The sequence below is a fragment of the Diachasma alloeum genome, unplaced genomic scaffold (assembly GCF_001412515.2).
Source record: "Diachasma alloeum isolate Michigan unplaced genomic scaffold, Dall2.0 Dall_scaffold_00308, whole genome shotgun sequence".
NCBI classification, from domain to species: Eukaryota; Metazoa; Arthropoda; class Insecta; order Hymenoptera; family Braconidae; genus Diachasma; species Diachasma alloeum.
This window is the reverse complement of record NW_021680447.1, coordinates 371,108-443,196: the sequence shown is the minus strand read 5'-3', so window position 1 is coordinate 443,196 and position 72,089 is coordinate 371,108. Positions and strand designations below refer to the sequence as shown.

The window sequence follows — 72,089 nt, the reverse complement described above, 5'->3', positions numbered from 1 at the left end:
GTATCCGCACAGAGGAAGAAAACTAGCAGCTAATATTTCTTTTTTTTTTGGCTGCTAGTTTTAGATTTTTCTTATGATTGTCCCCATGTTTTTGTAGATAATGTTTATAATATTCCCCAGCTATTGGACTCGATTTTCCATCGTATAAGACAAAACGGTTATTATGATGTTATTAAAAAATGAATCCATGGTAGATTGGTAAAAACGGTGAATTTGTTGTAAAAATTTATAGTACATAGTTTCTGTGATATTCAACTTAAAAAAATGGAAATTTCGTGAAATCATTTTTTACTTGATTCAAACAATTAATTACTAAATAATTTATGAGAATTTATGAGAATAGAAAAACTCAATTGCTTTGAGAATGCAATAAATTGAGTAATTTAGGATTTTTTCCGGAAATCCGTAGGGACTAACTCGCTATTATCTTAGGATATTATCTTAGGATATAAGGTAAAAAATTATCGTATGGATATACATTCGTTCTCTTCACCTTTAGTTTATATTTTGATGAAGGGAACATTTGTGTATATCTAAATAAAAACCAAGTGGGAGTTTGGCTTTATTACGAACGCTCATTTTGTTTAAACCCATTTATTGTAATAAAATTAAGTTTTATTAATTTGAATTATCATTTCCCGTAGAGTTGAAACCAAAACACAAGGAGAGTGCTTTCAAGTAGTATAAATAAACTCCAATTGAGTGTTTGAGTGTAACGAGGAAAAATAAATTCAAGAAGTAAAAAAAAACTATTCATCATTGATAGTTTTTCCCATTAATTCTAACTTTGATGAGTATAAGAAATTCGGTTTCATAAAGCATGCGTATAAGGCGCAACATGAATAATTAAGTAAACACAAACGAAACTATAAAACCACTCAAATTTTTTTTTATAATTCCTCCATATAGCCTCCGGGCTTAAACTGTACTAACTGGTCTTAAGATGAAACGGAACCCCTGTGTCAATATGAACTTTTAGAATTGTGTTTTCTCCCACAATTATAAATTTTTATCTATGAAACTACTTTATCGACTCGATTATTGCATTATTGAGTCAATGAAGTAGTTTCATAAATAAAAAATAATAATTACAGGAGAAAACACAAGTCTAGAAGTTCCTATAGACACAGGGGCTGCGTTTCACCTTAAATTCAAGGACATTGTGATACTGTCACTCGATGCACTTGATTGTTATATCTGTTAATAAAGACCTTTAAAATATTAAAATGTTAAATAATTCCTCCATCATTCACCATTCTTGATTATTACGTGACATATTTAGGTCGCCAGCAGCTTGTCGTATTTTGCCGAAAACTACTGCGCAGACCGCTTAATCGTACAGACGTATTCTCTCTCCTCGAGGTGTAGATAACGTTGAAACATTGCTAAGTAGTGAATTTTAACATCTCTGGTGGGAAGATAAAACATAAATATGACAGAATTGGGGGAGATGGGGAGAAAAATGGACATGGGATATTATCATCTAACGGGGAATTTATCATTGTATCCGTACAGAGGTAGAAAATTTCTCTCAAGTGTCAGTTTCACTGAAATTATAAGGAATTTCATAATTGAAAATTCACAATTTAATTTGAAAAATCAATGGATACTGTGAATTTTAACTCAACTATCCTATGAGAATTTTAACAAATTAGAAACAATGCCCTCATTTTCATGTTAATTTTGAGTCTTCCAAAGGGTGAATTATCAATTCGAAATATAAGTTGGATGAAATATATGTGCATAAGAGAACATTTGGTAATTTCATTCAACTAGGGATGTAAATGTTGAAACTAGCCCCATATTCGCTGGCGGAAAATATAATTTAGAGAATTTTTGGAGGTTTAACCCTAGTCTGGTCACCTGACGGGAAAATGCGACTTTAGTCACCTTCGCGGGAGAGTGCCGCCGTGTTATTTAGGCTCCAGCGTTGCCGAATCCACTCTACACTTCCCGGGCGCGTTTAGCGAGTTCCCACCAACGCCGCGCAACGGGCAATTTCATTTAACACGGGAAAAAATTGTTCACCTGTTGGAAATAATTTTTCTTCTCCCAGAATTAAGGATACAATATTGAAAAAAAAATACCGGAATTTTCCAGATACTTCAATTGACGAATTCAGTTTTTCTCAAATTTTTCCGGTCAACCAGTCGATGGCAAGGTGAATAAAACGTCGTGTTGCGGCAATTCCCTCGCATGGTGACCAGTCTAGGGTTAAGGGGAGACGGAACTGTAAATTTTCCGTTAAGTGACTATTTCTAATTTCTTAAAAGGGACTATCCATTAACTAAATAATGGCAATCTTCCTACCTAAATTATTGATTGATAAAATGCTAAAATTCGAATGTTTAAATTGACGATTACTTGAATAATTAAAAGTTTAAGAGTGATTTCAACTAATTGACGACTTCAACGTTTAGTTATGATTTATGAATATGGCTATCCTTTCATTCAACAAAAGCGATTGCAATTAATTTATCATAATTATTAGAAATTTTGATTTCACATGTTCACATGTTTGGAATAAAATGATTTTTTTGGCTTTACAGATGGATGAAAATTAGGGGTGAGGGGGGTAATAGGGGTTTCCAGTTTGAGTTTTGAAATTGTGCGGTCACAACCAGAATCAGGTCTAGGAGTAACGATGTAGCAATGTGTGATTGTTAACAGTGATAGAGCTCTATGTGGTGAATTATCAGTTCTAAATATAAGATGTATAAAGATGAATGAATTATAAGTGGAAAAGCATAAATTTGTTTATTCCATTTTAAAAATGCTACTGCAATTAATTCATCATAATTATCAAAAATTTCGGTTTCCCTCTTTTGCCACCATAATGTTGGAAGACTCCTAACCCGTGAAATTTAACGTCTCCGGTGAAGAATACAAGACGCAAATATGACGGAATTGAGGAGAAATGGGGAGAAAAATATACCCGGGATATTGTTATCGAACGGGGAATTTGTCATTGATTCCGGGTAGTCTAGGGCTCAGGGTAGCATGCCGGGGAGGAAGTGGCTCGTCGTTACTCTCAGGACATCAATACTTGGACTTTGTTACCACTCCCACAGGTCGCGCCATGGATATACCAACCCCGGTTTCTGTCCAACACAGAAAAGCATTTTCCCGAATTGAACTTAAGGTATCCCTACACAATACCGCCCAAAAGTTGGTGCCTCGTGACACTTGCGGAAAAAATTCTCAATGACTTAATTTATTCACTGATAGAATATTCATTTATTCCACACGAGATTCGTTAACTACTAACAAATGGTAGAGTTGAATATGGCCAAATAAATATTCGTTACTAGTTAATAGTTAACTCGTTAATTAAATTAACTTGAAAGGTGAAAGTTGAGTCAAACAAGACTCCCAAATATGCATTCGTTAACTATTAACGAATGAACGTTTGCTGAGATCAAATAGACCTTAATCCAACCGAATCCATTCGTTAACAATAACTAATCCTTTCTATCAGTGCACAGAAGATTCAGGTAAAAATTACGGAACGCTCTGAAAAAATTCCGTGATTTTAGATAAAAATTACGTGACAGTTCCGTAAAAGTTCCTACAACCACATATCACTCCGAAATTACGGAAAAGATACATAATTTTTATTGAATATTTCACTCCGTGTATAGAGAATGCACACGCCGAATGAATACCGGTATTTTTTCCTTAATTCCGGAGCGAAATGTGGGTGTAGGAAATTTTACGGAACTGTCACCGAATTTTTTCGGAGCGTTTCGTAACTTTTATCTGAATCTCCTGTGAAAAATTACGATAGCATCACTTAAATTTTCTGAGTCGATTCCGTAATCGGTGAGTGAATTGTGAGTTCCGTAATTTTTACTGAATATTTCTCTCCGTGTAATTCTAGTTTTTGATAATTCTAGTTTTTCTCTAATTTCTTGTACTAGCAGTTTTGAATAAGCATCTTTGATTGCTTTGCAGTGAAGTGTTCCCCCTGAACTCGTCAAACATTCTAAAACAACTTCATTCCAACGCATTTGTCCGCATTCCCTTCCGCGATAAATAAAAAATCCTGCTTTACGGTGTGAAAAAACCACTGAATTAAAATACAATTGGCCATTATAATCCCCATTCACATACGTATACATCATCTTCCTATTACTCCTCAAAAACCACATCAGCATTATATTTTGCTCTCTCCATCTAACCAGACGAAAACAAAATAAGTATGCACTCACTCGCATGTTGAGTGGAATAACTCGCAGTTATTTCACCCTCGTCTATGCGGAACATTGGTGAATTACCCAATGGCAGAGCCAATATAATTGGATAACTGTGCGTCAGTACAGGAAATTGAGCGTAACTTCTTCTGGATGATGTAGATTTACTCGCTATCGAATTTCAAAATAGTAGTGTATAATTTGGGTTTTCACGTAAAAAATAAATTCCCAACAAAACCCCAAGAATAGAGGAATTTTTTCACAAGATTTTCCTCCAACGAGTGGCAAAAAAATCTCAAAATGTACTTTTACGTGTACACGGTTGTGGTCTTGTGGATGGATACCTATATTTTTTCCGTAACCTGTACCAATAAAATGAGATAGCGGGAGTAGTAGAGGCATCGACGCGATCCTCAAACAACTATACTTATCGTGAATCGTGCCTCGCAGGTCTGACGATATGCCTTGTGAGGCTCTCCTATCTGTTGTTTTCGCTGTGTATATCGAGTCCCGCTTCTGTAATTACTATGTTCTCATATTGCCTCCATCGATGTACTCCAGTTCTCGGGCCCAAAACCGAGATTTCATATGTCGGGAGTCTAGCTGTGAAGCGTAAAAAGAAGTATTCTTCTGTTTTCAGCTATTATAGTTATTTTCATCACAAGGTCCACAAAGTATTTTCTGACGAATGGGGCTTCATATACTATAATCACATTCGTCAGAAAATACTTTGTGGGCTTTGTGATGAATGCAATTTTTCGTCAGAAGGCCCGCTTCGCTCGGTTAGATCGCGGTTTACCGGGCCTTGTGACGAAAAAAAATTTCTAGGGTTTAATTATCACTTGTAATACCACAAGAGTTTCAAAATTATCGGGTATTTTCCGATAGGTTCGTTTGTATGCAGGGAACCTTGAGGAAAATGCCGGATTAATTTTGAAGCTCGTGTGGTATTCAGGGGACTATTTTTCTAATCCAAATGTCGGGCAATATAATTGGACCATGAGACGAAACTCACAATTGAGAAACGAAAATTGTATAATTAACACAACCACACAATTGAATTCAATCTGCCAGTTTGACGAGGGGTTAATTCGACTGCATGATGTTTTGTTTTTTATATAGCAACTACCAGAGAAAATTATCAAAAAATTATCAGTTGAAAACCCTGTAGCTTGTACCACGTGATGTCGAATGGGCCAATTATAGTGCCCGATATTTGGGTTGGAAAAATAATCAGTAGGGAAATTTATCTGGAATTCTAAAGTTGAAAGTGTTCCACTCTTGGACTGAGAATTCTATTCGTAAATCAAGAATGCTTCATTTTCATCAAGAATACTCTATTTGTAGATGAAGAATTTCTATTCTTGTATAAAAAATTTTAATTATTACATAAAAAATATTCCTTTCTCAATCAAAAAAAACATTTCAAAATCAAGAATATAAGAAGCGACAAAAAAATAATAACAAAATCAAACAAAATTCAAATAATAAATGCAATTGAAAATGAAATAAATCTTGAATTAAATCAAGCTATTCATCCAAAAAACAAGAAAGAATCCTCCAAATCCTTCCAAATTAATAATAAAGAAACAATCATCTCATATTAGCCATAAATTTCCCTGAGCGAGCTTAATCGTTAGCTGGAGAGTATCACCCATTCGATACACTCCGAATACAAAAATATCTCCCTCTGTATTTCCAAAAACTCCTCCCCTCAATCAAAATTTTTATTTATTTATTTTTCATTTCGTCATTCTCGCGTCTATCACGATAAACCCCCCTGGACAATAATAAACAATGCGCGAAATGACAAGTAGAGCGAACCCGCGGCATTTCGCGAGATCTTATCTCGTCCCAGGCCCCTGGTATATAGCATACTGGGCAATCAATCATTCGCGCTGGATAAAATGTAAAATACGAGGGCAAACTAGCAACGTTGAATGCCCGCACACACACGTTACCCCAACTTTTATTTATTTGCGTGGTCATGCAACCCCACACCAACACACTGTTAAATCCACTGGCAAACGTATTAACGTATTTTTTGCACGCGACTTCTCTCTCGCAGGCGTTTGATTAGGTCGTACGCAGTCGACTCTCGTGGTGACACTGTACATTTCGAGCGTCTATTTTCACCATCCCTCTCTCTCCCTCTCAATTCCCTATCATTTTTCTCCTCCACAATTGTTTTTTTCCTCAACCTTCAAAATGCTTCTGGATTTCATAATGATGGCTTCTGTCCCACTTGATGGATGATACTGCCAGTATCTTGTATCAGTCCCAGTACTCGGGGGACTACTGCTTGCTTATTAAACTGTTTCGTATTTCACGTCGACGCGAAACATCCCGAGATAATATAACGTATACGTGTTGATAAATTCACTTGTGTGTACTGTTGGTAATGCAGTGGGTGAATGTGTAACTGAGAAATGCGCCATATACCCAATGCTCATGTTGCTTGAACCCTGTGCATTCAGTGGCAACTGGCAAGATCGATGCTCCACCGAAACTTTTAATAAGTATCATACCGGGAGCTACTGCCGGGAATACTCAGTGTGCCGAGTTACACGCTCAGGAGCTTCGTACTCATTAAATCTTGGAGGCATTTACACGGGTTTATCGGGAGGGTTACTAGCTATTGCAGATGTTTCTTATTGTATTTGGAATAGACAACTCGTTCTAAACTGAACGAAATGGTAGGTTTTCACACCCCTGCGCGGAAAGTGAGTACTTTCCGCCCTACACTGAGAGAAAAACTACAAAGTTCTCAAACAAGTCTTACTTGTGCCAAGAAAATAGTTTTCTGTACTGCTTCTCACGATTTCTCGTCTGGGAATTGGTATTACATACTTCCCAAACTCGAAAACTTGAAAATCGCTACAGAAAAATATTGTTCCTGGGCTGTTGCGATGGGATTTTATTACTCGTGTGGTTGGCCACTCCTCGCCTACGGCTCGGAGGCCAACGCCACACGAGTAAAAAATCCCATCGGAACAGGCCGGAAAGATACTATTTTGAAAATTATCAAACAAGGATTTTTTGTGCCAAACATGCAGAGAGTGCGCAGGAATGAAAAATTTTTGTCGCAAAAATAGATTTAGTAGTTCAAAAAATTGCATTCTCTGTACACGCAAGAAATTTCATTTCTAGCACTACTCCTTCGTTATTCGATACTCCCATACTTATTTTGCTCCCGATAAATCTTTGTTTTATGCGCACTGACAGAAAAATATGATTCTTTTGACTATATTCAATCACCATCGAATTATAGTTAAAAAGTCTCAACAATTTTTCATGGGTTACGGTAACTATGGCCGGAGAAGTAATTACTACAATGGAATGTAGTCATTGCAACTATTTTATAGTTCTACTCACGATAGATTTGTCGTGGTTACTTTTGAACTTTGGTTAGTTTAACTGCATTTTAATTTGCAAAAATTACGCTTGTGAAGTTACTATAATGTTATGTGCCGCATACAAAAAAAATCGTATCGTTCACCAGAACTGCCTCAACTATTTTCTTATTGTACATTGAACTTCAGATTTTTCTCTCAGTGCGGAACAAGGGATAGTAGTTTTTCGTTTCGGCTGTCTGATAATCGCAGACAAGAAATGAACCCTTAAATGAAACAATAATAATGATATGATAGCAATCTTGTAACTTAGGGATAAAATATTTGTTGATAAATTTTCCTCTATATGAGATATTTTCATCCTGAAAAGACACCGTTTGGTGTGAATTATCCGCCTCTTGAGCCAAATATTTCGTTTACGATGAACCTTTTATCGGTTATTTTTTAATTTTGAATGAAAATCCAAATGAAGAGGAATGCTTTGTGCTTTCAAAACGTAGTGCAATTGAACTAGTGATAGTTTTTGTATTTGATTACTGCTGCTGGCCTAAATATGGCCCAAAAGATTTTTTTTTTTACGGCCTTGGAAGTCCCTTTTTGGGTCCCATTTGGCGCTCTATCCAACCCTATGCATGCGGCTGTGGATTCTAGCCACTGACGTCGGTCCAAAAGAATTTAAATAAGCAAAAATAGCTATACTAGATGCGATACAAGAGCAATTTCCCATTTATTTCAGATTTCAAAAATGATTCCCCACACAGAAAAATTCATATCTTGAAAAGTATATAAAAAAGTATCTTAAATCGGCCCAATTTATATAAAAAATAAATGACAAATATATTTTATATTTTTTTATATTTTTTATAAATTTGAAAAATATGTGGAATTTGCCCATATTATAGATTTTTTTAACATATTTTTTTATGGGGTGCTAATGGTTGTTTCAAATAAAGACTCAACTGTATACCTCCCAAGTTAAAAAAACATAAACTCTCTCATTTTTCACGACATGTTGAAACGAATTTCAATGAAACCAAAATGATGCAGAAATATTCATGATTACATTCGTATTAAACAACTAGTTCTAGTCTCGACAAAATATCAGTTTCGTTATGCATAAATTTTTCAAACCGAGAAAATATCAGAAATGAAATAGTAATGGGGATTCAATTTCAAGAAGATCGTAGACAATTATGAAGAGAGAGACGTTAGAATGTTTACGACGCTCGAAATATGAAAAATATAATGTTCAGTCGTATTGTTTATGCAGCGTCCGGTAGACGGCCAGTGGAAACAGGGTATACCATTACCGTGATGCGCCAGTACTACTGTCAGTGCAGTATCCGTACCGAGGAACCCAGGTACTCGTCTCTCATATTTCCACGTTATTATTTTCGCCAGTTATCGAATTAGATGCTGGCTTCACAGGTACACAGGCCGTACAGTCTTCTCCTCGTTTGATACTTTATGAGGTAGTATGTATGATTTCATTGAAACGTTCCGGGTTTTATGTTATGTTGCGGAAGGGCATGAAAACAAATGTAAGTGAGTTCAATTATCTTAAGGGAGGAAGAGGTAAAATGAGCCTTCGTAAGGGGAATCCCTGGATTTTGTAACCGTGAATGTGAGAATTCTTGGCGATCGTTCGGAACCTCAAAAAGAAAAACAGAAAGGAAACAAATCTGGAAAATTTTAATCTGAGAAAAGAATGGAAAAAGGCCAAAACCTCAAAAAATTTTCAAGTGCCAAAATTTTGCATTCGTAAATAGTTAATATGTACACAATAAAAAGAGGCATAATTTTTTGAAAATATGCATGTATAGTGCAGATATTAATGCCATTAGTTAACTATTAACCAATTGTTCATCAATTAAATCGTATTATCATTGTGGGTTTTATGCTACATTGCGGAGAAGAATGAAAACAAATATGAGTGAGTTTAATGATCTTAGGGGACGAAGACGGAAAATGAACCTTCGTAAGGGGAATCCCCGGATTTTGTAACCATGAATCTGAAAGTTCGTGGCGGTTGTTCGGAACCTCGAAATGACAACGGAAAAGAAACAAATCCGGAAAATTCTAAGTTAGATAGAGAATTGAGAAAGACTAAAACCTATAAAATCTGTCAAGTCTATATTGTTGACTGATTGAATTAAAAATTAATTCGCGAATAGTTAATATGTACACGATAACAAGAAACATCGACGTTGAAAATATACATGTATAGTACATAATTTGCAGTTAATGAAGTTTGTTAACGATTAATGTCATTCGTTAACTATTAACGAATCGGGTATTAACACGATTAATAGTTAAGACGCCTCGTTAATGGCTACTAAATCGTTCTGTCTGTGCGAGTTTTATGTTATATTACGAAAAAGCATAAAAACAAATATAAGTGAGTTCAATGATTTTAGGGGACGAAAACGGAAAATGAACCTTCGTAAGGGGAATCCCCGGATTTTGTAACCATGAATCTGAAATTTCATGGCGGTCGTTCGAAGCCTCAAAAAGACATCGGAAAAGAAACAAATCCGAAAGATTCTCAGCTAGATAGAGAATTGAAAAAAAACTAAATCTGAAAATCTGTCAATTATCTAAATTGTTGACTGATTGAATTCAAAATTGATTCGCAATTGGCTAATATGTACACGATAAAAAAAAGCATCGACTTCGAAAATATACATGTATAGTGCATAATTTGTAGTTAACGAAAAAACGAATCCGGAAAATTCTAAGTTTGTTAACGATTAATGCCATTCGGTAACTATTAACGAATCGTGTTAATAGTTAAAACGCCTTGTTAATGGCTACTAAATCGTTCTATCAGTGCGAGTTTTATGTTATATTACGAAAAAGCATAAAAACAAATATAAGTGAGTTCAATGATTTTAGGGGACGAAAACGAAAAATGAACCTTCGTAAGGGGAATCCCCGGATTTTGTAACCATGAATCTGAAAGTTCTTGGCGGTCGTTCGAAGCCTCAATAAGACAACACAAGAAACAAATCCGGAAAATTCTAAGTTAGACAGAGAATTGAAAATGAGCAAAATCTGAAAATCTGTCAAGTGTCTAAATTGTAAACCGATTAAATTGAAAATTGATTCAAAAATAGTATCCACCCGATGAAAAGAAGCACTGATTTTTGAGAATATGTATGTATGGTGCACAATTTGCAGTTAACGAAGTTCCTTAACTATTAATGCCATTCGTTAACTATTAATGAATCGTGTTAATACTTAAGAAGCCTCGTTAACAGCAAATAAATCGTTCTATGAGTGCGGATTTTATGTTATATTGCGGAAAAGCATGAAAACATAAAAGTGAGTTCAATGATCTTAAGAGACAAAGACATAAAACAAGCCTTCGTAAAGGGAATCCAATTCCATGTCATGTTATACAAACTAACGATTGTATAATATTGAAAAATTGAAAATTCATGATAGGTCATATATCATAGAATATGATACAACAAATGTGCTATATTACATACCTATTACGAGGAAGATACGATGTGATATAATTACGAATTTATGTAACGGAAAATTTGTAATTGACGGAAATGAAAAGATGAATTATGTTCAGGTACATGTGGTAGCGATTGAGTTACGATTGTCTCATGTAATTCAAATGATTAGAAATTTTGTTGCTTGTTTCTAAAACTGCATGGTGCTGCCATCTCCCCGGGGAATTGAGAACCCTCATCATGAACTCTGTTTGCAGTTTGAGCGAGAGGGAAATATAAATACATGGGCACTCACCTTTTCGGCTGATGATAATTTACCGACAAAGGGACAATGATTTTCGCTTTATTTCGATTTTATTATATTTGAATGAAAGTGATTGAACGGGTGATTAAATTCCTCACGCGCAGAGAAATGGTTTGTTAGAAATAAATAAATAGATTTAGAACCCTAACCTTCATGTTTCTTTGCGTTTTGCTTCTATCAAATAAATATTTTTTGCTTCCGAGTGAAGCTTGGTAATTGTTCAAATTTAACTTTCGGATTTTTGTGTTATAATGACCCATTATGATCCAAAAAATTCGAAAATGCAATTTTTAGACTGTAATTTGCCACTGAAGAGAACGAATTATTTATTCCATATAATTAAAACATTCTCATTGAAATGACTAGAAAAATTTAAAATGAAGAGTTTTATTTTAATTGAAAGCCACAATTTCTCTCTGCGTGGGCAATGAAAACTTGGAATCACACAGGTTCTATATAGCATCTGTTCATTTTATTACAGATACATACCTTCATTATTTATTTTTATCTGCAAAACTCATTTTGAAAAATTTCATTGAATTACATTCAACGATTGATAGTAATGAATTTAACGCCAATTCATTTACCTGATTATGATTAATCGGATAAAGCAATTTCCCACTTGTTTAAGATTAAATCATTGTTGAAAGAATGAACAGAACAAATTATGTATTGCATATAATTAAAACATTCTCATTGAAATGAATAGAAAAATTCCAAATGAAGAGTTCTATTCGATTAAAAACCACAATTTTTCTCTGTGCGGGCAATAAAAACTTGGAATCACACAGGTTCTATATAGCACCTGTTCATTTTATTACGAATACATAATTTCATTATTTATTTTCATCTGCAAAACTCATTTTGAAAATTTTTATCGAATTACGTTCAACGATCGATAGAAGTGAATTTAATCAACTCTCATTAATTAATCTATTGGATTTTAATTAATCGAATGAAGCAATTTCCCACTTATTTAAGTTGAAATAATATTTCCGTAACCCAAATGAAAACCTCATTAACTAAAAATTAAAACATTGTCGAAAGGATGAACGGAGCAAATTATGTATTTCATATAATTACAACATTCTCATTGAAATGAATAGAAAAATTTCAAATGAGTTCTATTCAATTGAAAACCACAATTTCTCTCCGTGCGGGTAATAAAAACTTGGAATCACACATTTTCTATATAGCATCTGTTCATTTTATTACGAATACATAATTTCATTATTTATTTTCATCTGCAAAACTCATTTTGAAAAATTTTATCGAATTACATTCAACGATCGATAGAAATGAATTTAATCAACTCTCGCTAATTCATGTACTTGATTCTTATTAATCGGATAAAGCGGCTCACTAAATTATTTGCTTATTCGTTTCTTTTTATCATTTACTGAAACATGTTCATACACCAGATATGATTGGAGCCTCCAAGTCCAGGAATCTACAGTGCACGGAGTTTTTAGTTCAATTCTATGCATGTGGATGTCATCTGCACTTGCAGGATTAATTTATGTCACTCGCTGCATCTCTCTTTGGCAACTCGGCCGACTTGATATGTGAATGGTTTTTAATTCCGCTATTCTATCTATATTCGTAGATAAAATATTAAAAAAATTGAAAAATGTATTCAACTCGGGGCATGAAATGCGGATTTTCCAAGCGAAAAAAAATCTTAATAACCAATTTGACTTTGTCGTCATTATATTGTTAGCAATAGGTACTTTTCATGTCAAAATAAACAATAAAACGTATAAATAGGAAGAGAAAAGCGCAGTGAACGACCATAAACTCATCGTAAATTTTCACCCTCAATTTCTTATTCAAACACGTTCAATGTCGAATATAATTACAAGTAAAGGGTAAATAAATAATCCATTTGATTACAAAGCACTCACAGACGTAATTCGAATTAATCCGACGACTCAACCTTCACACAATCTCCAATTGGCCCCAAAAATTAAAAGATTATTCAGTGTTTTCCATTTCTCTCGATTATGCAATTCAGCTATTCGCATTTACATAGGTTTATCTCTTCTACTTCTTACAGTATCGTCTCAAACATTCGTTCATATAATCTTTCACACCTTTAATCGTCGCTAATAATCAATATATACTTCCATCGTTAGAACCATACGTTTGTAGTGGGATCTTTAAGTAGAGATATGTATTATATCAACTCGTTCATGTTTCAACGATTTATTCATTCGTTCTGTTCTGCGAAAGTGTAGAACGAATTTTCAATATCCGGCTCAAATTATTTGCTTATTTTTTATGAATAAATACAGTAATTCAGGAGTGAAGTGGTAAACCGTGATGCATAAGTCAATTTCGACATTTTTTTAAGGCTTTAATTATCTTGATATGAAGTAATTTGAGTTGAAAATGAGAAATTAACTGTTTTTTCTTTGAATTTCCGATTGATATTGTCTTTCCAAATTTTTTTCTATAGTCAGTCATCAGAAAAATGATGGTATAATTTGTAATTGATTATTATGTCGTGTTCCAATGTCATCTTGTCATTTGTCAATGTTTTTTTTTATTTTATTGGTATTGTCAATGGTTTATTCATCTCGAAAATAATTGTACGTAGGAAAAATTTTTATAGAAAAACCTAGCGAATTCGCTAGGCAATTCAATTGAATTTCTATTGAACTTTCTAGTAGTTTTGAAATGTTCAATAGAAAATATTCTATAGAAAAAATCAATAGAATGAAATTTTTCTAAACAACTTATTCGATTGAGATAGTTTCTGTAGAATTTCCTCGGATCAAATTTTCTTGTCAATCAAGTTGTCACATCAAGTTTTTTTCATTCCATTTTTCTTTTCTTTGCATCAAGGAAATCAATAAAAAAAAAAAAAATTTGATTCAGGGAAATTATGTAAAAAATGTTTCAATAGAATGAGTGGTAGAGAAATATCGAATTATATTGACTTTTTCTATAGAATGTGAACTGTTTTATTCAACATTTCGATAGAATCGACTAAAAACTAATAGAAAATTCAATAGCAATCACATAAAAGTGTCTAGCGAATTCGTCAGGTTTCTCTATCAAATTTTTTCGTGCGTGTAATTTTAGAAGAAAACGAGTGATTCGAGACAAAAATATTACAACATCCACAAGTTTTACAGAAAAACCTTGTGAATGGATAAAGAATTTTGCTGAACTTTTATTAGAAATTCCATTCGATTTTCGCCGATTCCATTAGACAATTTTATTTTATTATATTTTCTTTAGGAATTCCTCGACATCAATTTTCTTCTTTCCATTCCAGTTTATTTGTTTTCTCGTTATAAAAATCAAGCAAAAAAACTCGAGAATTGGAATCAATTTTCTTCAGAAAATATTGCCCTTGCAATAAGTTTTGTAGAATAATCTAATGAAATTTCCAACATAAATCATATTTTGACATTCTCCTCTGAAACCATTCCTTACCGAGATTACTTCCCAATTAGAAACGAATAAACGATATTATTTTTTAAGGAATTATGTGTCCTTCCTGAATAATTTCATTAACGAATGCTTTGTACCGTGAAATGTCGAGAGAAATTTCTCCCTAAAACCACTGAATATCAAGATAATCCACCATAAACCATGACTTATTGTGTTTGACTACTTCACAAGTGAACAATTCATCCGAGCTTCCGCAAAATCTATAAATACTCAAAATACATTCAACATATAAAATCATTGTTAATCAATAACATGGATAATTTATTTCGTTAGCGGGCTCAAAACCTTCGTCAGTAGTTGTGGCCCAAGCCACTGAATTTGTGCATTCAACTTAATATTTTCATTCGTTTCTGATTCGATATGTACTCCATCATCCCTCGTAATTCACCAACTTTGCAATTGAAATTATTCTGTAAACAGACTCTTTCAAGCCCCCAAAATACAGAAAACGAGAATTTCTATAATTTTGTAATTATAAAATATTTATTACGAAGTCAAATCGGATGTGTTAAATCGGAATTAAAAATTTAGTTAGTCATTGATAGGTATTTATGATTGCATGGATTTTTAATCACTTTATTTCTGATGATTTCTCTTCACCACGTTCTCCTTTTTTTATTCACAGTTGATATGAAATTGATATTTACTTTGATTGTTTGACCTGCGAGCATGGAAAATGCGTGTATTTCTACAGTTACTATTGACAATCTGTCAATCTGAATATTGATTTTATGTTCAATTGTTTTGTACAGCTATATAAATGAATCCGTTTCGTGGAAAACACGTGTAGAATTTATATAGAACTATATAAAAAATATGCCTGTCAGTGACGCGGAATTCAGAGGGGAGAAAGTTCTCGCTTATTATCGAGCTGGTAATACTGGCAGATTTTAATCTGTTAATGAATAGTAATTCGCGGTGGTATTATACAAATCAGTGGTGAAGGTTCTAGACTATTAGATTTTTTTTCAATTTTCGTTGAGAGTAGTTGGATCATGTTTTTAAATTTTCAGTTTTTTACTGATAATTCAACAAACACACTGATGAAAAAAAGTTTTTTGATAAGGACGTCTTCACTTGTATCAAGAAAAAATCAAGAAGAAATTTTCATAATTTGAAAATTGGCAAGGAGGAAATATCTTACACTGAGAAGGGAAAAGCTTTAGCCAAGAGATTTTGCACTTGTCCCAAAGACGAGAATAATTTGTTTATGATAAGAAAGTGATTCCTCAAACCAAGACTAGTTGAATCAAACTTGTTCAATAGTTTTTGAGTCTCATATCTGAAATATTTTAATACAGAAACCACTTGAGTTCGTTCGAAAAGTCGTTTTCTTGTTGTGAACAGTCCAAAAGCTCTTGACGAAAGGTTTCTTTTCCCAGTGTGAAATATTTTCTTCTTCTCAATTTTCGACCGATGAGTTTCTTGATACAACACGGACGAAAAAATTTGATAGAAAAACCTATCGAATTCGTTAGAAAATTCTGTTGAATTTCTATTGAACTGTTCTATTAGTTTTTGGCCGACTCTATTGAAATGTTCAATAAAAAATATTCTGTAGAAAAAGTCAATAGAATTTAATTTTTCTATGTAACTTACTCTATTGAGATATTTTCTATAGAATTTCCTTGGCTCAAATTTCCTAAGTTTTTTCGTTTGATTTTCTTGATGAGAAGAAAAGAAAAATAGAATGAAAAAAATTTAGAAAATTTGAGTCGAGCAAATTCTATAGAAAATATATAAAAAGAATAAGTTATATAGAAAAATCGAATTCTATCAACTTTTTCTATTGAAGTTTTTCTATTGAACATGTCAGTAGAATCAGCAAAAAATGAATAGAAAGTTTAATAGAAATTCAATAGAATTTTGTAACGAATTCGATAGGTTTTTCTATTAAATTTTTTCGTGCGTGAGGTAAAATCGTAGTTTTCAAGAATTTTTTTTTCTCACAATCAGTGTAAAATTAATTCGCAAAGTTATTCTGTTTCTCTCGAAATTCTAGTAACATTCCACTGGGATTTTTTTTGTTTATTTTCATTGGACATTATGCAATTCCGCCATGCGACTTGTTTACAGAAAAAAGTCAATAGATTTAAATTTTTCTGTACGATTTATTCTGTTGCAATTTGTTTTCATTCTTGGGTGTGAATTGCGCAGTTTTTTCATTACATTTTGCAGCAACTATTTCTGCAGAAAGAAATTTCATGAGACTAAGTTGTACTGAAAAATTTATTTTTTAAATTATTTCTACAAATAATTTTAGAATTTTTTTATTCATTTTTAAAAATTCTTTTGATTTTTATACTAAGGACCGTTTGCACCAAGGCCTGTTAGCTATTTAAATCGTTGGGTTAAATTTGTTCCAATGTAAACCTGATGGGTTAATTGGTCATTAACGAAGGATTTATTTAAGCGAGCTTGGCGCATCCGGCTCTAAGTTGTATAGAAAAATTTACACTTTCCATCGAATTGACAGGAGATATTCCATCCAAAGATATTCCATCGAATATCTCTGAATTTCTGAATAGCCATCAGAATATCGCTTGGTAAAGATGCAAAATTTCCAACAGAAATTGGCAAAAATAAAATTCTGATAACATTTTAATAAAATTCTAATAAGATTCCAATGAAAATCCAAAATAAACGAACATCATTAAAATTAAAAAGATAATCTTAAGAATTAAAAAGATTAATTAAGCCTTAAATTAAACGTTATTAATTTTTACTAATTTTACTGATGTTCGTTAAATATTACTAGCTTCGGTAAATAAAACTCCGAATGTTTCTACAATATTCAGAATTCATTCCAACATTCTTGAGTAAACCGACAGAATTTTACTGCAATATCCCGAAATCCCGGAGAGACTTTCATTCTCTTGACGATTCAGCATAAATATACAATGCCTCCAGAAAATCCAGCGCCATTATATAGAATTTTTCAGTAGAGAGAAAAGTATCGTGAAAAAATGCGTAAGAAGTCACGTAATCGTAAGTCAGAATTCTTCGCAGTAATTTCATTTGAAATGGAATGAAAAATCTGCGGTACATGAATTCTCCTGCTTTATTCGAAAATATTTTCCTTCACTGTAGCGTAATCTTCTCTGGAAGGATAACATTCGCAAATTTTCGAATGACTACCACACTTGCGAGAGATTATTTTCATGGATCAGTACGGAAAATCACGTGACGCAGAGTCATAATTTTTCCAGCATAAAATTCAATTTTTATGCTGGACTGTCTAAAAAATTCCTATAAAAACAGTACTTCTCATCTGACTGATATTCCACTCCCAATGACTTTTAAAATCGTAATTTTTACGTTCATTCCCACGTACTTTTTTATTATATTTTCCTCTCTGGGTGTGAAAGCCTGAAAATTTATGAACGCAATGAATCCTGAGGAACTTTTACCTTCCATTTCAGTTGGAAAATCTCAGTCTAAAATACCATGAATCAGTTTATTTCCAGCCTGTATTTTGATCAATATCTGCATTTAATGAAGACAGTAAAATTTTTATAATGACCTTTACAAGAATTTTTAAACAAGATATTCCATGCGAACTGAGTCAACGGCTGATCCTCACTCTCCTGGAAATTGATCTCGATTTTTTCTGCGATTGGGGGGGCTAGAAAAACTATCTCTCAATTTTTTTCAGATTTTTTCGTCATCCCAGTTCGGAGATATAATTTTTTCTGTGCTTTTTCGTTTATTTGTTCAATAACTCCAGTCCTATTCATCCGATTTTGATTTATGACACGTCAAAATTTTTCATTTTCTACCATCTATAAGAATATTTTGAGTACTTTTTTTTTCAATCCCTAAGTGCTCATAATACTGAATTTAAAAAGAAGATAAAAAACTTAAATTTTCAAAATTATGTCACGTTTTGTTTTTCTCGTCTTTTTTCAGTAACTCTTGCAATCAAAACAAATATTTTGAGCCGCCATACAAACTGGGTTTCCTGCTACATCTATTTTATTTTCAATTGTTTCTTCTCGAAATTCCACGAATTTGGTCAAAATACCCCAAAATTACGTTGATTGACTTTGATTATAAACAATATGAAATGGATACTTATATGTTACATATTTTTTCGATACATAATCGAAGTCTTTTCGGGGTGTTTTGGCCAAATTCGCGGAATTTCGAGAAGAAATAATTGAAAATAAAATAGATCCACAAAAAAATTACAAATTTTCGTCTGAATTTTCCGTGCCACATTCCGGAAATTTTCATTGTGTTCACCTTCCACTGCAATTTCAGAAAATCTTGTCATTGATAAATCAAATATTCCATCAACTTTCTGTTCAAATGAACCGGAAATCAATAAAATATTTGATTTTTCAGCTCAATTATTCTGTGAAACTTCTGACCAATCAGGAAAATTCAGGGAAAAATTGAAAATTCATGTCATTTTGTTTCTGAATATTCATGTTCCACCGGAAATTCAATCAAGTTGTGAAATTTTCATCTCACTCCCACGGAAAACTCATGAATTTCCGTGAATTCTACTTAAAAATTGAAATTTCATAACCATTTTTTCCCTAAATCCGATTCAATGTCACTTTCAGAAGATTTACTATAATAAATCCAACTTGTATGACAATTGAGAGATACTTTTTCTAGCCCCCCAATCGTAGAAAAAAATCCAAATCAATTTCCAAAAGGACGAGGATCAGCCCTTGACTCATTGGGTATGGAATACCTCATATCGTTTCCAATAAAAATTTCGCAAAAATTCCCAGATACTCTCCAAAACACAACTCGAAACTGCAACTGACTGCTCGTGCCTTAGCCCTTCACCACTGAAACATTTTACGAAATACGAAGCGAGAAAGAGTCTGACGAATGACACTTCAGCGTCGACTAATATTATCTCCTAAAAATCAGAAACTGACCAAAAAATGATCTGGAACTTCACATTCATGACGCATGAATTTTCAAACACTATATGGGACATAAAAAAAATTATCTTCATTTTTTATACTCGTGTCTTGAACAGGCCACAGTAATGTCAACTGCTTTAAAATCTCAATATATTCTAATTTATAATCCAATGCCATTTTTAATGAATAAATTGCTTCTGGATGGTCTCATAAATTTCTCTTCCACCTAGAATGACGATGATCCCTTCTAGTACCATTTATTAGAAAAATCTTACAACTATTCAACAAAAACCAATTTTTCGTAACAATTCTTACATATAATATGCACATCATTGTGAGTACTCATCGTACGTTTGTTTTGTTGCTTCGTTAATTCAATTTTTATCAAGAATTTTTATTATTTTTACTATCAATTGGGTTTTACTCATGTTGTCAGCCGAATTCTTCGACGAATCTATTCTGTGATAACGAAACACGGGGAAACAGTTCATTTGATGCAAGTTATTTCATTTGTGCGTTGAAATTGGGATAAATATATTCCATAAAATTATTGAAATCGTCAATAATACAATTATTACATATCGAACTTAAGTTCATCGTTGAAAACAGTCAGGAAATTGAGGATATTCAAGTACTTTTACAATTTTTTTCATTCAAATTCCTTCTTTGTTTTAGTTTAAATGAAAGCTGTCGTTTGATCCCGAGTTACAGGACTTTTTAGAATTTCATTGTTATTGAAAATTTGAAGATCTCAATTTAATCCCCATTTTGCACCGTTGAGAATCATTGTGAAAATCTGACAAAATTAAATAGTCCAACTTCTGGGGACGATTCATGAAAAGATTAAAAAATTATAATTTATCTAAATTATAATCTTTTTTTCATGAATAATTTATGATCAATCGTTTTTTCCACGCAAGCAGAAAGAGATTCTATTAGGAATTTTGTTAGATTTTGGGAAATTTTCTATAAAAATTCAGCAGATTCCGATTTTTCTGAAATGTCTGGGCATAAATTAGAAATCATTATTTTACTGTATTGTTTTTTGTACTGCAATACAAAATTCAGGACAAAAACAAATAGAAAATTTATACCCAGGAATTTCTATAGGAAAAATAACAACAGGGATCGATTCCTTTTTTCTATCAAATAATAACACTTCTATAAAATCATGCGAAAGAATTACCCGAATTTTTATAGAAATATATGATTTCCCAATAGACAATAAATTCCCAACAATATTTGCAGAGAATATCACTGAAAAACAGGACCCAACCCTTTGGACAAATTAAAAATAATTTTTTTCAAATCACAACAAGATGTCTACAATGTTCATGATTTACACATTAAAAGAGTAGAGTAACCACACCAATAGGTAGACACCGACCAAAAGATGAATGATTTCAACATTTTTTTAGTATTCTATAAAAAATATAATAGAAATTATATTCCAAATTTCTATTTTTGATAATAAAACTAATGTATAATAATACGACGATTTTCTTTTTTTTTTTTATGAACATTTTGAACGTAGAAAGGACAAATTCTCGTGAGGTACAGCAATATTGGCCCTCAGTGGCGGTGTGGAAAAACAGTCATCAGGACAAATAAACAGGGTACCTGTTCGATTATTATTATTAAAAGGGATCATTCTTCATTTTTAAACATGCAGTAGGATGAATTTGTTTGAATAACCATTAAATATGACCGTCTATCTATTGGGTGTTTGGGCTGTATCCCACTTGTTCGTCATTTTACAATTTTTTCCTTCATTCCTTCCGCTTCAAATCATTATTTTCCCATAATTCATATATTTTTTTAGGTATAAAACCCATCGTTGGCGTATTTACGTGATTTATCAATTTTTGATCTCTTGACGGACCTCAAATTGTCTAAATTAGCCTATGTTTGAAGTCGCAAAATTTACTTTAATTACGGCACTTGAATATCCTTAATTCTATATCATTATTTAATAAACCATTACATTACTAAATCGAAGGACAAACACACGGAGAGAAATTTTCTAGAAAAATTCTAGTACGAGTGCTGGAAAAAATCACAATCCAACGGCTGTGAAAAATTCTAGTGCTGTTAAGGTAAAATTTCTTGGTACTTCTGTGAAATTTTCGCAAAAACACGAGGAAAAATTGACGTTTTCCCCAATAAAATTTCTAGTATCGGCACTGGAATTTTTCCTGGCCGCCTCTTTTCCCGTGCTAGCACTCGAATTTTTCTAAAAAATTTCTCTCCGTGCACCAAAATAGAGCGAATGCGTTGTCATCACAGAATAGACAATGATAAATCCATAATTTATTTCCAATAGAATACGTCGAATTCCTCTAATTACCCTTAAAAAAAATCTTACCCCCCACCACATGATGGGAGCAATTCGAAAACTATAATTTGAAAAGACAAATGTCGTTGACAATTTACCCGAACAATACTAAATGGATCAACTTCAGATGAAAGATGTGTCAAGTGACCTAACATGCATAATAATAACTATATATAAATGTAACTATTTTTCACCTTTATTTTCATCCAAATAATTCAACCAACGCCCGGCCGACGACAGCTCGTCCCCAGCAAAATTCACGTCCATTTTGACCTGAATATTCTCATTTATTTTGTTCACATTCATGCAAAACAATTCGAATCATTTAAAAGCGTAAAAAACTGTAACGTCCATCTCGCGAATTGTGAATTATGATCGAACTTTTATCGAGTAATGCAGCATGTGTTTACTAGCCCACTCAATTGTTAATACAGATATAGGCACACAAATTTGCAGTAAGAATTTAATCCCTATTCTTTGTATTCATGAACTTAGACTATTCTCATGTCATGATGTGTTTTTTTTTCGGAATAAGATGACTTTTGACACTGAGGGAAAAAAAAATCATCGATTTAAAGTTGTTTGCATCAACAATACTGTTTTTTGATGATTACCAAGGTCAAGATTGTCTCATTTAAACCTACAAAAATTTCCAGACGCGGACATGGAAATATTGTAAAATAACTTGAAAATGCATTCTACTTCGTTGAATACCTACAGCATTTTGTGATATTTTTCTTTTCAATAAATTATTATTGTTTTCCTACGGATGGGCACAAAATGTACAGACCCGAGAGGGTATACATATGGATGAATAAATATAATTATTATTGTTTTCCTGCACTTCTCATGATTTCAGATAGAAAGAAAAAGAATGCATTCGAATGGGAATAATTACATATTTACTTTCCCGACACGAGCTTGCCACTCCGCTTTATCTGTCGCGGTCTCACGAAATAATTAATATCTCAGTGAATTCTCTGATGTACACTCTATCACATAATTTTTTCGGATTTTTTGAGACCTGCACGTTTTTTAGCAACTTCCCATATGGTTTATTAACAAAGGTATTGTAAATTGGACTTTTTTGCAAAAATAAAATTTTTATGTGAATCTATCACCCTTCAGCAATAAAAAAGGACTTCATAATTTTTTCGATACAATCAATATTTCTGGAGTTATGATGTTATAAACAATTACTCATCCAGTGACACCTCCAATTTTATATTTTCTGGAACTTTTGAAAAAAAATGTTTTCTATTGAAATAGCGTGGAATGCCTCTATAGCGTTCTCGCTTGGATAGTCACTGGGACTCTCTTGCAGTACCCGCCCCTTGCGCGTAGGGAAGGGGCAACCTCTAGCCGCCCGTTCTTCGAATACCCGAGCCCCGAAAGGGGCGAGCTTGAGAAAGCCAACTACGCGGAGAGAAAATTAGAAAAATTCTAATGCTGTTACTAGAAAAAATCTCAATCCATCGACTATGAAAAATTCCAGTGCTCTCAAGGTAAAATTTCTACGGATTTCCCATAAACTTTCCGGGCATTTCTGTAAAAATTTCATGTAAGAGCAGGAAAAATTTACGTGCTAGCACTAGAATTTTTCTAGAGAATTCCTCTTCGTGTATAAATACATAAATAAATAATAAATGGATAAATTGATTGTTTAAGACTTGATGATCATCAACGTGAGAATTTTGTTTACGCAACTAAAACTTGCTCGATAATTTTTCTTTCAGTCAGTGCAGTTACTCAGACGATTGTGTTACCATGACAATGACGATTGATTTTAATGTGCCGGGTCTACATCTACCACGTGATGAATACACCGATAAATCGTCGTTTCGTTATTCCCTATTGTTACTCGATAATAATACTCATCTTATTATCATTATTATTGTTATCCTGTTTATAATTTATTATTATCGCTTAGAGTCGAGTGATTTTCTCCGTGAAGACGTTGGTGAGGACGATAGATCGTGGGCAACGCGTCAGTTTCTCAATGCATCAATTCATTAATTTATTAATACCTTCGTACTTAAATAACTTAAGAATTATCTAAATTAAATAATTTATGCTCTAATTGAAATATTAAAATTTACATAACGGCACATTTCTCCTTAAGGCTTATCGCACTGTTGCTTGAAACCGGTTGCAGTGATACCGCACGATTCTTCTCGAGTGTCAACAAATCTCGAAAGAGTTCATTAACATTGTGATTTGTCTTTGCCGATGTCTCGAGGAAGCCACATCCCCAGCTGTCTGCCTCAGCTTTACCCTCACTCGTTGCTACTTCTCGCAACGTTTCCTCATCACACTTGTTGCCGACCTGTCGTAATTACAAGGTGTGATGAATTCCGGATTGGAAGGGAAGCAATTTAGCATCATGTACATGTGCAAGCGACAATTTTCAACGCGAAGAGGAAAATTTCAGAGGAATTAATGTGCTGCCACGGTGAAACTGTCGCAGTATGCATTGAGAGAAAATTATAAAAATGAACTGTTGGAAATTTTAGGAAAAGTAATTGAGGGGTGAAAAATAATTGTTAACATTGTGATCTTCACTTTGATTTGAGATGAAGGTATTCGTCAATTCTCTGATTCATATGTGGAATTCAAGAAATTTCTTTTGAGCTAAATCACACGTATGAATAAATTTAAGAAAACCTAGCGAATTCGCTGGACAGTTCTATTGAAATTCTACATGAAGAGAAAAATTCAATAAAAATTAGGGTAAGCTACCCAGTAGATGGACACTGCCCTATAGATGGACGAGCTATTTTTGGATAGGAAATTACGCAAAAAAATATTGAAATGTGAATTGTTGCTTTGAATTTTCACTAATTGTTGTGATTGTTAACCCCTGTGTGACGTTTTTTTTTCGATCAATTTTTTTTTTCAATTGCTAAAAAATAAACGTCCATCTACTGGGTGGTTTTCTTAGGCGTCCATCTACTGGGCAGATTACCCTACCAGAAAAAAAAACGTAAAAATTACGTTTCAAAACGGAATTTGTGAACGAAGTAAAGTTCAATAAAAAATGTGAGTCGGAACTGAAATTGTACGAATCGCCATGTAATTTCTATGATTTGTTCCGTAAAAATTAACCACCCGTCTGACGATTCACCGCTGTCGGGACAGCAAGTCGTTCCGTAATTTTTCCCCAACGATTGAGAAATATTACGAAACCGAACGTAGAAATAACTCACCAGCTTCATAAAAATTGTTGAGCGTTGATGAATTTGTGATTTTGGAGGCATAATAAGTCGGCAAATTTCTGTAAGATTTTACTTTTCGCGAAAAATTACGTGACAATTTCGTACTTTGTTCGGTGATGAACTTGAAAATTCACTGAACGTTTCAGATTTCTTCCCTTCCATTCCTATAAAAATTGTCGGAAAACGATTCCCCATTGCGGGTTACGTGAATTGTTTCGTAATTTTTACTGAATAGTTCTCTCCGCGCATTGAAAATTCTATTGAATAGAAAATATTCTATAGAAAAGGTCAAAAGAATTCAATTTTTCTATACAACTTATTCTATTCAGATATTATCTATAGAATTTCCTCGGCTTAAATTTTCCAAGTTTATTGTTTGATTTTCTTGACGAAAAGAAAAGAAAAATGAAATGAGAAAACTTTGGAAAATTTGAACCGAGAAAATTCTCCAAAGAAATCGAATTCTAATGATTTTTATGGAATATTTTCCATTGAACATTTCAATAGAATCTGCCAAAAACTAATCGAAAATTCAGTAGAAATTCAACAGAATTGCCTAGCGAATTCGCTACGTTTTTCTATTCAATTTTTTTGTGCGGCATTCCCTTATTTATGAAAATACAAAAAAATATTCATGAATTGAGAAATATCCCAAAGGGTGCACAGCCGTATTAAAAACATCTCAGGGCACTTGGGCGGGTTCAAACACGGAGAGAAATGTTCAGTAAAAATTACAGAACTCTCACTTCACTCACCGATTACGGAATCGACTCAGAAAATTTAAGTGACGGTATCGTAATTTTTCACAAGAGATTCAGATAAAAATTACGGAACGCTCCGGAAAAATTCCGTGACAGTTCCGTAAAATTTCCTACAACAACATTTCGCTCCGGAATTACGGAAAAGATACGTAATTTTGATTCAATATTTCTCTCCGTGAACAAGACTTATTCGAGAAAATATTTTTCTCTCAATGCATCGCCTATCAGAACCCGACAATAAAGAAAAATTCCCTTATTTCGTTTCCCTCCCACACGGATCATTTCCAAGAAAAAAAAAGAAAGATTGTCATGATGACGTAGGGCTCATCATCAAAGTCTTTGACTACCCTATGGCGCGGAAATGCCACAAGGGCGCTCCCTCTGCATGATCAACATTATTCCGCTTTCTGAACGTCATAGGAACGACAGCTTTTCCACGCCAAAGCCTTGGAAAAGCCTGTTATTTTTAAGCGAAACCTTAAATGCACTTGTTGCTAATTATTTTAATCCTAAACCTTGAGGCACTCGTCCCACTCAAAGAGCCCAAGCTCTTATATTCCCTTTAATCAAAATTACTTCCAAGTTGAAACGTAAAACCTTATCACAACTCTTAAAATAACAATCTTTATGTGTCAGAAGCACTTTCTTACCAGCATTATCGGTATTTGCGAGATATCCTGGCCTTTTAATTCACGTATCACTGCCCATATTGGTCTAAGCTCCTCGAGACTCTGTCGTGAGCAAACTGAATATACCAGGATGAAAGCGTGACCTTTGCTTATCGAAAGACGCTGCATTGCGGGGAACTGATGGGACCCCGTTGTATCCGTTATTTGAAGGGTGCATATATTTTTATTACAGCTAATCACCTAAAAATATTCATTTATTCACTGTTTTCGCTTCAATCGAAAGCTCTCAATGATTGAATACNCTCGCTTTAAAATCCTCGGATTTTAAGCCAAGTCTCTGAATTTTTACGAAAATTACCAAAAAATGGAACATTTTGCATGGAGGAGAGAATGTTTATGTTAAATTGTTCAAAAGAAGAGATTTTTCGCGTGATTTCGCAGCTCGACCGGTTAATTTCGTGAATTAAACATTCATTGTTTCGAATTGAATTTCTCACACTTTTACGATTTTCTGACTATTTGATTTTTACAAGAAAATACCTTAAAATTTTCCGGAAATACCACAAAATCGGCGAGCTTTTCATTTTTATCAACGATTCAGCAGACAAATTCATTTGTTCACTGTTTTCGCCTTAATCGAAAGCTCTCAATGATTTGAAAGACTGGAAATCCTCGGATTTTAAGCCAAGTCTCTGAATTGTCACGAAAATTACCAAAAAATGGAACATTTTGCATGGAGAAGAGAATGTTTATGTTAAATTGTTCAAAAGGAGGGATTTTTTGCGTGATTTCACAACTCGATCAGTTAATTTCGTGAATTAAACATCTATTGTTTAGAATTGAGTTTCCCACACTTTTACAATTTTCTAACTATTTCATTTTTATGAGAAAATACATTGAATTTTACGGCAATACCACAAAATCGGTGAGCTTTTCATTTTTATGGACCATTCAGCAGACAAATTCATTTGTTCACTGTTCTCGCTTTAAAATCCTCGGATTTTAAGCCAAGTCTCTGAATTTTTACGAAAATTACCAAAAAATGGAACATTTTGCATGGAGGAGAGAATGTTTATGTTAAATTGTTCAAAAGGAGGGATTTTTTGCATGATTTCACAACTCGATCAGTTAATTTCGTGAATTAAACATCTATTGTTTAGAATTGAGTTTCCCACACTTTTACAATTTTCTAACTATTTCATTTTTATGAGAAAATACATTGAATTTTACGGCAATACCACAAAATCGGTGAGCTTTTGATTTTCATGAACGATTTAGCAGACTAATTCATTTGTTGACTCTTTTCGCCTTAATCGAAAGCTCTCAATGATTTGAAAGACTGAAAATCCTCGGATTTTAAGCCAAGTCTCTGAATTGTCACGAAAATTACCAAAAAATGGAACATTTTGCATGGAGAAGAGAATGTTTATGTTAAATTGTTCAAAAGGAGGGATTTTTTGCGTGATTTCACAACTCGATCAGTTAATTTCGTGAATTAAACATCTATTGTTTAGAATTGAGTTTCCCACACTTTTACAATTTTCTAACTATTTCATTTTTATGAGAAAATACATTGAATTTTACGGCAATACCACAAAATCGGTGAGCTTTTGATTTTCATGAACGATTCAGCAGACTAATTCATTTGTTGACTGTTTTCGCCTCAATCGAAAGCTCTCAATGATTGAATACACTGAAAATCCTCGGATTTTAAGCCAAGTCTCTGAATTGTCACGAAAATTACCAAAAAATGGAACATTTTGCATGGAGGAGAGAATGTTTATGTTAAATTATTCAAAACGAGGGATTTTTCGTGTAATTTCACAGCTCGACCGGTTAATTTCGCGAATTAAACATCTATTGTTTCGAATTGAGTTTCCCACACTTTTACAATTTTCTAACTATTTCATTTTTATGAGAAAATACATTGAATTTTACGGCAATACCACAAAATCGGTGAGCTTTTGATTTTCATGAACGATTCAGCAGACTAATTCATTTGTTGACTGTTTTCGCCTTAATCGAAAGCTCTCAATGATTGAATACACTGAAAATCCTCGGATTTTAAGCCAAGTCTCTGAATTGTCACGAAAAGTACCAAAAAATGGAACATTTTGCATGGAGGCGAGAATGTTTATGTTAAATTGTTCAAAAGGAGGGATTTTTCGCGTGATTTCACTGCTCGATGAGTTAATTTCGCGAATTAAACATTCATTGTTTCAAATTGAATTTCTCACACTTTTACAATTTTCTGACTATTTCATTTTTACGAGAAAATACGTCACATTTTCCTGGAATCCCACAAAATTGGAGAGGCTTCAATTTTTCTGAACAATCCAACAGAAAAATCCAATCTCTCTGGAGATTTAGTTTCTAATTAATAACAATTTTCTGTGAAAATCCGAGAATTCATTGGAACCTCGAAATGAAAGCGTTTCTAATCACTTAAATCTTTTCTTTACTTTATATAATGAACAAGTTACCATTGAAACTCATTAAGAAGAAATGGGACGAAGAGATTGAAGAAGAACGAGAAAAACACAGACACATTGATATAAAATACAATAAATTGCTAGAAGAGTTTAGGTTTTTCAACAGAAAAAAAAATTCCAATAGAAAATTTACAAGATCACGCACGAAAAGATTTAATAGGAAAACCTGGCGAATTCGCTAGACAATTCTCTTGCAATATTTTCTGTAGAATTTCCTCGCCTCAAATTTTCTTTTTTTCATTCTATATATCTTTTCTTATCGTCAAGAAAATCAAACAAAAAAACTTCGGAAATTCTGTAGAAAATATCGCAATAGAACAAGTTGTCCAGAAAAATCGAATTCTATTGAATTTTTCTATAAATTATTTTCCTATTGAATAATAGAAAGCTCAATAGAAATCCAATAGAATTGTCTAGCGAATCTGTTAGATTTCTCTATTAACGTTTTTCATAGATGGTGAATAAACGTTGCCAACAAACAGAACATTTTTTACACAACACTGAACATTCATTACAAATTCTCCAGAAACTCCTGAATTTTTCCTTAATTTTTCATCTACTTTTTCCCAATCAGTCCATTTCACTAGCAGAATTGAATATTCATAGTCCTGAATGGAACTTCCCATTCTTCTGAATATTCAGACTCACTTCTCATTCTTTCCAGCGAACTAGTGGTATTTTACTCCAATAAAACGAAGTCTACAGATTTTACTTTTTCTGAACAATTCAGCATAAAAGCTCAATCCCTCCGGGAAATTCAGTTTCTACTTCATGACAATTTGTAACTTCGAATTTAAAGCATTTTCTTCGGAGATTCAACTTAACAGTCTTTACGGGTGCAATTGTTATCCACATTTCCTTTACATCACAGACAAGTTATCATTGAAACTCATTGAGGACAATTGGAGCGGAGAGATCAAAAAAGATTAACAACGATAAAAAAAAAGAAGATTAAGGAAAACACAAAAACGCTCGAGGCAACTCCATGAAGTCAACAAGTGGCATTAGACACAGACAATCGATTTCTCATAGTAATACATTGTTACCGTCTTGTAAGGTAGCTCAAAAGTACACAACAAGACACGAGAAGCCTTCATAACGCTTCTGTAAATTAATTAAAGCAGTTCCGTCCAATTTTCTGAGCGACTTTCATGCGCTTCATAATTTTTAACACAATCGATTCAGGTCTCGCCTGTGTCTCGAGAGATTTCTTAATGCCCCAGTGTCTTTGAGCCCTTGAGAGGAACCTCTTAACTCTGACAAAGATCCATTTCAAGTTTTCAAGGGGATAACTGCATTAAAATATCTTCGATTATTGCGACTCTTATGGAGGAACGTTGGCCTCTCGAGGGAGGGAATGCTAATGGTCATAAATTGAGAGTATATAATCTGCCTGAAGGGTATAAATCCACTTGGCACTACTAATGGTGCAATACATCCTTGAATTAATGATTCAAAGGCACACATATCGCATAGGGTATACAGCACAGGTTCCAAGTCAGTTCCCAGTCAATGCGTAATGAGGTATTAGCACAGGATAATCATAACCATTGGAAAATTAATAGTAGGGTACAGCTTTAGGGCAATGACTCCTTACGGAACTAGCGGTTATAACTTAAGGTATGTCCCAAGAAATTATCATCCAAAAGTCAGTGCACGGAGAGAAATATTCAATAAAAATTACCAGAAAAAAGACGTAAACGTTACGTTTCGAAACGTAATCTGGAAGCGAAGTAAAATTCAATAAAAAGTGTCAATCGTCACGTAAATTCTACGATCTGTTCCGTAAAAATTACTCATCCGTCCGACGCCTCACGGCTAGCCATGAGTCACCGTGAGGGGGAGATTTTAACAACACGTTCCGTAATTTTTCTTGAATATTTCTCTCCGTGTGCATATGGATTTCCGGGGAAAATTCTAAATGACTCAATTTACTGCATTCTCATAAGCTATTGAGTTTCTCTGGCCTGGTATGTTGTTCATGAAAGCAACAATACCTGTTCGAATCAAATAAGAAATGATTTCACAAAATGTGCATTTTTTAGAGTCGAATATCGCAGAAACTATGGACTATAAAATTTTACAAAAAATTCCCCGGATTCGGAATTTATGAATCTATCAGGAATTAGTTTTTTAAAAACATCGTAAGAACCATTTTCTCATAAGATGGAAAAATCAAGTTTGGGGGAACCTATAACCCCCGTTTGGCCTACACTGACAGAAAAAATTAATTTTATCAAGAGAAACTTATTTGAATCGACTATTATTTGGTGGTTAATTTTTAAATTAGTATGATTTCATAGTTAGTACCAGTTATCTCTTCTTGGGATACATTTAATTGGGAGAAATCGAACTTCTCTAGAACTGAAGTTCCTTTTATTTGTCACAATAATGAGAGTATTTGATTTATTTCTAGCCAAAAGTTTGCTAACTCCAGAAATTCGGTGGTTTTCTCAAAAATAAAAATTATTCTCATGACTAAATACGTTGCTATCTCAATCGAGACGATCATACGTTGTTCCAACACGTATGAAAAAATGCTATAGGATTTCCTATGGGAAATCCTATGGAGAATTCGAACGTTTCCTATAGGATTTTTGTGATAGGATTTTCTATCGGATTTCCTATAGGATTCCCTACAGAATTTCCTATCAGATTTATGACCCTAATCCTGGCCCTTGTGACCGATTATTTTCGAGTCTCAATTTTGTGTGTTACTTTCTATAGAAAACCCTATTGTGAATTCTATAGAAAACCCTATAATGAATTCTATAGGGAATTTTCCTCATCCAAATATCAGCTAATAGAATTGCACTATTCGACTGTTATTTCATACAGTCAACACGGTATTCAGCTGATAATTTTTGATAATTAAACTGGTAATTTTTCATGTTGACTATATTTGTGGAAAACAAAAGATTCCGTGGTCGAGTGAACCCCTGGTTGGAACTGTCAGATGGATTTTTTCTCATAGTGCAATTCTTTTGGCCGACATTTGGATGGGAAAATTCCCTCCTGAATACTACTCGAGCTTCAAAATTAATCGAGTAATTCCCTCAAGGTTCCCTGCACACAAACGAAGTCGTCAAGTTTTTCAGGAAAAATCACTCGTGCTTCGCACTCGTGATAATTCTGAAGCTCTCGTGGTATTACTTGCGGAAATCCTACAGAAAATCCTATAGGAAATCCCACCAGAAAAATCCTATAGGAAATGTTCGAATTCTCCATAGAATTTTTTCATACGTGAAGTAAATTATAATTGAAGTGAGCACTTCGTATGTCGGATCAGGATGTATATTGTTACGCGGAAAAAGCTTTGAGATTGTAGTAAGATGTTGCGTTGAAAGAAGTTCATATTTCTTGACTAGACAAAATCGCATTAGTTTACAGTAACAGAATCACAGATTGCGGCAATTCAACACAAACTTAAAAATCGGCTCCATTCGAGAAAACAACATTCAATTCATTCCTCAATGTTATCATCTCCTAGGTATGAATTTTCTATCAATTCATGCAAGTAGAAGGAGAACCTGTTTTCTAGGGATATACCTTAAAACCATAAAGAGTCATGGGATATTTATACAATAATCAATCCAATAACAAATATTAGTGGCAATTGATGAAACGAGATTAGACAATTTCACTTCAAGATCGTTTGTTCATTAATAATACGCAATTTAATTATATGGATTCCGTCAGCTGTTTACGGAAATGTTGATCTATTTGAAATTATCAGAATAGAGATTTTGGTGCACAATATTACAGACATTGTCTCTACATTGTTGAAAATTTTTGTTGAGCAGTTCCACCGAAATTTCGATGAATTTCGTGATTAAAAATTGACAGTTTTATGAATAAATCAATCGCAAGCGTCAATTTCAATAGACTCACTCGATGAAATTAATAAATTGAAAATTTAGCGTAATTCGGTGCAAAATATTCATATTTTAATTGAAAATTCAAGTAAGTTTGGGAAATCTCGTTTTCCTGCAGCTTAAACATTTAGAATCCCATTGAAGAATAATAATGTTTATTACCACTGTATAGTTTGACACTTTGTACAGCAATCCCATTGAATTTCGAGTAAAATTAGAGATTTTATGAATTTGTGGCTGAAACTTCCGACAGACTTTGTAGAAATTTTTAGCAGGCGATACTTTCACCAGAATTTCAAGGAATTTCATAATTAAAAATGGGCAATTTGATAAAAAAACCAATGGAAACTGTAACATTCAGTTGAATTATTCCATGAAATTGATAAAAATCATAAGAATTTCGATAAACATATTCTTCAATTGTCAATGGATTACGAATTCAATGTCGTTCGGCATCAAATATTGCTATTCACATTGAAAATTCACCCAACTCCTGGAACCCTGCTCTTCCCGCTCAAAAATTCACAACTCCCTTGACTTTTCACTCAAACTTTAAATCTCATTAATTCACCTCCCCCAAATCGCCTTCAACATCGCTCTCCCACCCTCCCCGAAATTTTCTTATTTTTCCAACAGTGTAGAATCCCCGACAAAACTCGAACAAACGTCCCCCGAACCGCCGTTAAATAATTTCGTTTCACCACTTCCCGGCTGACGTAAATAACACCCCCAAACACTCCCCGTAATTAAGCCACATCTCCCCGCCACCCCCGTCGAGGCACTTACCTGCCGATAAGTATCTTCAATAGTCGGTATATAAGACTCTCGAAAAGTCCCTTTGACAAATCTCAGTACCAGCGAACTCTTGCCGACACCCCCGGCCCCAAAAACGACGACTCTATAGTCGTTGCTTTGTTCGGGCATCCTGACATCTGCCGTGGCGAATGATTAAACCCCCGTGAACGGGGTCCCTAGATGATGAATTTTAAATCAAACAGCCCCCCGGGACCCCCCGAATTGACCGGCCGCGAGCTCGCCGGTTATCACACGCGTTGACTTGATGTCGACTCGACGATCAAGCCAAGATTCCACCGTATCACCCCGATAAACCGCCTTATATAGAGAGACAAGCACGACGTAAGGATTTGTAGCTCTTCGGGGAGATGCCCTCCCACTTGGCGCAACTTGTGAATGAAAATGATGCAAGTTTGGCCTTTATAACGCCTCCTCACACATTGCTCTTTAACTGTTTTGCGCAAACATCCCACGCTGTCTGTTATCAAAGCCTCTCCCCCCCCAATCTTCGTGTATTAATTTGTCAATGATAATGAATTGCCCGTTGCTCGGAGATGTGAAGTCGTCTCGAAGACCAACTGATTCACCATAACCAATGATGAAGGGTAGGAAAGTCCGCTGAGACACGCTTGTTTTGCGGCTAATTATCCTATTACGACAACTTTGGGCGATCAATCAGACTCCGCTGATGCTCGACAGACGACTGTCAGCTCAATTTTCCCTCGTTATTTCCAGGAACAATGCTCGTTAAATGGGTGAAAATTGATGAGATCAATCGTACCACTCGTACACACTATTATCACCCACCACTATCTCCATTCACAACTATTTTAATCAGCTATTCTCGATTATTTAACGGTATTACTCTGGCATTCCTCGGATTTAATTAATTAGTCGGTTATTTTAATGCCCAATAAGTTGCGTAGACGTTTCGTTGTTATTTTTGTTGCAAGTAACAGTTAAGTAGTGTTTTGTAAGCCCTACAGAAAACAGAAATATCGATATAGTCGGGGCTTTGATTGATCACTCGACCCAGTGAGTGGTAATTTTTGGGAATTAATTTAATCTCTCGATTGAATTTACCGTATTGAAGGGAACGAGGTCTTGAGATTATTCTCAGTATTGCAGATATAGGGAAAAGAACAGCACCGCACACCCTCACTTCAATCGCTGTCAGTCGCAATGCTAGAGGGTTTGCATGTGCGCCTGTGTGCGCGGTTACGTGCGCACTACCCTCGTCAGCGGATAACGCGTCGCGGCTTTGAAAATCAATAGACCAACATTAGGGTGTCAGTGATCAACAAGATGTACACAAATACATTGATGTTTTGCTTAAATAATCCCGAATTTATTATTTATTCTAGTATCGTAACAATTTTGTGACTGAGTCCTGAGGGTACAATAATCATGTGGTTGTAATTTTGTATTTCACAATTATTATTTTTACGCTCGTGGATTTATCGTCGCTGGGTTAATCGGTGGATTATGACGTGTAAATTGTTAGAATGTCTTCTTCACATCGCGATTTTTTGTCACGGTGTCACTGCCTTCATTCTCTATGCATTCGTATGCCCATCTTCGGTGGATTCTGGTACATGAAACAAAAGCCGGAATTGAGTGGTTTTAATTATGATCTCTGTGGAGGAATTCCGGTGCTCGAGGGGCACGGGAATTAATTACTGGTTTTTATCTAGGATATCAGAGGCCTTGACCGAAACGTTTTCGTCGGGAAAATTCTCGTTAGGGGTTTTAGGGGAATATCAAAGCTTTTTTCAAGTCGAATTTTAGAGTATATGGTAGAGAAAGCTTGCAGTGGTTTTGGTATTTAAACATTTTCATGTGATTTTCATCATTTATCATGATTTTCATCATTTTTCATGTGATTTTATGCATTTATGCATTTATGCATTCACCATGAAGAAAATTCATAAATATATTGTTGAATATTCGTGTTCTGATTGAAAATTTAAGCCAGTTGGGGAATTCTTGCTCTCTGTGTACACAGAAATTCAAAATTGTATTGAATTGTATTGAAATTTCTGAGACAAATTCTTGGAAATGTCTTGGAAAAGTCTGATACATGAAATAAAAGCCAAAATTGAGTGGTTTTAATTATGATCTTTGTGGAGGAATTCCGGTGCTCAAGGGGCACGGGAATTAATTACTGGTTTTTATCTAGGATATCAGAGGCCTTGAACGAAACGTTTTCGTCGGGAAAATTCTTGTTAGGGGTTTTAGGGGAATATCAAAGCTTTTTTCAAGTCGAATTTTAGAGTATATGGTAGAGAAAGCTTGCAGTGGTTTTGGTATTTAAACATTTTCATGTGATTTTCATCATTTTTCATGTGATTTTACGCATTTATGCGTTTATGCATTCACCATAAAGAAAATTCATAAATATATTGTTGAATATTCGTGTTCTGATTGAAAATTTAAGCCAGTTGGGGAATTCTTGCTCTCTGTGTACACAGAAATTCAAAATTGTATTGAATTGTATTGAAATTTCTGAGACAAATTCTTGGAAATGTCTTGGAAAAGTCTGATACATGAAATAAAAGCCCAAATTGAGTGGTTTTAATTATGATCTCTGTGGAGGAATTCCGGTGCTCGAGGAGGACGGAAATTAATTACTGGTTTTTATCTAGGATATCAGAGGCCTTGAACGAAACGTTTTCGTCGGGAAAATTCTTGTTAGGGGTTTTAGGGGAATATCAAAGCTTTTTTCAAGTCGAATTTTAGAGTATATGGTAGAGAAAGCTTGCAGTGGTTTTGGTATTTAAACATTTTCATGTGATTTTCATCATTTTTCATGTGATTTTACGCATTTATGCGTTTATGCATTCACCATAAAGAAAATTCATAAATATATTGTTGAATATTCGTGTTCTGATTGAAAATTTAAGCCAGTTGGGGAATTCTTGCTCTCTGTGTACACAGAAATTCAAAATTGTATTGAATTGTATTGAAATTTCTGAGACAAATTCTTGGAAATGTCTTGGAAAAGTCTGATACATGAAATAAAAGCCAAAATTGAGTGGTTTTAATTATGATCTCTGTGGAGGAATTCCGGTGCTCGAGGGGCACGGGAATTAATTACTGGTTTTTATCTAGGATATCAGAGGCCTTGACCGAAACGTTTTCGTCGGGAAAATTCTGGTTAGGGGTTTTAGGGGAATATCAAAGCTTTTTTCAAGTCGAATTTTAGAGTATATGGTAGAGAAAGCTTGCAGTGGTTTTGGTATTTAAACATTTTCATGTGATTTTACGCATTTATGCGTTTATGCATTCACCATGAAGAAAATTCATAAAGATATTGTTAAATATTCATGTTCTGATTGAAAATTTAAGCCAGTTGGGGAATTCTTGCTCTCTGTGTACACAGAAATTCAAAATTGTATTGAATTGTATTGAAATTTCTGAGACAAATTCTTGGAAATGTCTTGGAAAAGTCTGATACATGAAATAAAAGCCAAAATTGAGTGGTTTTAATTATGATCTCTGTGGAGGAATTCCGGTGCTAGAGTGGCACGGGAATTAATTACTGGTTTTTATCTAGGATATCAGAGGCCTCGAACGAAACGTTTTCGTCGGGAAAATTCTGGTTAGGGGTTTTAGGGGAATATCAAAGCTTTTTTCAAGTCGAATTTTAGAGTATATGGTAGAGAAAGCTTGCAGTCGTTTTGGTATTTAAACATTTTCATGTGATTTTCATCATTTTTCATGTGATTTTATGCATTTATGCGTTTATGCATTCACCATGAAGAAAATTCATAAATATATTGTTGAATATTCATGTTCTGATTGAAAATTTAAGCCAGTTGGGGAATTATTGTCCTCCTGTTGCACAGAATTTCAAAATTGTATTGAAATTTCTGAGACAAATTCTTGGAAATGTCTTGGAAAAGTCTGATACATGAAACAAGAGCCGAAATTGAATGGTTTTAATTATGATCTCTGTAGAGGGATTCTGGTGCTCGAGGGGCAGGGGAATTAATTACTGGTTTTTATCTAGGATATCAGAGTCCTTGAACGGCCCTCTTTCGTCGGGAAAATTCTGGTTAATGGTTTTAGATGAATATCAAAAATTTTTTTAAGTCCAATTTTAGAGTATATGCTACGGAGAACTTATAGTGATTTATGATTTTCAAAGGTTCACGAGGGATTTTCACCATTTATGCATTCACAATGACGAAAATTCAAGAATATATTCATAAACTATCAGCAAAATTTGAAATTTCACTAATATTTGTGCAAAAATCTGCGATACACTTTTTAGATTCTATTATTATTATTAATAAGTATAAAATAAATGATTTATTTGATCGCAATGAAAAATTATTACATGATGATAAATTCATTGATTTCATTTCTAACTAGTAAAGTCGCTATTTCGATGAAAAGAACATGTATTAATGTTTTTTGTATTATTTACTTAATATTTATGAGCTATTTGAATAAACCCATTTATTTAAGTCTAACATAGGGCATTCAATTAAAATAGGTAAAAGTGGGGAAAATGAAACTCTGAATAATCAATATTTTCTGATATAATTTCCGATGAATAGAGTCTAGTTTTACGACCCACAAAAATTCCTTCAAAATGAAAAAAAAATATCGTTCAATTTTACTCGGGTAATTTTCGGTTTCATTGCCGTCTCCTCTGATCCCTTTGGATGTAATCATCTTCGGTTCTCAAAGACGTTAATGTAAAATTCACTCACCTGCACTCATGTCCACACTTGGTGGAGCCACACTTGGGGCAGGGATAATGACAACCAGGACAATCCTGTCGTAGACAATCACAAAGATTCATTCCATTCTGCATGAAGATTCCCGACTCATCGTACAGCACGTGTTTCTTGCTTCCTGGGTAGAGTCTTCGTATCTGCTGGGTATTCTTACGTTTTTCTCGTTCACTGCGCTGGGGATCGAAGTCTCTCAGGATCTTCTTCGCCTCGTTGTCCGCAATTTTCTGCTTACTTTGAAATGTTCGAGTTCGCTTCTAAAATAGAATAACAAAATAAATTCAGACATGATTAGGATCCACGTTACTTTTTTAGAAATACAATAAGAAAACAATTCTATTTTATGAGAAAAAAAAATTCTACATTTGAATTCTCAATTTTCAATTATTCCAAGTCAATTTGTTTTGAAAACTAGGAAAAGAGTTCTTATTTTCAGTTATCTTTACTCGAATCTAGGGGGATTGCACTTAAACTGAGGAGAATTTTCAATTATTTCAAGACAATTTTGGTTCTAGAACTAAGAACATTTTTCTAATTTTAGAATGTTCTTGAAATGAAAACCTTGGGGTTCTTGAATTGATGTTTTTGACTATTCTAAAATTAATTCGCTCCTGTTCCAAGTATTGCATAAGATGTCTCTTGGATTTATTATTCTGGTTTAAGATAAAAAATCCTGAATGTCAATTTGGTTTAAAAACGAGGAAAAAAGTTCTCATTTTCAGCTATTTTGTAGTGCAATCTAGTGTAATTGTAGTTAAATTGAGGAACATTTTCAATTATTTCAAGGCAATTTTTGTTCCAGAACTGAGAACAGTTTTTAAATTTTAAAATGTTCTTGGAATAAGAACTTAGGGGTTCTTGAATCAATGATTTTTTATATTCTAAAATTAAGTGATTTATGTTCCAAATATTGTATAAGATATCTCTTGTATTTATTCTAGTTTATGATTATTCTAGATTATGATAAAACAAATGTAGAATTGGAGGACAATTCTCAATTATTCTAAGTCAATTTGATTGTAAAACCAGGGAAATAATTTTAATTTCCAGTCATCTTTACTGCAATCTAGTGTAGGTGTACTTAAATTGGGGAACATTTTCAATTATTTGAAGGCAATTTTGATTCTAAAACTGAGAACACTTTTTAAATTTTAGAACGTTGTTGCAATAAAAACCTTAGAGTTCTTGAATTAATGATTTTTGATATTCTAAAATGAAGTCATTGTTGTTCCAAGTATTGCATAAGATATCACTGGTATTTATAATTCTAGTTTATGATAAAAAAAATTCGGAATTTGAGGACAATTTTCAATTATGTGACGGCAATTTGATTCTAGAACTGAGAACACTTTTTTTAATTTTAGAACTTTCCTGAAATAAGACCCTTGCGGTTCTTGAATTAATATTTTTGTCTATTCTAAAATTAATACCTCAGTTCCTCAGTTCCAGAAATCAGAAATAGTTCTTCTCTGCATAAACAAAACCTACCTTTGGAAGATCATTATCCTCATGTAATGAATCCATATTTCCCACCACAATTCCTTATTGACCTTCTAGAATCACTTCTCTTGGATCAAATCACCATATATAATCACAAAAAATAATTATTTCAACTACTTTCACATTTTTGCAACAGCATACACCGGTTGTGCGAGTGTTTATGCATTCCCGGAAAATAAAACTAAATAGTTTCGAAAAGAATAGGTAAAAGTGACGTCTGTTCACTCTCCTCACATATAAAACTAAAAAACCGACGTATATCCTATCACAATAAATAAAATGTTTTGTTATTGTTTACACATTTGATAACCTCCACGAATCATCTGGTGTTGGGGGAAAACTGTGATTTAATTCAGTTGTGCCAATGGTTTTTCTGGTGACTATTCAAAAATAACTAGAATTCAAGGCGAAACTAACCTTGACTGAAGAGAGACAGACGGATTTTAAAAAACGCCAACGGACCCTGCCTGCCGACTAGTCAGGGGTCGTCGTCCCGAGCAACTCTCGACTTTTCAGTAAAACTAATCTATCACAAGCGTAAATGAATTCTAGTTGATGAATGCTGTACATTACTAGCCAAATTATCTGCACAGACTCCAGTATTAGTTGATATTTATTCGAAATTGTGATAAGTGGTGATTTCGTGAGTGGTGGAGGTGAGAATGGAGCGAATGCAGTTGACACCCTGTAAGACCGTGGAGGAGCATGCACCCGCGTCCCCCAGGAGTCCCCACAAGACCCCCAGCAGACAGGATGTTGGAAAGGACAGGCACACCACGTACCACGCGACAGCCACAGGCTTTACCCTCATCCCCAACCACATGACTCCACCCTCGGGGATCACCAGGTTCATGGCCAGGAATCCCTTCGATGCAGATCTCACGAATCGCTTGCATCTGTCCGTCATCAGTCCGACGATATTCAGCAAGGTATTTTCAGGATTTTCACTCACTTCAGATCAAGATTTTGAGATTTTTTTAATCTCCAGTAGGGAAACGGTAAGACGGTTTAAGGTAGTGCAGCCAAACTCCACGAAAGTCGTTGAGTGTAGGAGGAAAATAAATTTTAAATGCCCGAAAAAAATTTTTAGCGTTGTAAATTTTTTATATGAATGCTGGCTTTGACGAGAGTGAAAGTTAACCCACGGACGGGGCCCTTCTGGTTCCAAGCGTGGAGTACGCTCGATACAAGTAAATTTAATTACTTCTCATTAAGGGGAGACGGAACCCCTTTGTCTACATCAAATCTTAGAATTGTGTTTTCTCCTACAATTATTAATTTCTATCTATGAAATTACTTTATCGACTCGATTATCGTATTGTTGAGTCAATGAAGTAGTTTAATGAATAAAAAATAATAATTGCAGGAGAAAACACAATTCTAAAGATTCATATAAACGCAGGGGTTCCGTTTCTCCTTAAGGGAAAATTATGAAAACGATGTGTAATTGAAGCTAGAGTATTCCCTTTTCGGTGTTATTTATTTGGTTGAGTTCAATTCAATAGTTTTGGAAATAATCAATTTTAAAGAGAGTCATTCATAGTTTCATGGGTCGATGCATTGCATCGATCCCCTACGTAAGGGTTAATCCGTTAAATTCTCTCGACAATTATTTTCTTAAACAATAGTTGCTCGTTTGACTGGGGCATCCTGTACATTCAGGGTACGCAGATACAGAAATTACTTATCACAAAAGTTTGATATTGACCATAATTTTCGTATTGGGCATAAAATTTTGTATTTATTTTTTTCAGATTTTTTAAGAATTTTTTCTGCATTTTAATCTTCTCTCTAACCTCGAAGTTTTCGTTTTCTCATAAGGCTACGTTATTTTGGCACTTCTAAATTAATTATTATCAATAATACTAGACTGCCAATTGAGGACGAACTCAACCAAATGTTTTTATTTATGTTAACTTCCGTTCAGAATTTATTTCAGATTTTCATCTTCAAAACTTAAATTATGTAGAGATTACTTTAAGGATATCCAAGTACCTTTTTCAGTTTGGTAAAGACCCCACTACAGTTGCAACCATTTTTATCATCAAATTTGGCAATTAAAATGTGTGATAAAATTTTTTTTTTAATCATGAATATTCAGTGTCAATAAAATTACATTTTGCCCAGAATTATTATTTTTTTTAACATTCATTGTTTATAAATAAATAATTGAAATTGTTCAAACTGCTAGTGAAATTCTGAATATGAATAAATTTGTTACGATTCCGAGCAAATAATTTTTATGGTAGAAAATTGATTGTTTATAAATCATTCTTAGAAAATACTCGCAATTTTCAAAAAAAAAATTTTTTAATTAGTTCGTCAATTTTCCTCCAATTAATATCTCGGAATCTAAAGGAGAAATTTTGCTCATAACGATTTTTCTGGCCTTGAATTCGCTCTACAAAAAAGAACATTACGAAAAATTCGCTATCTTCCTTAGATTCGAAGGTATTCCTCGAAAACTCAATTGAGAGCTCAGTCGACTTAAATCGCTTTACCGCTTCGCTACTGAATTTTTTTATATTTGAGGAGAATTCTCAATTTCCCTAGGTTTCAAAGTCTCCAGGTCTGCCATGTGGAATACTTCCACGAAAAGAAGAATTGTAAAGAATTATGAAGAATTGTTCAATTGCAGGTTTCCCCCAAGATGCAAGGCTCCCCAGCATTCGCCTGGACCATTGACGAGCTGGCAATCATGACCCCAGCAATGATCGATGAATTCCCTGTGCAGCAGAACCACTGCACAGATCCTGAGGTGGAAATCCACGCGCAAAAAGCCATCGACAAGTTCTTCAGTGAACCACAAATACACCCGAGCCCCTGGAATTTGAGGAAGGAGACTCAACCCCTAATGGTGATGACTCCAACGACTAGACCAGTGGAGGCCTTGGGTACCAGTAGAGTATCTCCAATCGGCATGAAAGACTGTAAGTGTCCGAACAACTAATTCAGTTGTGAAGGATAACGTCGATTTTTTTTCATTTTTGAAAAATGTCAATTATGTATAATGATTATGCCAATTACATTTCGCAACAGATATATTAGTTTGTTTCAAAAATTTCCTTCCTGTAAATTCACAGGACACAAAATGTTGAAAAAGAATTGAATAATTTTTATCGGAATTTAGTCGAATTCCCAAAAATCTCACTTTTCGTACAACTTGATCATTTGGAATAATGATTTCTAGGGCAGGAAATTGATTGATTACCAATTAATCTTGAAGGAATGTAGTTTTTTTTATTTTATGAATCTTTGAATCTTTATTCAAAACAGAGAATTAAGTTCTGACTTCAATGGACGCTCTGAAGTTTAACAACAAATTTCGAAAAGTATTAAAACAAAATGAAAAAAGTCGAAGTACTTGGATATCCTTAAACCACCTGATTTCATTCATCAAATCCATCTACACAGAGAAAAAAAGTTTCTATTTTTGCAGCAAAAAAATTCCTGCATTTCAGAACTTATCGTACCGAAATAAAATGAGCAGAAGATCCTGAAAACAAGTGATATTTTCATTTATTTGAAGAAAATATTTCGCTGAACTTTGCTAAACTTTTCAGTGCACTTCTTGCAAATTTTCATCATATTATAGTTCCACTGTAATTTCGCAGAATTCCATCATTGCAAATGCCTAATTTCCAAAAATTCAGTGCGATTTAGTACTGAATATTCATGTTTCCATTGAAAATTCACTTGAATTATTGAATTCTCGTCTTCCTGCTGTTCGCCAATGTCACTAAATTTTCATAAAAACGTGAAATTCCATAATTTTCCCCTCTAAATGGAATTTAATGTAATTCCTAAAAATTACTAGTCACCTGTCCCCAAAATTCCAATTGTCTTCTAACACCGCAGTTCCCCAACAAATAATTCCAATAATTTTCTCCCCTTCCAGGCGCAACCCAGACAGTATTAACCCTCCCCCCAGTTCTCCCCAAGGACCTCGAAGAGGCCCTGAAGCCCTACTTCACCTTCACCCAAGACCAAAGCACACCTCCCGATACCGACGACGCAAACTCCAGCAACAACTCCCTCCGTCGAAAGCTCTTCTTCACCCACGACGAGTCCAGCGAGGACGAGGACGACGGACCCTTCGTCCTCTCCCCCCTGAAGAGCACCTCGAGCCCACCCCAGAGTGGAATGTTCGTGCATGGGACCCCCCTCCGAGGACGTCCCTACAGCATGCAGCGAAACCACGGCACCCCCTACACAAACTCCAAGAATCTCTCCCCCCTGAACATGTCTCCAATCTGCAATCCCACGCTGGACATGTCATGCCAGAGTATTCAGTCTCGACGTCGTTCTGTGGCTCGTCTGGACTTCACGACATTCATGAGTATAGATGTCTCTTCATCCGAGGAGAAGGACGCCCAGCAGACCCCGACGTCAACCCACCCAGAGACCATCTTCGAGGAGAGCCTGGAGTCGAAGAGGCCAGAGGATCAGGTCAACAAAAACGACACGATTGAGATGGTGTCACTCCTCCAGGAGTCGACCCCCTTCAACCCAGCGATTCCCATCACGATCGAAGTGAGTAAGATCGACAGAGTGAAAGAGACTGTCGACTGGTACAGGAACACCTCCAGCGAGAGCCTCGGTGGACAGAAGCATGGGAACACTCTCATAAGGTCTAATTACTCGGAGCAGAGCAGTGCCTTCAACTTTGCTCAGGACACTGGGTATCAGACCTACAGCATGAATAACACCTCTGACAATCGCAGTATTACTCCGTTGAAAAAACAAAACAATTGGAGTGAGAGGATCACTGCTATCAGCGAGATTGATGAGGTGAAGTCCACCAATTGGCAGGAGAACATTGAGAATATGTACAGTTCTACTCCCTCAAAGTACGGTCGACAGAGAAATAATTGAGGGGAGGGAAATATAATTGCTCAAATAGTTGTGTGTGTGGGGATTTTTGAAGAAAGTGAAGTGGTAAAACGTTACGGAATGGAATAAATTGATTATCTTGAGAATGAATGGGTTCAAGAGTGAATGTTGAAGAACATTCAGCTATACAATGATCTTTGACATTTTCTCTTGAAGTGGTTCCCTCGACGAATCCCATCTTTGATGAATAGACCATCTTCGAAATAATTGAGGAGAGGGGAACATAATTGCTCAAATACCTGTGTGTGAGGGGAATTTTGAAGAGAGTGAAGTGGTAAACAATGTCTTCATATCTTATGAAATGTCGAATTATTCTGAGAATGAATGATTTTAGAGAAAAATGCCAGAAGACATTTTTTGTTGGAAACTTTGTTAGCATAAAAATACCTTTTTAGATTTTTTCTTGGAATCACGCATTACCGACATAATTGAACAATTAATCAATGACAAAAAGGGTCGTGGAAATATTCCATCGTCAATCAATTTATAAATAAGGAATTATCTCAAGAATTAATGATTTCCGGGAAAAATGTCAAAAAGTGGCTTTTGATTATCTTTGAATTTTATTTTCCCCTGAAATAATTTCGTGCAAATGTCGGGATTGAGTCAGTACGATTCACCAGTAGATGAATGAACACCGAATGATAACACGAGAAAATGTGTAAAGATTATTTTGGGGTGAATAATATGTGCAATTCTGTGAGATTGACGAGAAGAAATGGTTGGCCGTACTGCTATGATTTTAGTCATTATTATTACTCTATTCTGATGGAGCCAACGAGGAGGAAATTGTGATATTCAGCCCCATGCGAAGATACGAATGACATCACTTATTTTACGAGTTAAATACGAGCACAATTAACATCCTGAATGATTTCACTTTCATATGTGCTGGACTGATGAAATAATAAAAATTTTCATAGATACTTCGGCGAATTTAGGTAGTACTGAAGAGACTGCTACATAATGTTATTTTTCTATTCGGCAGTGGCGGTAACGAGTGAATTGAAGAATACGTTTTTATGCCTTTTATACTCTTTTTTATAGTGACATGCGAATAAATAGAATGAAAATATTGAATTCTTTCTTCTGTGGTTGTAATTATAGACCTGTTGTTAAAATTGAATTTATGATGGAAAATCTTGGGAAAAAAAATTAGAATTCGAACATTTTCTCGTCAAAACTATCTATTACACCTGGGGATTGGCGATGTTTGTCGATTAATCGAAAACATCGATGTTTTCAACGGCCGATTGATCGATTTTCGTTCTTTTTCCAAACATCGATGTTTCTGACCAAACTAACAAAACTTTTCCTTTTTTTATCGAATAATAATGTTCATCGAGTGAGAATAAACAAAATAATAATTTATCCGCAATCAGAAGTAATTATTTTCTACAGTATGTACTCATAAATGATAAGTGCACAAGTCCAGTCGTCTATTGTTTTCTTTAATTTAAATTTTCAACAATTATTGCAGCTAAAATGTCCAGCCACAGGAAATATTCAATATATTTTTTTCAATTAATCAATAACCCTGTTGTGATATTCAAAATTTAACTTTCCAGCATCCAGCAGTACTTAACATTAAAACCTATGTTCCTCGGGTTTAATTTTTTAAATATAATATTTTTCAATTAAAACGAGAAGAAAATAGTATATTTCGTAACGAGTACAAAAAAGTGTTTTTTGGCGAGTGGGAGGTTTATATCATCACGAGCCGAAGGCGAGTGATATAATCCCACGAGCTAAAAAACATTTTTTCACGAGTTACGAACAATATTTTTCATCACAATGTGGCGGAAATTGGACTTTTAGGCACGCGGAGCGTGCCGAAAAGTTCACTTTTCGTCACAGCGTGATGAAAAATCATTTTTAATAATTTGTTTTTCTCCCGTCTTCTCTCCATTATCGATTCTTCGATAATCGATATTTAAAACATCGCCCATGTCGAGTCGTGTTTACTACAGATGCTGCAGATCGCATTCTAGATACTTCGGAATATAATCGACTTATCTTTGTTCAGATAATGGAAATCTGGTCCTACCCCGTGGAATTTTCTCAGCGACCAATCACCGCTTGGAATTCCCATTCCGAAATTCGTCAGTTCTCGCCTTCGCGTCCTTGTGTGCATTCAATCAACTCCATTCAATCACTGATCTCATAGGGACAGTGCATTCAACAAACAATACAATTTTTTTCAAAACACTCACGTTCACTTCTGTTCTCGAACCCCTCGGCAGCATCTGGACCAGTTCTTAGTGTTCTTTTCAGTAGGAAGTGTCAATTATTCAGTATGAACTTCCACTGATGCACCCTCGCGGCTCGATTGTTTGGTTATGGTAATGTTTATTAGTAGGTGACTTGCATAATTCTAGCCATCAGTACAATAATTCACGAGGGAAAATGGATTCAGCTGATTACAAGTTGAATTGTACATTGGTCGGGCACACTGGGGATGTCCGGGCTATCGCATTTTTTGAAGATGGGACATTGGTGTCAGCATCGCGTGACAAGACCGCACGTGTGTGGAGACCAAGCCGGTAAGTTCTTGACTCATTTTTTTCATTCTTCCATTCAGGGCCTGTTTTCGGTTTGATTTAATCTCGGTTAATCAGTGGTTAATCGTGTCGACACGAGCAGGTCACTACACGGGTTAATATAGTTCAGTCCAGGCGATGCTCCTGCGGACATCCTGAAGAGTTGGTCACACGCTGACAGGGATAACTATGAAATTCATGGGAACAGTTGAAACTTGCGTATTTTATGTTTTTCGATTTTTTGAAACGAAATGTGTTACTTAGCCCGCAATACAGTGATGCAGTCAATAATTAGTCAATTTAATTACATTTTAACGCGTTTTACACGACCATTTTGATAGATATCGAAAAATGTTTCAAACATACAATATTTGGTGGAATCTAACGAACAAAACGCATTTTGATTTTCGAAAATCGGTCAATTTTTGCGGAAGATATAACAGTTTTTAACAATTGGTCACCTATGCATCCATAGAGTCTTCTGAGCCAAACGAATGCATAGAATATTTTCATCATAACTCGTATCATTTTTTATAATTCGAGTTATGATTATCTTTCGACAAAACTTTTTTGTTTCAAGTGTTTTTAGTCCACACGTTGGCAGGAAAAAGTATGAAATTCATCTGAACAGTTGAACCTTGTGTGTTTTATGTTTTTCGATGTGCTGAAACGAAATCTGTAACTTAGACCGCAATACAATATTGCAGTTAATAGTTATTAACAATTTAATTATTTAAATGCGTTCCACACAATCATTTTGACGAATATCAAAAAATGTTCCGAGCAAGCAATATTCCTAGGAATCTAGCGAATAAAATTAATTTTGATTTTTGAAAATCGGTCAATTTTTGCGGGAGATATAACAGTTTTCAGTAATTATTTGGTGGTGATGGCACCTCTGTTTTTGAATTATAAAAAATATTACGAGTTATAAATATCTTTCGGCAAAACTATTTTATTTCAAATCTTTTTAGTCCACACGTTGGCAAGAAAAAGTATGAAATTCATGTGAACAGTTATTAATATTTTTTTAACCCAAAGCACATTGATCTTCATCATCGCCTCTTGGAGATTAATGTGTTTTGATTTGTAAAAATATTGATAACTTTCAGCAGACAATTTGTTCAAAAATTTGGAAAATTATCGGCATTCTGTTACCCTTTAAGCCCAGTTGTTGTATAAAAGTTGCAGCTTTTTGTATTTTTTTTAAATTGTATCGATTGATCCAAATGGACTTTTTCAAAAAAACCTCCGAATGTTTTAGAAAATCTCACAGTTTTCCAAATTTTCTGTAGAACTGAAGAATTTTCGTGACTTTTCGGTAACACCGGCGAAAATTCTCGAATTTTCTACAAAATCGAAGAATTTTCTCGAATTTTCTAGAGAAATCTAGATTTTTCTAAAATTTCGCCAAATCGCGCTGGCCGTTATAAGGATAGCTCCGCGAATGACCTCCAACACGAAATTAAAGACGTATCCACCTGAAAATTCCTGGAGAAAACTACTGGGAAAATTGAAGAAATGGAAAGATGAGATTAAAAAATAGAAAAAAATCACGCAAGTTCCCTATTACTCCGGAACCCAAAAATTGTCCCAGTATCAATAACTGGGACATCCAAGTTCGTTTATCAAACATTTTAATAAAAAAAATCGCTAACGGTCCCCCACCCTCTGAATTCTCTTCCCAGAGACGGTCGCGAGTACACAACAACAGAAATCCTAAAAGGCCACAAAAACTTCGTGAGTTCAGTATGCGTCCTGCACCCCTCCCCAAAGAACCCCCGCAGCCTGATAATAACAGGCAGCAACGACAAACGCATCCGAATCTACGTCCTCGGTGACGACAGCCCAACCCAAACGATAACCGCCCACGAGGACACAGTCTGTAATTTGCGCACAGGCCACGAAGATGGCACGTACCTCTCGAGTTCCTGGGACCTCAGCGCCAAGCTCTGGGGCCTGGACAACCCCGAGGAGCCGAGGCTGATCCTCCACGGGCACTCCCTGAGCGTCTGGTGCGTGGCGGATCTTAAAAGTGGTTTGATCGTCACAGGATCAGCTGACAAACTGGTGATCGTTTGGTCCCGAGATGGTACGGCCCTCCACAAGCTCGAGGGTCACACAGACTGTGTCCGTGACATTGCTGTCGTCAAAGACGACGAGTTCCTGACCTGTGCCAACGACACGACCGTCAGACACTGGAGTGCGCTGAGTGGTGAGTGTCTTGGGACGTACTGCGGTCACGAGAATTTCGTCTACGCGATATCCGCTCTTCCAAGTGGAGCCATGGTGGCAACAGGCGGAGAAGACAGGAGTGTGAGGGTCTGGAAGAATGGCGAGAATTGCCAGACAATTGTCGTTCCTGCCACCTCAGTCTGGTGCGTCAAGATCCTGTCGAATGGTGACATTGCTGCCGGCTCCTCCGACGGACACGTGAGGGTATTCTCAGCTGATCCTGATCGTCACGCCAGTCCTGAGGTGCTTGAGTCCTGGGAGAAAATTGTCGCCGAGGACCAGGCGCAGTCCAAGCTGGCGCTGAACGATCAGATCAAGATCAATGAGCTGCCGGATGCTGCAGCACTCACTGTTCCTGGGAAAAAGGACGGCCAGACTCTGATGATCAAGGAGGAGGGCAAGGGAGTGGCGTACAGCTGGTCCGCCAGTCAGCAGACGTGGGTCAGGATCGGCGAGGTCATCGGGGCTGCGGGGGGAAACTCCTCGAAGACGACGTACAATGGGGTGGAGTACGATTATGTGTTCTCTGTGGATATTCAGGATGGCGTTCCACCTCTCAAGCTGCCGTATAATAAGACTGAGGATCCGTGGCAAGCTGCTCAGAAGTTTATACATCAGCATGGACTGAGCCAGATGTTTTTAGATCAGGTATTGATTGAGAGCAAGCGAGGCAAGTGGACAAAGGGCTTTTGACTTTTGAAGTGTTTAGAACTCTTCCAGTTTTTAGCTGAATGGAATTTTTTTTATGGAATATATTCTGCGCCTTTGCGATCAGTCTCGACTGAATTCTGTTGATGAATTTGCGGCTGAGTTGAGAATACTCAAAGAAGCCAAATGTGCCCATTTGGCTCGACTTGTCCCTCAACATTCATTAGTGCAAATATTTTTTTGAGAACTTCATAGAGAACATGGGATAGAAAAAACTACATAGATTTCGGTTCTTCTATTCATGAATATTCTCCTCTGAGGTTAAATTCTATGTTATTTGAATGTATCACGTTCCGTCGATCTGAAAACTTATTGTAGATGACATCAACGCAATCGTATTCAATAACATATTTTAAATAAATAATGCCTCATTTTTGGAGGAATATTCTGTTATCTGCGCTCCCTAGGGAATCCACCCTTCAAATGAAGAATTAGAACATTAAAACAATGAAATTCTATTTTGATACGAAGGAACATGCATTCAATAACATATTCCGTAGAAACTACGATATGTTTCTCTCAGTGTACCAAACTGTAAAAGACTCGGATATCCTAAATTCATTCCATCGCTAATTTTGTAGCAAAGTGGTAGACTAGGATAAGTGCAAAAATAAAACTTTTTCAGGAGGGTTAAAAAATTTGACCACGTTTGAGAGAACTTTCGAATCAAGCAATAGAAAGTTCTCCAAAAAATTGCAGGCGGCTGTATCTTTGATACAGCAGTAATTGTACGTGGATACGTCCATGGTCTTTCCTTCTTTCTCAAATTTCCTAGAAACTCCTTGCATTCCCTCTAATTTCCTAGAAACTCTCTGAATTCTCTCGAATTTTCTAGAAACTCCTTGAATTCTCTCGAATTTCCTAGAAACTTCTTGAATTCTCTCGAATTTCCTAGAAACTTCTTGAATTCTCCCGAATTTCCTAGAAACTTCTTGAATTCTCTCGAATTTCCTAGAAACTTCTTGCATTCCCTCTAATTTCCTAGAAACTCCTTGCATTCCCTCCAATTTCCTAGAAACTCCTTGAATCCTTTCGAATTTCCTAGAAACTTCTTGAATTCTCTGTAATTTCCTAGAAACTCCTTGCATTCCCTCTAATTTCCTAGAAACTTCTTGCATTCCCTCTGATTTCCTAGAAACTCCTTGCAGTCCCTCGAATTTCCTAGAAACTACTTGAATTCTCTCGAATTTTCTAGAAACTCCTTGCATTCCTTCTAATTTCCTAAAAACTCCTTGAATTCTCTCGAATTTCCTAGAAACTTCTTGAATTCTCTCGAATTTGCTAGAAACTTCTTGAATTCTCCCGAATTTCCTAGAAACTCCTTGGATTCTCTCGAATTTTCGAGAAACTACTTGAATTCTCTCGAATTTCCTATAAACTTCTTGCATTCCTTCTAATTTCCTAGAAACTCCTTGCATTCCCTCGAATTTCCTAGAAACTACTTGAATTGTCTCGAATTTTCTAGAAACTCCTTGCATTCCTTCTAATTTCTTAAAAACTCCTTGAATTCTCTCGAATTTCCTAAAAACTCCTTGCATTCCCTCTAATTTCCTAGAAACTCCTTGAATTCTCCCGAATTTCCTAGAAACTTCTTGAATTCTCAGTAATTTCCTAGAAACTCCTTGCATTCCCTCTAATTTCCTAGAAACTCCCTGAATGCTCTCGAATTTCTTGGAAACTCCTTGAATTCTCACGAATTTTATAGAAACTCCCTGAATTTCCTCGAAATATCTAGAAACTCCTTGAATTTTTTCGAAATTTCAAGAAACTTCTCAAATTACCTCGAAATGTCTAAAATTTTCTAGACGTCCAATAAATGGCGCTGCACATAAGGACCGTTTTCCAAAATGACCCCCCATAATGAAACCATAGACGTATCCACATAAAAAATTGCACTTATCCTAGTTTACCACTTCACTACGGAATTCTCAACCTAATGATGCTTCCAGGTTGCCAATTTCATCGTGAAAAATTCGGACAGCACTCCAGCCCTCCAGCCTTCCTCCAGCTACGCCGACCCCTTCACCGGTGGTAGTCGTTACATCCCAGGCTCAGGACTGCCCAATACCCCCCAGCCAACGGCATCAGTTCCCAACCCAGACCCCTTCACTGGTATCACAGCATCCTCATCCTCACTGCCAGATGCGCCCCCCTCTGCATCAGTCTACATCCCCCATCGAAGTTATTTAAAGCTAGAACAGGCGAATGCTGCTGCTATCCTCGATAAACTGAAAGAATTCAATTCGAAAATTGTAAATACAGATAAACTGCCAGAGGAGACGTTGCAAACTGTAGTGAATTTGATAAACAAAGACTCTTCTGACGAGAGCACAGAGGGAATAACTGCCTTATGGAAAATCCTCGGGGATTGGCCTCCAGAGTTCTCCTTCCCAGCCCTCGATGTTGCTCGACTAGCTGTCCTCCATCCATACTCCAATCGACACATATGCTCAGAGACATTGTTTCCAATAGTTCATCGTCACACGTCTTCTGAGGCTGTCGCAGCGAATCAAATGCTCACCTTCAGATTACTAGCTAATATGTTCACCCAGGAGGCTGGCGAGCAGTTTGGTCTCAATTACAGTGATGATTTCCTGAATCTACTCGTCAACTTAGCATCGTTTGGTAGTAAAAATAACCAGGTAATTTCCTGGTTGAAACCAGGAATTTGATGAAAAATCAATTAAAACTGTGAATTTCAGTTCATTTATTAGAAAATTTGGTACTTGAAATTCACACTCCAAAATTAAGGGTTACGAGGGTCAAAATAAGGCTCACAAGGGTCAAAATAAGGGCCATGAGAGACAAAATAAGGGTTATAAGGGTCAGAATAAAGGTTTAAATCAAGGTCACAAGGCTCAGATTAAGCGTCCAAATAAGGGTAACAAAGGTCTGAATAAGGGTCACAAGGATCAAATTAAGGGTCGCAAAGATCAGATTAAGTGTCACAAGGGTCAGAAGAAGTATCATGGGGGTCATATGGGGATTGGCAAGCAGGAGGCTTATTCATATAAAAGATTATCATGCGAAATAAATTCGACGAAAAGAACTTTAACAGATAGAACTTTAACTTTACAGAATTTCAATTTGCGAAATAAATATAATTTTTTTTAAAGTGTTATGTCAGAAATCAATGATAAGTAAATTCAGGAAATTTACTTTAGCTCTTCCAAATGGTATTTTTTTTTAGTCAATTATATACATACTATTGTACTTACTATATTTCATAAATTGGAAATCGGAGTTTCTCGAAATAGTAATTTTGTGAATTAAACGTTACAAATGTTGAACTGTTCAAATCCTTTGCTGAAATTTTCGAAACACTTCTTGAAATTTTTTATGACGTGCCAGTTCCACTGAAATTTCGAGCCATTTCGTCATTTAAAATTCACAATTTGATGAAAAATCAATTAAAACTGTGAATTTCAGTTCATTTATTGGAAATTGATGGAAATTCGGTGCTGTATATTGATGTTTTGATACAAAATTCAAGTGCGTGGAGGAATTTTTGTCCCCTGCTGCTAAAAAATTTTGAATTCTATAGAATTTTCACTGAAATTCGAAATTTCATGATTTTTTTCCTGCCTAAATCGAATTCTAAACTATCCATGAAATTTCAATTTTTTCCAACAGTCAATTGCCCCTATCATTTAATGAACAATAATTAAATAGGCGAGAATGTCATTGATTTCACATTAAAAATTTTCTCTTTTTATTTATTACAGGTCGCTATATCAACGTACATCCTAAATTTGAGCATTGCATTGAATAAACGAGACGATGTGCAGAGAAAAATCCGAGCCCTCAGTGTGATAATGACAATACTGCCGAAATTCAAAGAAATTGAAGCAATTTTCCGTGCGCTGGTTGCACTTGGTACCTTGATAGCTGGTACTTCTCATAGTAATAATCAGAGACAACTGATTCATGCGGTTAAAAGTTCCGACTCTACAGTTAATAGTCTACAAACAATGGCACAGAGCAAATCTATGCACGATCCACATGGAAAAGTTGCGAAATGCTCGACTGAAATACTTGCTTTGATTGTGTGAATTTATGGCAATTTGTATCCTATTTTTTTCAATTCATGTATCTGTGGAATAAAAAAAAGCTTGCATATCACGATGGATGCATTATCAGCTAAAATTATTGGTGTGATTAACACTCATTTGACTGCAAACAAGTGGATCATTGCATTGTTTATAATTGAGTTTAGCCATTGTCGCAATGCCTTTGAAAAAATCCAACGACCTTTGAAATAAGAATGAAATATGACAAATACAATATTTATATTTTATTATTACTACACTAATGATGAAGTAAGATCGTGCAATGGAACAATTTCGCTCGAAGTCACAGGATAATGCAAGAATTTCGATCGATATCTTTTCTATTTCTCCAATTTCACAATTTGGAGGAACATTTGAGAAATGGGATGAAAGAGGGACAGATTGGAAGTAATTCATCTTAAAATTTTAGACAATCCTTCCGCCTCCCACCGTCAACGGTCCAAAACTAGAAGAGAAAATACAAAGATTAAAATAAAACAGAAAATCTTCATAATTAATAAAAAAAAATAGAGGTAGATTTTTTTCTTACTCTTAAAATACTTCAAATACTTCTGAAAAACAGAAATACTAAATATCATTTGATGTTATTTTGGTAAAATATTTCTGAAGTAAAACAACTGTTACGTCGTGGGACCAAAGTAATTGCAATTGTATTCTGAAAAAAATGAATGGAATTCGATAGATTCCTTAGAGAAAAATTACAGAAAAAAATGTTTCTCAGCTGAATACACAAGAGTCTTACGAGAAGAAATTTTAGGCAGAAATTTTAGGCCCCATTTACTTCTCGTACCACAAAAATTTGATAACAAATTTCAACGATAATGCTTCCGTGCAGAACCGGAAGCATCGATTCCAAGAATATGAACATGCAAATCTGACGAAAACATTTCGACAAAGGGAAAGGATCCCTCAAACCAAGACTGCGCCTCCTCCTGCATCGGGCAATTGAATTTTCAATAAATAAAAAACTGTCTTCCACACCGTGAAAATAAATTCTGTGCTATGACATCGGTTTTTCAGGTAATACTTATCATATATTTGCTAAATGAAAGTTACGTTCAAATATGTACAACGATGAATATGAAATTAGAATTTTTGCAATATACATAATATCTGATTTAATATTTTCTGGGCTTGTGTGCCTGATAAACGTACAACAGACAACAGTGTACTAGTAGAATATTATTATTATATGTAGTAACATTAAATATATAACGTATGTGAATTTATACGGTTATATCTATACATAACTATAGATTCTCGTGATTGTTCTGTTTATATTATTCTGGTATTTTTGTGGGTTTTATAGTCTTAGAGTTGAGGATGCAGATGAGGGTGGGGCCGAACGGATCGTTCTTAATCTTTGATGACCAAATAATATGCGCGTGGAGTTCTATAGTTTTTTACAGATTTCTTTTGAAAATTCTGTCAATTTCAGTTTCTTCAATTTTTCGATTTTTCAGTGAGACCTTTATTCGTCACACTTTTTGCCAGAAAAATTCCTCTGCATGAATTTTTCATGTTTTTCTTCTATTCTTTCTGGAAAAAAACTCTCAACAGAATAGTATTTTTTTTCTATTCAAAAAGAGCAGGTGCACGTACGAAAAAATCGTATAGAAATTTTCTATACGGATTGCGTATAGAATTCCTGTAGGATTTTCGTAGGATTTATGTAGCGTTTAGACATCTGTCGTATGAAAACAAACATTTATGTAAAAATTTATGTATCGAAATAATTCTTGTAGAAATATCCGAATATCATATACGGAAATCCTATAGAATTTCTATACGTAATCCGTATAGAAAATTTCTATACGATTTTTTCATACGTTTGAAAGCAGCTACATTTTGATTATATTGGCATACTTCAATATGTAAATTGTAATTGGGTTGATCTTTTGTTTAATCTTCAAAATTTAACTTATGTTTATACCACTTTATTCAATATCGTTTAATCAGAATATGAGGATCACAATTTCTGTAGACAAGTACTCAATGCAAACCATCGAATGCATAAAAAAATGGGGATTCTATTGCGTGTAATACATCATTTTGTCAAGAAAATGCTGTATCGGTGTTGAAGTATGCCATTATAATTTTCCCATCCTGGACTTAAGAGGCCAGATCTTACCATCGGAGTAGAAACTGGATGTCAAGTTTATTCGTCGTCAGACGACTATTTAGTAAAATCCAAATTCGTACGCTATAGATACCACGATTATTGGTGATGTAAGAATTTGGGTTTTGCTAAATAGTAATCTGACGACGAAAAAACTTGGAATCCAGTTTCTACTCAGATGGTAAGTTCCATTGCCTCTTAAAAAAAGCCTTGAAAATGATGGAAAAATCGTGAATCGACGATTAAAGACAATTCATTTTGCCCCGCTCACCCTTCCTTATACGAGACATTCCATATCAATTTAAACGCTCCCTAATTCTGGATTAAACGTCCAGTTTCTTAAAAATATTCATGGCAATACGACCCCTGATTGATACCTCTTGGTTGTCGACATGAAACGTCTCATACGAAAAATAACATTTACATTACATTCATATTAATTATCAATTACTCATCGATAGACGATACACATATTACATTGAGATAGTTATGGTTTTCAGGCCATTACGGCGTAGTGAGGGGGAATGTCATTTGATTTCCTTCTTTCCGTTTTTATTTATACTTATAAAAATAAAATTTCATCGCATCGTGGAGAACTGTCCGCTCAAACGGGAAGAATATCTACAATCTTCATATATTTCTCGGAAAATTCATGATATCTGGTATATTTACAATATATGCATTTTACCGGAGAATATATGCAGCATGTGATTTCCGTGTGAAGGACAATAATAGTTGTTCCAATGTTTAATAGTTATGAAAATATTTCGTAATTTTGTCGAGTCAGAGGATTTTTTGATGATTTCAATGAATCAACTGGGGAAACTCTAGATTTTCCAAGCAAATATTTCAGGGAATTAAAGCACCGATTGAAACTCCTCAATAGTTCCACAATTTTTTCAATCGAATACAAATGTGAACATTCAAAATTGAATCAAATCAGGGGAAATTTCATTTCATGAATTTAAAATTAATTGAGAAAACTGCGATGAATACTTCTGTAATAATTCTCCTTTTTTCGTGACCTTTGAACATGATTCAGTGAATCTTGAATAACTGCCCACTCAAACGAAAAGAATATTTGCAATTATAACAGATATTCTTCGGTGAATTAATCATATCTAGTTTATTTACAATACGAGACCGGCACGCGCCTTCTCAACTCCTCTGGTAGTGACGCTCCGGTTTCTGTCTTACGCTTACGCTTATTCGAGATTTTTGAGATATTTCGAGATCGATTTCATTTCTCCTTTTTATGATAGGACGATAGGATATGAAAATGAATTCACCGAAGATATATGCAGCATATGATTTCCGGGTGAAGGGCAATAGAGCTGTTTCAAATGTTATGATAATTTTTCATCATTTTGAAAATTCAATCGGGAATTTTCGACGATTTTAATGATTCAATTAGAAAAAAATCTAGATATTGCCAATATAGATCTCAGAAGATGAAAACAATTCTTCAATAATTCCTTGATTTCATCAATTAAATACAAATGTAAACATTGAAACATGAATCAGAAGAAATTTAATTTCACAAATTTGGAAACATGAGAAAACTGGCAATTGGGAATTTTTGACGATTTTAATCATTCAATTCGAAAAAAATCTAGATATTGCCAATATATATTCCAAAGGATGAAAACAATTCTTCAATAATTCTTCGATTTCGTCAATTAAATACAAATGTAAACATTGAAACATGAATAAGGAAATTTGATTTCACGAATTTGGAAACATGAGAAAACTGGCAATCGGGAATTTTTGACGATTTTAATCACTCAATTCGAAAAAAATCTAGATATTGCCAATATATATTCCAAAGGATGAAAACAACTCTTCAATAATTCCTCGATTTCGTCAATGAAATAAAAACGGTAAACATTGAAACATGAATCAGAGGAAATTCAATTTCACGAATTTGGAATCGTCCGAGAAAACTAGCAATAGATCCTTCTGAGATAGCTCTCATTAGCTTTGGCCACCTTCAAAAGATTCATCGAATCCTGAAGAACTGCCCACTCAGATGGAAACAATATCAATCATCATCTATTTTTCGGAAAATTAGTCAGATCTGATATCTTTCAGCATTCGATTTCCATTTGAAAATCAATAAGAGTTACTTCAGTAGTTATGCAAGTATATCGTAATTTTGTAACGTCAATGGGGTATTTTTATGATTTCAATGAATCAATTGTGGAAAACTCTAGATATTGCCATCACATCGTCGTCACAGAGCCAACGGGCTATACGGCGACGACATATTCCCGAGGATAAAAGCCCCTCTTCCTTTGGAACGTAAATTGAAAGAAGTGTAATTTCATCAATACCAAGAGGAAAACTAGCAATAACTCCCGTTATTTTTGGCCACTCTTGAAAAAAATTCACGTATGAAAATTCCAATGATCGAATCTACTGAATTATCATGTGCAGCAAAACCAATGACACGTCCAATTCAAAGATTCCATCAGCGAAATCTAAAGTCCTTATCTACCTATTAAAAATGAATTTGGTTTCATTTCCTTAATCAATCTAATGCTTTTGTACATAATGAAGTGGATACACAATCATCATAAATATTCTCAGTTACTCGGGAGATAAAACAACCGGCGGAATGCCCTTCACAAAAATGCATAACTACCCATGATCTTCTATTGCATCAATAAAACCTATCTAATTCCATGACATACACTTTGGAAGCCAAATTAACACGCGATAACTTTCAATTTGCAACAGTTCCACGTGAATAGTCCCACGTGTCTCCATTACTTTTATCGAACGCGAAGTGCATTGTATATTCCAATATTTGAGACAACCTTTTATTTTCAAATCACGTATGAAAGATATTTCTCCCCCAAATTTACAATTTTATCGGATACAGCATGATTAAACTTTCATACTGTTTCTATGAAGCTCTCAGAATGAACTTCCCATTAATAAAAAATTTTTTTTACGTACTCATTGTTGAATAATAGATGCGATAATTCATCAGAGTTTATTCATTTATTTATGTGTTTGTTTTCTTTTATTAGATTCATCGATCACTGATTATATCTTGTCGAATGAATTTTTTATCTCGTTCTATATGCGATAAGTTCACCCCAAGTAACCAAAATCCATTCACAATTCAGTAACATTTTCATCGCCCCACACGAAAAAACTTCGTAGAAAACATTAATGGAATTCGATTTTTCTACGCAATTTATTCTATTGAGGTATTTTCTATGGAAATTCGAGCCGAAGAATTTTCCAAGTTTTTTGTTCGATTTTTTAATAAAAAGAGAAGAAAAATAAAGTGAAAAATACTACGAAAATTCATATCAATAAATTCTTACAGAGAATGTATCAATAGCAAAGTTGCATAGAAAAATAAAATTCTGCGGATTTTTTCTATAAAGAGTTCCGATTAGACCCGCTATAAAAATATGCAATAAAGCTGCCAAATCTGTCAATAGAATCGGTCAGAAACTAACAAAATTTTCAATAAAAGTTCAATGATTCTATTGAAAATTTCCGCAGCTTATCTGCGTAATTTTTTCAATAGAAAATATTCTCCAGAAAAACTTTATGAAATTTGATTTTTCGTAGGAAATTCTTCGGCGCGAATTTTCCAAGTTTTCTTATTCGATGTTTCAATAAAAAGAGAAGAAAAATAACCTGAAAAATGGTACAAAAAATCATGTCAAGGAATTCCTAAAGAGAATGTCTCAATAGCAAAAGTTGCCCATAAAAATAAAAAATTCACTAGATTTTTCTATGATTTTTTTTCGTGCGTGACCCAATCCTCTAAATTGCAATCCCATAAGTGCCTTGATTACATCAGATAATTGACGATTATATCGAAGAAATGTAACACAGCCTCGATAATCGACGTCTTCAACGATAATACGAATATCCACAATATACAGCATTGTGATCCAATAATGCTATACAACAGGTATAAAATTATACTCTAAAAATACGTATGGACATCTTTGTGAATTGCTGAACGATTTGACACACCCATACAATATCGATACACCATAAATAAGTAATGCTCTCCATTCATTCATTTGAATATCGGATAAATTAGATGTCAGACACATTGTTAGAGTCAATTACTACGAGCTTATTCATCCCTTTATTTTAATGTATTGATTTTTATTCTTACACTTTAATCATTCAATCTTTTTCCTTTTTTGTGTTTCAATTAGAATTAAAATAATAATCATGCCACTAGGTGAATTGTACGTTTTATTACAAATAATCGCAGATTCCGACACAATTGTCGTCTAGTTTTATTCTTTCATCGTCACATCAATTCATAGAATACTTTCAAGAGTCCAATACTGCGATGACATAAAGAATTCGAACATTTCGAATTAATCAATTAAATGAATTAAAATAGGTATAAAAAGAAGTCAGTTTTTTTCTACTAGATCTCTCTGTATTTTACGTAGAAGTATTAACAGTCCTATCTACTCTCTCCCTAAATCATGAAGCAATATTTTCGGAGTCTCTCATGATTTTTACTGTAGAGAAATGAGAACGAGGAATTTAAAAAAAAGGGATTGGTGAAAAATAATGTGGAAAGGCGTATGGAAACAGGAGGCAGGAAGCTGTGGTTACTTCGACTCATTCTATATAAGACGCGCAGAGATTGGTATCTAGATGGTTCAAGTTATCGAGGTGTCTTACAGTGACTAACAAATTGACAGGAATTTATTCTAAGGAACAGGCGTTTATATAGAAACGTCATTTTGTAAAAACTTTTCCCCTGGCCTGCAGGAGTGGAATATTTTTAGGGAGTAGGTATGGATTATTTCATGTGAACTTAGTAGATAAATATGGTTATTCGAATGTGTAGAGGAAGAGAATAACTAGTCGTTTGATCCAGTCCCTGCAATGAATTGGCTTTTAAAAAATTAGATTTCTGGAATTTTTGAATGCAACAACTTTTTCGATAGAAAATATTCTTTAGAAAAAATGAAAGGAATTTTATTCTATACAACTTATAGTTGATATTTCCTATAGAAATTCCTCGGCTTGAATTTTCCAAGTTTGTTTGTTCGCCTTTTTTCAACGAAAAAAGAATTAAAATAAAGTGGAAAGTACTTGGAAAATTCAGGATAAGGAATTCCTAAAGAGAATGGCTCAATATTGAAGTTGTATAGAAAGATGAAATTCTAGTTTTTTCTTCTATAAAATAGTTCGTATTGGATTTGAAAAATTACATTTTTCCGGCAACAATTGTTGAATATTACTGGAAATGTTCACAAATATTGTTGCGAATCACACTTTTCATACGAATCACATTTTTCACATTTCAGTTTTCTTCTTTAAATTTGTTTATTGGAACAGTGGCTACCAATTTTTTCATATAAATAGTGCAGAGCGGGCAGAATGGATTTCTTCTTCAATGTTCATAACTCAGAAACAAATTCATAAATAAAACTCACTCTAGTCTCATCACAGAGGGGAAAAATTGTACTTTCACAGTTCAACGAGTTATCAACATTTCAAAAGAAGTTAAAAGTGTCCATTTTGCCTGAATGGCCTCTACACTAATAAAAAATGACTTTTTCCTTGAAATTTCATACTTTTTTTCATGTGATAACACAATATTAAAAATAGCACTGCAAAAGCAATCGAATGGAAAGTGTAGCTTGAAAAGAACGCTAAAGTAATAGATATGATCAATATTAATTACTAATTACTGACGTCCTTAAACGTTAAATAACAAATTCTGGATATTTCAAATCACTCTTTCCATTTGAGCTCACTTTTCTTGAGTTTAATCGGTTCTTCAGACCATTACCTATCACGTTGTTTTTTCAGCAATAACTAATAGCTAATAAAAAATCATGAATATCTGCTTCAAATTAAATCCCTTTCATCGAGTAGAAACACAGCATTAAAAATAGAAATGCAAAAGCAATAGAATGGAAAGTGTGACTTTAAAAAATGTATTTCATTTCAGTGAACTGTATAAGTCGCAACCAATTATTAAAATTGTCCTCTCTTTCCTTGAAAAAAAAATCAAAATCTATTTCGTCAATGGAGCTGTCCCTCAGACATTCTCAAATCTTCGAATCTATTGATGGAAGCAATATTGGAAAAAGATTTCCTCAAAAAACATACAAAAAATCGAAGATTTGCAGTAGATCTACATTGAAAAATCTACCAAGTTCACATTTTCACTCACGCACACACACACTTACACTCGCATCCACACATACACAACTTCAAATTCAAAAGTACCGGTCTATATCGAACTGTTCGACCTGCGAACCGCTCCCACCAAACATGTAAAATGATTAACATTAGTACTGGCATTTCCTGTGTCAACTCTACACATGAAAAATTAACGAAAACTAGGGAGGAGGGACCTAAAATTTGTATTGGGTCCCTCCAGGCCCGTCTCATTCAGCTGGTGTACTGGCTGCCCATCTATCGAACTCAATTCCCGAGTCAGGACTGAGGCCCAGATCGAGTGGACTCAGGAAACTCGGCGCTGGACAATTGCACGGCCCATTGGGTTGGCAAGCCCCAATGCATCGTTGATTATTCCGTTTACGATCGTCACGATCCCTCAGCTCACGCTCGAAGCTGTGCAATTGCTCCATGAAGTGGAAATTCGGAGCGACATTGGATTTTCTACTTCGTACTAGATTAAACGCATCGTTCAGACTCAAATTGCATTTGTGCATGAGATATGCTATTGTTATGGTGACAGATCGGGATACACCGGCTAAACAATGGACTAGTATACCCTTGTCCGAGTTTCGGGCTTCCTCTGGAAATTTAAAACATTTATGACAATTATTGATACATTGGAAATTTTCATTTTTACAATAATGTTTAGACATTCAAATTAATGGGGAACTGGCATGGAGTTCTATTTTCTCTAATTCCCCTATTCACCCTTTCTACATAACTCATAGATATCTAAATGAAAATAATTATGGAGAAATATTGCCTGGATATTTTAATTTATCATACAATTCAGTAGCGAAGTAGTAAAACGGTTTAAGTCGACTTATATCCCAGTTGAGTTTTTGAGGAGTATTTCCGAATCTACGGCAGATAGCGAAATTTTCGTTATAACATTTGTTGTAGCTCTCAACCGGCTCTACAAAAAAGGTTATAACGAAAATTTTGCTATCTCCCTTAGATTCGGAAATATTCCTCAAAAACTCAACTGGGAGATGAGTCGACAAACCGTTTCACCACTTCGCTACTGAATTAATTAATTGAATAAATAAATACAACTTTACATTTGCCATGAAAGAATGCATGTATTTAACTTGACTCTGTAATTGGTATTAAGCTGTTAGGTCTATAAATAACAAATAAATAAACTCATTTTAATGAACTAATCCCGTTGGAGTTCAATGTTGACCTGGCGCCCAGGGAAAAATCACATGTAAAAGCAACATTTTATTATACAGCATTAAATCCGCACGTTTAATGGAATATTTCAGTTTGAATTATTCTATTTTTTTTTTTTTTGTAAAAAAAGAAAACTATTAAAGCCGACCCCCGTTCCTCTTAAAACTGATTAAGCAAATTCAATCATTAGCAATTCATTAGAGTTTTAATTGATTCATCTCTTTTTTCACTAATTAGTCATTAATCGCGATTTCAAGTGGTTTTATAGCAACGTATTTAAAGATTTTTCCAATAAATTTCAAAATCCTGCTTAAAATCCGGCGTACAACTCTGTTCGTAGTAATTATCCCCTCGGAAAAGTGATGCAAACATCATAATTTGGGAAGCCTTGATGAACAGTATCAGCCCAGTGGGAATTTTTCAGGGTAACATGTAACATTACAAGAGGGAAAACGCACAAAGAAAGCAATGAATACATAAAGTGAAAGATATCCCCACTAATAACCCATGAAAGGAACTGACAATTGCATGTATATAAATACCCATAAATACAAGCAGAGATCTTATCCCACCTTTGAAAAAAAAAATGGTAAATAAGATAACAATGCTTTCATGTTCAACCGTTTCCGTCGCCCATGTAAGTACACTTTCTATGTTTCAAAGCGGATATCCGTTGTTTAATTGTCTACTGCGCAGTGGGTATTTCAGTGCTGCTCACCATATGGGAAAATTGCTATTCGTAAGAAATCCCAGCTACTTTAGGCGTTTTTGAAGCAATTGCAAACCTTAACGGAAAATCTATTTGAGACACGCCCAATCCGGATATCCGAACGTCGGGGGAGAATATTGTAATCTGTCTTGAATTATAATCCATGCAGGAGATCCGCTGGGAAGATGGTAGTTGAATGTAGCGCGGGGCGGAACACATTGCTGGTGAATTGGTGAAATAATTTTTTGTAAATATCTCTGAAATTACCGGGTTGACGGATTTTTTGCTGATTTAGTTGCTGTTTACGAGCGTTCTCGAGGAATTGTGGAATCGTAATTAAGGAATTGTGGTAATAGTTGAGAAGACTCGTAACATCAACTAAATCCTTCCCTCAGTGCACCGATAGAAGGGATTAGTTATTGTTAAAAAATGACTTTGATTGAAGACTGGGGTCGATTTGGTCTCGGCAAGTGTGCATTCGTTAACGAATAGTTAACGAATGGCTCCTCAAATATGCATTTTTTAATAATAAAATAAATTATGTTATGTTGATAATAAAATCATTAACCAATGTGCATTTGAATAGACTCCAACCAAATCTATTTCTTAATAAAAAAATACAAAAAAGACGGATGAATTTCAGAGTATTTCTACCGTGTGCAGTTCAGTAATTTTTACCGCATTTTTTTTGCAATTTTTTGTGAATTTTTTTGTGTAGATTTAAAGATATCGTCGATTTGATCGTCGAATTGGTCCGTTGAATTGCGTCAGAAAAATTTGAAAAGATTCATGAGTATTCAGTATTCTTGATATTATTAATATATTAATGCTTGAAAACAAAATTTAACATTCTCGTCCCATAAATAAGTAAGCTTTCGGAATTTTCAGTTTTTCCGACATGAAATTTTTACTAAAATTCTGAATATGGAATAATTCCTCCACGTTTTCGAAAAAAAATTATTTCCGGGGTGAAAAATTGATGGTTTATTAATGATTTATGGAAAAATGTTAGAACAAAGTTCATATAATTCCTGTGAACTGCACTTCGATGACGAGATATTTACGAAAAATAGATGTATTTTCAATTGAAATAGCTCATCCCGTTTTGTTACTCCACTTCAATTTAAAAATTGTCGTAATATCTGAATCTAAAAGGAGTGGAGCGCAACGAAATTTAAAAAAAATCCTTATCAAAGAAATGTCCATTTCTCTTACATTCCGAGATACTGACGTGAAATTAATCTAGTCTCAAATGAAATTGACCGATTCCGTTTTACCACTTCACCACTGAGATATTCCTCCTCAATATTATTTATGACTTTCGTACAATCAGCTCGATTGAAACTCGGGGGACATCTGCACGACGTTACTCGCGAATTAAATTTTGCGTTTACGTCGAATGCCAAGAGAACATTGAACTCCGTATATTATGGTAGCATAGTGGGGCATCAGAGGCATATAAACAAGGGTCGAGTACATGTGATGAACTATGAGCGAGCGAGAGGAGAATTAATCTGAGCGTTTACTCCTCCAGTCATAACTACTGAATAATCCCTAAAGAATGACTTCACAATTATGAATATCAATTCGAAAAGTGTTGACCTAAATTATTTACAATTAAACCCTACGACAGGTAATTGATGTTTTTTATTTAAAAAATAAATATTTCTGAATCTACATTGAGATAAAAAAACAAGCTGATTGATTTTTTTGTTTAAAAAATAAATATCTCTGAATCAACATTGAGAGAAAAGTCTTGTTCTCAATCAATTCTTGTTTGAATATAAAAATGTCGTGTTGAATATTTAAAGTGTTCTGAGATAGAAAAAATCCATAGAATTCGATTATTCTATACAACTTATTCCATGAAGATATTTTCTGTAAAATTTTTCAGCTCAAATTTTTTGTTTGATTTTTTAAATGAAAAAAGAAGAGAAGTGGAGTGAGAAGACATTCAAAATTTATTAAGGAATTCCTATGGAAAATGGCTTCATAGAAAGAGTTGCAAAGAGAGACAAAATTCTACTGATTTATTCTGTGAAATACTTTCTATTGGATATTTTCTATGAAAAAACCGCCATACAGCTGCAGAATTCTTCCATAGAATGAGCCAAAACTAATAGAAACTTCAACAGAAGCTCAATAGAAATCCACTAGAATTTTCTACCGAATTGGTTTTTCTAGAAAATTTTTTTGTACGGGGCCTCTTGAATTATATATTTCCTTCAAGAATTGTTTGTGGGAATCTTATTTATTCTTTCAGTGTAAGGCAGATGCTCTCATTCCGCTCAAAAACTGAATAGTCATCTGGTGTTACCACTCCACAACTGATTTCCAACAACAACAAAAATATTCTTACCAATGAATTGAATAGCCTGCGGAAAGAAGCTCGCCAAATTCTGACTCCAGTGATCGCTGATGGGTATCTGCATGTATTTTATAGCACCCGCGCTCTCAAATACATTTGGCAGGTCTGGCGTTACATTAAGTATGTACTGTATCCGATGGCGTGCCAGAGCCTCGTGATCTTCACTGTTTGCTGCATTGCCGAGATATAGATGTGGTAGAATTTCCACAGGGAAGTCTTTATCCTCATCTGGGCCTACTTGTAATTTGAAATAGTCATTCCATTTTTAGTGCTTTTTTTAACGATTCAGGAGGGAAATTGTAAATCGTGATGTGTCCAATTCGACATTTTTATTGGTATTCGACCTTCGTTCGATTCTTTTGGTAATGAATATTCTTAGAGTAGAATGTCAAGGGACCATTTTTCTATCTGACGAAAATGTTCAACGAAATATGTCTTTCGACATTTATTGCTGGAACAGCTCAGTATCGACAAAGTTTCCTAATGAGTCATTTTGGGATGCATTAATTATATTGGTAATTATTTTTTTCAGAGCAAAATGCTCTAAAAAAGTGTAAAACGTCGTCTGGCATTTTCGTTTTGTACATGTGAGCAAATTTTCAAAAAAACTATTTTCTGATATTTCTTCTTAAAGCAAGTAATTGTTGAGATTATTCAATCATAAGGAATTCATTAAGAATATTATATTCAAATGAATGATTTTGCTCTTCATTAATTGACTCGATAGTGTGTTTTTTCAAAGCAGAATGTCCAGCAAATATTTTCGAAGCTGAAGAAAATAAAAAAAAAAACAGTTTTGTGATATTTTCTCCGAAAACGATTCGGTACCGAAATGATTCCGTCATTGGGAATTCTTTGACGATATGATAATCCAATTGAGTCATTTTGAAAATACCAGAAGGGATTTTTGTAGCTGAGGAAATTTCCAACAAAACTGTCTTTTGACATTTCCTCTTAAAATAACTAATTATTGAGATTATTCAATCATTAGCAGCTTATTAAGATCATTCTATTCCGATGAGTCATTTTGCTATTCATCGCTTGACTCGATGTTTTCTCAGAGCAAAATGTTCAGCAAGTATTTTTAAAACTGAAAAAAATGAAAAAAAAAACAGTTTTCTGATATTTTTACGGAAATAATTCCATCATTAGGAATTCATTGACGATATGATATTCCAATTTAGTCATTTTGCCATTTATTAACTGTGCAATCATCTCAGTGACGAGTGTTCAGAGAAAAATATCAGAAGACTTGTTTATAACTAAGGAAATTTCCGACAAAACTGTCTTTTGACATTTCCTCTTAAAATAACTAATTATTAAGATTATTCAATCATTAGCAACTTATTAAGGTCATTCTATTCAAATGAATCATTTTGCTATTCATCGCTTGACTCGATGTTTTTTCAGAGCAAAATGTTCAGCAAGTATTTTTAAAGCTGAAAAAAATGAAAAAAAATAGTTTTCTGATATTTTTACAGAAATAGTTCCATCATTAGGAGTTCTTTGATAATATGATATTCAAATTTCGTCATTTTGCCATTTATTAATTGTTCAATCATCTCGGTGACGAGTGTTCAGAGAAAGTGTATTCAGAGAAAAATACCAGAAGACTTTTTTTATAACTAAGGAAATTTCCGACAAAACTGTCTTTTGACATTTCCTCTTAAAATAACTAATTATTGAGATTATTCAATCATTAGCAGCTTATTAAGATCATTCTATTCCGATGAGTCATTTTGCTATTCATCGCTTGACTCGATGTTTTCTCAGAGCAAAATGTTCAGCAAGTATTTTTAAAACTGAAAAAAATGAAAAAAAAACAGTTTTCTGATATTTTTACGGAAATAATTCCATCATTAGGAATTCATTGACGATATGATATTCCAATTTCGTCATTTTGCCATTTATTAATTGTTCAATCATCTCGGTGACGAGTGTTCAGAGAAAGTGTATTCAGAGAAAAATACCAGAAGACTTTTTTTATAACTAAGGGAATTTTCGACAAAACTGTCTTTTGACATTTCCTCTTAAAATAACTAATTATTAAGATTATTCAATCATTAGCAACTTATTAAGGTCATTCTATTCAAATGAATCATTTTGCTATTCATCGCTTGACTCGATGTTTTTTCAGAGCAAAATGTTCAGCAAGTATTTTTAAAGCTGAAAAAAATGAAAAAAAATAGTTTTCTGATATTTTTACAGAAATAGTTCCATCATTAGGAGTTCTTTGATAATATGATATTCAAATTTCGTCATTTTGCCATTTATTAATTGTTCAATCATCTCGGTGACGAGTGTTCAGAGAAAGTGTATTCAGAGAAAAATACCAGAAGACTTTTTTTATAACTAAGGGAATTTTCGACAAAACTGTCTTTTGACATTTCCTCTTAAAATAACTAATTATTAAGATTATTCAATCATTAGCAACTTATTAAGGTCATTCTATTCAAATGAATCATTTTGCTATTCATCGCTTGACTCGATGTTTTTTCAGAGCAAAATGTTCAGCAAGTATTTTTAAAACTGAAAAAAATGGAAAAAAAACAGTTTTCTGATATTTTTACGGAAATAATTCCATCATTAGGAATTCATTGACGATATGATATTCCAATTTAGTCATTTTGCCATTTATTAATTGTGCAATCATCTCAGAAAGTGTATTCAGAGAAAAATACCAGAAGACTTTTTTGTAACTAAGAAAATTTCCAAGAAAATTGTCTTCTGACACTTCCTCTTAAAACAACTAATCACGGAGGTGATTCAATCATTACCAATTCATCAGAAATTTCAATTGATTGATTTTTCCCTTCAATAATTGGCGAATCATCACGGTATTAAATAATTTATACCAAAGTATCTGAAGGTTTTTTTGTAGCTGAGAAAACATCTCTCAAAATTTTGTAGTGTCTCACAGTTTTGTAATCCATAAATATCGAGACAAATGAAAATTCATAAGATGTGAAGAATAAACTGTTCAGTTTTGTTTAGCTGCGCTTTACTACTTCACTCCTGAATTCATATCACCCACTTATCAGTACACAATGACAATGAGTCAATATCTGAGTCAACTACTGGTATCTTACCAACAGAATCACAAGTACTGTCGCTGTCACTGTCCGAATAGGCTCTCGTGGGAGGTGTGGAAATCCTCAACGATCGCAATCCCATTAGTTCCCCAACATTCGTATCCTGACCGGTTTGTCCTTCAGTGTTGGCCTGACTACCCTCGCACCACTCTGGATATCGGTCTCGGAATGCCCCAAAGCCTCCTACAACGCCAGGTTTCACCGTAGTATCAATGATATTTCAATAGTCAAATGATAAAACGAGCCAAGTCGGTTTTCCCTCTACAATATCACATTTTTTACAGGATATTTTCGAATCCATGAGATGTTGGTGTTATCTCTTATTGGTTATATCCATTTGTAAAAGGGAAAGTACCAAAGTCGAGAGATATAGCGGAATTATTTTCCGTACTCTTCTTGTAGCGCTCATTCTCCTTTACAAAAAAGGTCTTGAGGGTATCCAAGTACGTTAGCTATTTTTTTTTTGCGAAATGCTTTTCTACTTTTGTAATCGAACATCAGAGCTTTCATTTGAGCCCTATTTGACCCTAAGTTTCTGGACTTTTTACCATGAATTTGTTATTTAAACTTTGTAGGTCTGGATTTGAAAAATATTTTAAAAATCCGAAAAAGATTAGAAAGTGAACTTTAGGAAGGAGATTGATGAAATAATATAAAAAGTGTAATTTTTGAAAATTACGAGCATTTTCTATAAATAGTTTATAAAAAAAATAAAAATATGAAGTTTAAAAGTTTAAACAATTTCACGTATTTATTTATAAACGACGAATGTGTAAAAACATAATAATTCTGTGCAAAATGGAATTTGAAAGACACTGAATATTTATGATTTTTTTCAAATTTCTCTCACGCAATTTAATTAACAAATTTGATGATTGAAAAGGGCTGAATGGATAGTGTAGTCTGCACCACACTGCAAGGATGCTTGAATGTCCTTAAACCGTTTTTCATCACGCTGTGACGAAAAGTGAACTTTTCGGCACGCTCCGCGTGCCTAAAAGTCCAATTTCCCCCACATTGTGATGAAAAATATTGTTCATAACTCGTGAAAAAATGTTTTTTAGCTCGTTACGAAATATACTATTATCGCTTCGGTACTGAATGATATTTACATCCGCACGACTTATTGGTCACGTAATTGGCCTCATCTATTCAACTGAAATATTCGATACCAAAACAAATCTGTTTATATTATAAAAATCTATATTATAGAAATCCAAATCGGCTTCCGGTGATAAAAATTTGGTACTCGAAATTAAGACTTCGAAATTAAGGGTCACAAGGATCAGATTAAAGTCCCAAACAAGGGCAAGAAGGTCTAAATAAGTGTCACAAAGATCAGATGAAGGGTCACAAGAGTCAGAATAAAGATCCAAATAAGGGACATAGGAGTCAAAAACCAAGGCTAAGAAACAAAGGATCACCAGGGTCAAAATAAGGTTCACGAGGGTCAGATTAAGCATCCAAATGAGGATCACAAGAGTCAGATTAAGGATCACAAAGGTAAGATTAAGGGTCCAAATAAGGGTCATGGGAGTCAGAAACTAAGGGTCACAAGGGTCAAAATAAGGGTCTCAATATCTCTCAATATCTCTCCATATTATAAAAATTCAAATCGAAATCCAAAAATTCAAGGTCAGAAATGAAAGGTCAAAATGGGGGTCACGAGGGGCACAATGAGGGTCAGAATGAGGATTACGAGGATGAGATTAAGGGTCACAAGGATCAGACTAAGGTCATGGGGGTCATATGGGGATTGGCGAGCGGAGCGAGCAGGGGGCGTAGCCCCCTAGTAATTCTATATTAATAAAAATTCTATATTATAAAAATGAACGAGGGTTATAATGGGGGTCAGAATAAAAGCCACGAGGATCAGATTAAGGGTCACAAGGGTCAGAATAAGGTCATGGGGGTCAAAATAAGAGTCAGAATAAGGTCCATGGGGGTTATATGGGGCTCTCTCTACATT

General features: G+C 34.5%; 5 protein-coding genes across 5 annotated transcripts in view; 2 read left to right on the top strand and 3 right to left on the bottom strand.

The window, feature by feature from the left end:
* Positions 1 to 24,095: 24,095 nt before the first annotated feature.
* LOC107039833 (GTP-binding protein Di-Ras2) lies at positions 24,096 to 33,911 on the bottom strand. The gene is made up of 3 exons (XM_015259660.2): positions 33,759 to 33,911; positions 26,627 to 26,845; positions 24,096 to 24,326 (listed from the first exon to the last, which is right to left on the bottom strand). Exons 1-3 carry the CDS (start codon positions 33,894 to 33,896, stop codon positions 24,096 to 24,098), a joined length of 588 nt encoding a protein of 195 aa, XP_015115146.1. The 5' UTR covers positions 33,897 to 33,911.
* Positions 33,912 to 35,114: 1,203 nt separating this feature from the next.
* Positions 35,115 to 40,369, bottom strand: LOC107039888 (ARL14 effector protein). The gene is made up of 3 exons (XM_015259754.2): positions 40,001 to 40,369; positions 38,489 to 38,769; positions 35,115 to 35,355 (listed from the first exon to the last, which is right to left on the bottom strand). The coding sequence occupies exons 1-3, from the start codon at positions 40,034 to 40,036 to the stop codon at positions 35,268 to 35,270; spliced, it is 405 nt and encodes a 134-aa protein (XP_015115240.1). The 5' UTR covers positions 40,037 to 40,369; the 3' UTR covers positions 35,115 to 35,267.
* Positions 40,322 to 46,029, top strand: LOC107039887 (protein aurora borealis). Its single transcript, XM_015259753.2, has 3 exons — positions 40,322 to 40,941; positions 42,651 to 42,942; positions 43,911 to 46,029. The coding sequence occupies exons 1-3, from the start codon at positions 40,675 to 40,677 to the stop codon at positions 44,885 to 44,887; spliced, it is 1,536 nt and encodes a 511-aa protein (XP_015115239.1). The 5' UTR covers positions 40,322 to 40,674; the 3' UTR covers positions 44,888 to 46,029.
* Positions 46,030 to 46,998: 969 nt separating this feature from the next.
* Positions 46,999 to 54,510, top strand: LOC107039854 (phospholipase A-2-activating protein). The gene is made up of 4 exons (XM_015259695.1): positions 46,999 to 47,448; positions 49,134 to 50,328; positions 52,338 to 53,030; positions 54,114 to 54,510. The coding sequence occupies exons 1-4, from the start codon at positions 47,312 to 47,314 to the stop codon at positions 54,438 to 54,440; spliced, it is 2,352 nt and encodes a 783-aa protein (XP_015115181.1). The 5' UTR covers positions 46,999 to 47,311; the 3' UTR covers positions 54,441 to 54,510.
* A 7,109-nt stretch (positions 54,511 to 61,619) lies between these two features.
* LOC107039853 (dual specificity protein phosphatase Mpk3) overlaps positions 61,620 to 72,089 on the bottom strand; it is a 12,638-nt gene continuing 2,168 nt past the window's right edge. Inside the window, exons 2-4 of the mRNA XM_015259694.1 lie at positions 70,118 to 70,303; positions 67,020 to 67,265; positions 61,620 to 63,355 (exon numbers count right to left, since the gene is read on the bottom strand). Coding sequence (XP_015115180.1) covers positions 62,982 to 63,355; positions 67,020 to 67,265; positions 70,118 to 70,303 — 806 coding nt within the window. The 3' untranslated portion in view covers positions 61,620 to 62,981. The remainder of the gene's footprint in view (positions 63,356 to 67,019; positions 67,266 to 70,117; positions 70,304 to 72,089) is intronic.

What these genes read in the sequence shown, in the direction of transcription:
- LOC107039833 (XM_015259660.2), bottom strand. Translation starts at nt 33,896, where the DNA reads ATGCCCGAACAAAGCAACGACTATAGAGTCGTCGTTTTTGGGGCCGGG. An exon ending in TTGAAGATACTTATCGGCAG is followed by an intron (nt 26,846 to 33,758) that starts GTAAGTGCCTCG and finishes GAATATTTTTAG; the next exon opens with GTGATTAGCTGTAATAAAAA. An exon ending in CGCAAATACCGATAATGCTG is followed by an intron (nt 24,327 to 26,626) that starts GTAAGAAAGTGC and finishes TAATTACGACAG; the next exon opens with GTCGGCAACAAGTGTGATGA.
- LOC107039888 (XM_015259754.2), bottom strand. Translation starts at nt 40,036, where the DNA reads ATGGATTCATTACATGAGGATAATGATCTTCCAAAG. An exon ending in AGGATAATGATCTTCCAAAG is followed by an intron (nt 38,770 to 40,000) that starts GTAGGTTTTGTT and finishes ATTCTATTTTAG; the next exon opens with AAGCGAACTCGAACATTTCA. An exon ending in AAGTGTGGACATGAGTGCAG is followed by an intron (nt 35,356 to 38,488) that starts GTGAGTGAATTT and finishes TTCATGTACCAG; the next exon opens with AATCCACCGAAGATGGGCAT.
- LOC107039887 (XM_015259753.2), top strand. Translation starts at nt 40,675, where the DNA reads ATGGAGCGAATGCAGTTGACACCCTGTAAGACCGTGGAGGAGCATGCA. An exon ending in GTCCGACGATATTCAGCAAG is followed by an intron (nt 40,942 to 42,650) that starts GTATTTTCAGGA and finishes GTTCAATTGCAG; the next exon opens with GTTTCCCCCAAGATGCAAGG. An exon ending in TCCAATCGGCATGAAAGACT is followed by an intron (nt 42,943 to 43,910) that starts GTAAGTGTCCGA and finishes CTCCCCTTCCAG; the next exon opens with GCGCAACCCAGACAGTATTA.
- LOC107039854 (XM_015259695.1), top strand. Translation starts at nt 47,312, where the DNA reads ATGGATTCAGCTGATTACAAGTTGAATTGTACATTGGTCGGGCACACT. An exon ending in CGTGTGTGGAGACCAAGCCG is followed by an intron (nt 47,449 to 49,133) that starts GTAAGTTCTTGA and finishes TTCTCTTCCCAG; the next exon opens with AGACGGTCGCGAGTACACAA. An exon ending in TTGGTAGTAAAAATAACCAG is followed by an intron (nt 53,031 to 54,113) that starts GTAATTTCCTGG and finishes TATTTATTACAG; the next exon opens with GTCGCTATATCAACGTACAT.